At 39.7% G+C, this 61951-nt stretch overlaps 1 protein-coding gene across 1 annotated transcript; it reads left to right on the forward strand.

The window, feature by feature from the left end:
* Positions 1–21039: 21039 nt before the first annotated feature.
* On the forward strand, positions 21040–58894 carry npffr1l2 (neuropeptide FF receptor 1 like 2). The gene is made up of 3 exons (XM_061729799.1): positions 21040–21379; positions 54624–54723; positions 57892–58894. The coding sequence occupies exons 1-3, from the start codon at positions 21040–21042 to the stop codon at positions 58892–58894; spliced, it is 1443 nt and encodes a 480-aa protein (XP_061585783.1).
* Positions 58895–61951: the final 3057 nt, after the last annotated feature.

The raw sequence follows: 61951 nt of genomic DNA on the forward strand, positions 1-61951 counted from the left end.
ATTACCGTTATTAATGATGAATAACCATCTCACCAAGGAAGTTGCATCCACGAAGTCCAGACAGTAGGTTATAATGCCATCCACGAGTAAAATAATGCGTGGACACGAGATACATAATGCGTGGTCACACATTATTTTATTTTTTTCAAATGTCACCACAGGGGCTCCGTAGAAATGGCACAAATTTGAAAAAAAAACCTCCCAAATATAATAAAAACTGTTTTGCACCTTCAGGAAGTGGTTCTTCAGATGAAGTGATAATCCACTGTATCGCAAAAGTGTAATGGAAATGCTTTCTGGCAGTGCTGGATGTGACATGTCAGTCAGACCGGTCAATCTAAGTCATCAAAATCAGATTTACAGCTGTTTTTGGACTCACTAATACGCTGTAGTTGTGCTATAACATTACTTAATCATTATGCAATAAGTAATTCAAAAAATGTGAATGATCATCAGCTGCCTTCAGCATCTGATATTATCTGACACAATAATTTGTCAAAGACTTAAGATGATATGGTCCATCTTCTTGAACGTTGAGATTTCTTTCTGTTGTTTTTAAGAAAAGTCTTGCAGAAAGAGATACAGAAAGGTACGAAAGTTACACTTATTTGAAAAACATTCAATCGAAATACTTTGCACTTGCAAATACAGAGATTCGATTTTCTTTTGTGCTAAAGTGTAATGGACACGAGACAGAGGGCTCTTGTGAAAGCTGAGTGTAAACAAATCAAAAGTTTCTCAGAGGAAATTTGAAGTACATGTAAAGCCGAAATATATTTTAAAAGTTGAAAAACACATTATATTTGAAACCACTCATCATTTTTTATATTAAGAACGCCAGAACGGACAAGACATAATGGAAAATGTGTCTTGCATTGAGATATTGCTAGGCCTTCTGTAAACTCATAATATGGTGAATCCAGCTCAGCAGGTGTCACACGAAAGCACCCCGCTTCCGAAAAGCTGAGCCTTTCTTTTTATAATTTATTATGGTTTGAGCTGAACGTAAGCTGCATGCCAACTAAATACTGAGCTGCAGTAATCACTCACGGGTGTCAGTATTTACCGCAGCTGAAACGGACAATAAATCAGAAGCATTCAGCAGGAGGAGATGGATTTGGTTGAAGATGAGACGTGAGTGACAACAACAAGTACAGAAGGGAAGATGTGTATGCAGTGAGAAAAGAAAATAGAAATCAGGCACAGATCTGCATCACTTTTCAGAGACTCGTGACCTCCGTGGCTACAAGGATAGGCCTTTAATTAACAAAATGTCCTGCTTTCTGTTAATGTACAGTCTGCATACAAAAACAATGTTTTGATTCTATGGGCAAGGACACTGGAGAACAGATACATTCACTGAGCTGGAGGTGTTTTTTTCAAACTGTATAATTAATTTCTTTTTCCACATCTTGGTATAATAATGCAACTATAATGAATTAGACCCAAATGAGATTTCAATAGATTCCAAAAGGATGATAATAAATCGGATCAAACTGAACTTTATTCAATTTCAATGAATGTGTTAACTTTGTCTGTAAAGTGACTCAAGATGGCTCCTATTAAAAGTTTATGAGAATTAAATAAACTGTATTAAATTTAATGGATGGGTGAATCCGAAGGGAAAAACAGCCAAAATATTAACTCTTGAAACCCGTGATTGAGTTTACCTGAACGACCTTTACTTCTGTGAAAGTGTCTCCTAAAACACTGAATGTTTCAGTACTTGTTTATTCATATTATTTATCCAGCAGTGTCCAACATCAGTCATTACAAGCCTCACATTATAATTGTTCTGTGCACAAATTACTTCATTATAGAGACAAGATTTGCTGGAGTCTTGCTGAAGGAACGTTCTTGCTCTGAAATCACATGGGTAGTAACTTTTTGCAGGACGAGATTACTCATCTGCACATATTAAGTGAGAATATAGAATAGTCTGATTGCCAAACAGAGGGATCAGTGATTGAATCCAGGTGTAGTGGGAGGGGTTAAAAGTATAAATGAAGCCGGTTTGGCTTGGAGAAAAGAGGTTTTTGAAATCAGCTGTACAGAAGGCAACATCTCAGTAGAAACTTTGGCTTTGTGAGAAACTTCCTGTTTGAATGTTTTATTTTATTTGCATTTTTAATTAATTTTGTTTTTTCAACTGCAGTATTTTTTCTTGCATTATTATAAAAGATGCACCTTTGCATCCTTGAAGGCTGGCACAAATAAAATATAATATTATACTTTAATATTATCCGACTGCCAGTTTTTTTTTGATTTGGAGAGTTTTTTCCTGGAAAGAACCCTGTCACACTCTCTAAGTCTGCAATGGTTTTGCAACCATATTTCCAAGCATATGGCACCGTGGACATCTGTGGGTGTCTCAATCCATCTGTTAACAGTACATCAAACATACTTGCGTATAGATCATTTTTTGTTATTAAAAAAATTATTTATAATATTAAATCAAGCAACTATGAGTAAAGTAAAGTGGAGCTTAGTTTTCCAGATGAACCTTGTATTTATGCCTGGAGACTTAATTCTCTCCTCTTATCTGGCAAGTGGTTGTGAAACTGAGTATAGCTTACTTATGTTTAAATTGTGCACCTGGTTTTATCTTATTTTGTTTGTGTGATGGATTTCTCGCCGATTCTGTTCCCATCAGTGAAAATTGAGTCCCTTTAAAATTAAAGGAGGGCAAAATTATTTTTGTAATAGGGATGTGAAGTAATTGCATTTGATTCTTTCCTGCGAGCAGTGAAATAAAATGTTCAATTTCCTGGCCGTAATACAGATTATCCAGTAGCTGTTAAGATCAAACTTCTAAATCATGTTGTGACTTCATGACAAAATAAACTTCTTAATAATTCCAACATTTTATTTTTTTTAAATAATCTGACTTGTACATTTTACTTACTAAATAAGTAACTAATTGAAATGATACACTGTCTAATATACATTGATATATCTAGGGAACTATATTTACCTCTAACTGCACAGTGACTGCCTGTAGCAGCAATATCACACATGATCAGTGTTTAATATAAACTAGTGCAGGGGTCGGCAACCCAAAATGTTGAAAGAGCCATATTGGACCAAAAACACAAAAAACGAATATGTCTGGAGCCGCAAAAAATAAAATGTCTTGAATGAAGGCAAATTGCAAAAGGCGAAATGTCGAGAACAAAGTCGAAATGTCGAGAAAAAAGTCGAAATGACGAGAAAAAAGTGAAAATTTCGAGAAAAAAGTGAAAATGTTGAGAAAAAAGTCGAAATGTTGAGGAAATGTCAAGAAAAAAGTCAAAATTTCAAGATGAAAAAGGAAAGGAAAAAGGAAAAAAAGAAGAAAAAAAGGTCAAACATGTTTGAAAAAGCTCCAGGGAGCCATCAGGGCGGCACTAAAGAGCCGCATGCAACCAAGGGATGGTTGCCACTACTGTATTTTTGTCCCACTGGTTAGTGTAGTTAGGCAGACAGGCTTTTGGTTTCCTTATTAGACAGTTATATAGAACTGTGTATTTCCTTAGCTGCTTAATTTGTTATTTTGGCAACATCCACGTCCCCTGGCAGTGGCATACTTTTGTTTGGTTACTTTGTACATTTGTAAATATTGTAAATATCTTGCTGGAGTGTAAGTAAAATCAAGCACACCAGTTAAAAACCCTGTGTTGTCTCCGTTATTTGCACCTTTTAATGCTTGGGTTCCCTACTGGTTTAAATGTCATGCTATGTGACCCTTGGTCTCAACACCTGTACATGGCCTGACCTGGGGTTTCGTAACAGTTGCCGACCCCTGAACTAGTGTATAATATATAGTGTGAGTCAAAAATTTTGATTACTCATAATTCATTATTTAAACTTGGTATGACGCATTCTTCCATCCATTATCCATTATCTATATTCAAGTATTCCAGTTGAGGGTCATAGAGGTCGGCTGGGGCTATTTCAGCTTTCTTCAGGTGAACGGCAGGTCTACAGCCTGGCCAGGTCACCAGTTCATTGCAGGGGTGTTCTTTTTATTTTCATTATATCTCATCACTTAAGAAAGGATGATGCATTACAGATGAGGGTTCTGTGGTTTTGAGAATTTGTTTTCTTCTCTAGTACAAGACAAACCTTTCATTTCATTTTCATTTTATTCTTTATTTAATTCAAAAAATAAAGCAAAAAATTCAATACAAATACAAATGTTCATAAATTGTGAATGAAAAGGGAGCAGAAAGAAGAAGAATCTTATCTAATCTGCCCCTTTTTCCAAGAAATAAATTCACAAATAACATTAATTAAAAATAAAAAAACAGCAACTAAGTAAATAAAAACCCCAAATAAAAGTATCGCCATCTATGGGTATGTCAATCAAACTTAACTAACATATTTCATTATATTTACTTGACATACAGGCTTTAATTGTTCTTTTGAATGTAATGTTTGATTTGGATTCTTTGTTTTCTTTATTCAGATTGTTTCATAAACTGATTCCTTTCACAGAAACACAACGTTCCATCAATTTAGTCTTGGTTTTTAAGTTATACTTGCTTTCTCTTTTTTTAAATCTTTTCTGAATGTTGATTGGTAAAGTTTTTTTATGATCTTTAAACATAATTTTCAGAATACTATAGTCTACTAGTTCATGAAATTTCAACAATTGTAACTGAAGGAATAATGGATTTGTTGGATCTCTATATCGTTTTCTACTGATTATTCTTATGGCTCTTTTTTGCAAATTGAAAATGGATTCAATATATGTTTTACAGGCATTTCCCCAAACTTCAACACAGTAGGTCAGATATGGAACAATCATACATAACAACCTTGCCAGTAACGGCAGCACCCGATCCCATTCTCCGCAGCAAAGGCACTGGAGATGGAGATCAAATTATCGATTACAATCAACAGTTTCATTTACATAAACTATATTTAACTATGACCAGAAAACCTGCCGTAACTCTTTTCAGACGGCATTAAAAAAAATGAATGGGCTGAGAATGCAGCAGCAATCCACAAATATGTCACACAACAGTGGCTTTTCTAGTTAAGAAAACAAGCACCCAAGATCTTTCAGGATCTCATGATGTTTTAACCATAAAATCAAATATATTTTTCACTCTGGTTACATATTCTTTTAAGAAGTTTAGGTTAAGTAAAATAAATAAATAAATAGATAAATATGTAAATTACAACATGCAAAATGGCTACACGTCCAAATTACAGGAGGACTTTATCAGAGTGACATGTGAAAAGGATGTTATTATAGATGAGAAATTGACATGGGAAGCTCATATAGCTCATGTAAAATCAAAAGTGTGCAAAAATATTTTTGTTTTGAATAAGGCTAAGTTTGTGTTAAATCATACAGTAATGAGAATTTTATGTTGTTCATTCATTTTGCCTTATTGAACTTATTGTGTTGCAGTCTGGGGCAACACATATCCAACTAATATGAATCCTTTAATTTTATTACAGAAAAGAGCACTTCGAGTTATTTACAATACGCATTACAGAGAAAACACCAACAGATTATTTATTGAATCAAGATTACTGAAACTTGATGATTTGGTTAAGTTACAGACACTCACAATCATGTAACAGCTAAATGTAAAGCATTACCAGAAAACTTACAATACATGTTTACTTTCAGTTCAAATAATGAAGATAGTCGTAGAAAATTTAATTTTAAACATCTATTTGCCCGAACAACTTTAAAGCAGATGATTGTTTCTGTTGTTGGAATTAAGTTATGGAATTCATTACATTATGATTTAAAGGGCTGTATAAACATATTTCAGTTTAAAAAGAAATTTAAAGAGAAAAAAATAGCAATATATGGATGAAATAGTCAAAATTTATAATATATGCGTATGGAGACAGACAATCTATCTTTGATTTTTTTGTTTTTCTTTCCTTGTGATATTAACTAAGTAATTGTGCAAACCATCTGTTATTATTGTTCAATTTTGTTTTGAGGGAGGGGCAGGTATAATAAGAATTTCTTCTTCCTGCTCCTTTCTGGTTATGGAATATGCTTTTGATTGTGTTGTCATTTTACTTGTTTGTTTTTTTTGTTTGCATATTTCCATGTATTCCTGTATTCACTCAGTTGGTTTCTACACTCGTTTCTGGGGATTTTGGTGAACTATAAGTCCAGACTACATACGTCTGACACCACTAATGTATAAGCGATTAGTTACCGGGAAATTCTGTGCTGCAGAAAAGGTGAAAGAAAGAGCTTTCAATTGGCTTCTTTATTCATCCCTTTTCAAAGTTGCAAACTGGCATCTTTGCCAGCTCTTTCTCTGCAGACCAAAGAAGTGAAAGCTGATGGCTGCAGGCTGATGACATCTACTGAACTACTTAATAAAAACATGAAATTGATGTTAGGCTGCACTATGACATTGTGCTGTAAAAGGATGCAGTCGATCATTTGAAATGCTCTATGTTAAAGGGCAGCAATGATTTACACTCTTTTACTGAACAAATGCAATGCTTGTATCTTCATAAATATCACAGAAGAAAAAAAATAATATATACAACAAGGAAAGTGATGGAAAGGGAAGTATATCATTTCACACAAGAAACAACTATACGACGTCTCCTGGATATAGTGTTGGTCTGATCCGAATCCACCAAAAGTGCCTGTTTTAAGTAATTGCTGGTAAAGTAGGTAAGATCATGAACTCCAAGGATTCTCTATTTTCTTTACACAATTTCTGTCAATGTTTAATGGGAACTTGATTGAATTGATTGTGTGTTATTAGCATAAGAACATTATGCTTGTCTATTGTTGAGAATTAGATGAAGATCAGATGTTATATTTCGTGACAAATTAATGCAGACATTCAGTCAATTTGTTTTCTTCTCAGAGTAGTTCATGACAAAGAAAAACACGTGTATGTGCAGTGTTTAGAATAAAAACACTACACACCAAAGGAGCTATTAATATAGCTCCTCAAAATGGGATTTATGGTACTTTTCCAGTAGTACTTTGGCCCAATCCCAATACTCCCCTACTTTCTTTCACTAGCCCTACTTTCTATCACTACCCCTAAAAAAGAAGGGACAGATTTTAGGGCACTTGAAATCTTCCCAGGGGCCTGTCCCAATACTCCCACTACCTCTACTTTCAGCACTACCCCTAAAATCAGGAAGCTGAGAGCCAATTTTTAATTTCAGCTGTAGCGCTGTTAATATGGGACTTTATTAAGTTTTAATATTTTTTCAGGCGTAAAAGTAACCGTTAAGATCCCCAACCTGGGCTCAGTTTATCCAAATAACGCCTGTTAAGAAATTTGATCTGATGTTTTCAGCGATGAGAAGAGCCGCCGGTCTGGAGCAGCAGCAGCAGCGGCCGGAGTACAGACGTGATTGCCAGGTCAACCCGCGCCGTCGTCCCGGGGGAGAAACCTGCAGCTCTGTGGAGATTTACCGCTGGCTGAAATAAATACTTTAGGAAGATAAATGTTGGTTTAATAGATGAAATCTAACAGTTGTAGCTACGCCTGTTAAGAAATTTGCTCAGAAAATTTCGGGATTTCTGCCTGCCGGCTCAGGAGCTGATTTATGGGTCCGCGTTAAATTAACGCAGAGTCTACGGCGTAGGGTACGGCGTATGGCGCGCGTCGCCGCGTACCCTACGCCGTAGACTCTGCGTTGGTGTAACGCGGAACCATAAATCATCCTAGGCGGCGGTTGATGTTGATCCGCGGACCAAACTTGGGGTTTGAAAAAGACTTCGCAACAACGGGCAAACGAGTGATTATGTACATTCACTGAGTGAATATTATGAAAGTAAAATATATATTTCTCGCTAGAAATGTAATCAAAACGCATTTTTATGCAGAAACTAACTCAAAATATTGATTTTATTCACTAAAAAATAAGAAATGTCCGCCATTTATTTATTTTTTATTCAGTCCGCAAATGACGACGAAAAGCATTCTGGGAAATTTTTCTGGCCCTAGTTCAGCTGGTGAGCATCCGAAAACACTCGATCCGTAGGGACAGATTCATAGCCACTACACTCGTTTTCTCCACTACCCCTAGGTGAAAAGAGGAATTGGGACACCATTACCCTCACGGGAACGCGCAAAATTTAGGGGTAGGGATGAAAACTAGGGGTAGGGAGGGATTGGGACAGGGCCTTAAACAGTGCGACTCGACTCGCCTCCACTCGGTTTGGTTCTTTTCCACTAGGGGTCTAACGTGCCGAGCAGGTACTTTTCCTGTATCTATTCTGCGATCAGGCGATAAGGAACGACCAGATTTACCTGTAGCTCTGTCACTTCATAGCTGCTCGCGGCTCCAACTGACTTTTCAGCAGCGCCGAGACAAACAAAATTTTTTAAAAAAGCGTTGCCGCTTGAAGCTTCTTTCTCTCTCATTTTTAGGGCCCGAGCACTGACAGTGCGAAGGCCCTATTGTATCTGTAGGAATTTTTATTTTTCTCGTTCTCGTTTTTCTTCCGACGAAATGAGGGCCTTTTTTCCCCTAAACGTGCCCCAAAAGTCACCAAATTTTGCACAAAGCCAGGCCTGGCGAAAAATTTGATATTTAATGGTTTGCATTAATGGGCGTGGCCCCTTCTTCTGATTGGTCGATATTTGATAGTCCCTATTCTCTGCCATAACTTTTGAACGGGTTGTGATAAAGACATGTGGGTGGTGTCATCCGACTCGGTATTGAGTACTTGACCATAATTGGTGCAAATTAGCCCCGCCCCTTCTTCTGATTGGTCAATATCTGATAGTTCCTACTTTCTGCAAATAACTTTTCAATGGTTTGACATAAAGAGTCGGTGGTGGTGTCATCGGACTTAGTTTTGAGTCCTTGACCTTTTATTGGTGAAAATTGCATGCACGAGGGCCGGTTCATCGATGCTTGCAGCTTTAATTTTTACTTGATATCAAACACAAGCCACAGACCCAGCAGCACATCTATAATCTCCTCCAGGTTCTACATCTTTATTGTTGTTGTCTTCTTCGTTTAGATACACAATCAAATACGTCACAGCAGCTTCTCTCCAACCTCCTACTTCTGATCTGGGTGTTGAAAACAAACGAGGTGAGGCGAGTCGTGCTGAGTATTAGTACTAGTATAAAAGCGCCATTAGAGTGCCTTTGTGGTGCAAAGGTTATCCGGACACTTTTTCTTGCACCAGGAAAAACGTAGGTTTTAAAACACACAAATAATATGAATCTTGCGGTAGTTCACACATTGTCAGAGGGGTATGTGTACGAGTATTTTGGGTCGCTGCAGCATGTGTTTTTCATTCGTGGGATCACACTGTGTTAAGCAGGCTTTTGTCATGAAAACATACAATCAATATGCTAATACGTCTTTCTGGGTATTGCTGCCAGGTTTTCTGATCTCTGCGTGGGGTTGACATTTTCATTTAACCTTTTTTAGATTAACCAGGTCTGTTGCCTACAGTCTTTGGTGTTTTGATGTGAAGCATCACCTGCCAGCACGACAGCAGCACCTGTAAGAGAGAAAAGTACTGAAAAGAATATAGCTGCCAGCTCAATAAAGATGTTTATTAAAAATAATGAATAAATGCTGGAATAAACAAAGTAATGCAGGTGTAGATTTTCAGTCATTTCAGCAATGGTAATAAAAAATATCAAATGAAAGGAATTTCTTTCTTGTTTTGAGAAGGCACTTTATCTTTTATTTGAAAGGTTTCTTCACTTCTAAGTGACTGGGGGAGGTTTGAAGCGCTGTGTGTAGCTGGTCTGTTTCCTCCCTAACAACTGTGTGGAAGTATGGGGGAACAACTATCAAACAAATATAAATCCAATATTATTACTCCAAAAAAAAGCAATCAGAATTGTCAACCATGCAGAATACTACGCACCAACAAATCCACTTTTCATCCGGTCAAACACCCTAAAACTACCCGATCTAATCAAATTCAAGACAACAATAACAATGTACAAGGCAACACAACCAGACGCTCCCACGCTGTATCCTGGAGTTGTTCCAGGTAAATACTAACTAACTAACTAACTAACTAACTAACTGGTGAGGGAAAGTAGCTACAACCTAAGGGGCTTTGGCATTTTTGAGCAGAAATGGCCAAGAAATGTCAAGGTGTATCAGTGTCGAAGAGGTGAAACTATGGAACCGCCTGGATGAGGAACTAAAAAAAAAGTAGCTCAATTTACAAATTTAAAAAAAATTTAAATCTAAAATAATAGATAAATATAGAACACTAATATAAATTAAAGCTGCAAGCAGCGATGAACGGGCCCTCGCACTCACGGCCACCGCCCCCCATAAGCATATCAGAAATGACACCACCCACGACTTCCTATGTCAAACCATTAAAAGGTTATAACAGAAAAAAGGGACAACCAATCAGAAGAAGGGGCGGGGCTAATTCAGGCCAATGAAGGTCATGGACTCCATAAAGAATCTGATGACACCAGACACGACTCTCTATGTCAAACCATTCCAAAGTTATAGCAGAAAATCGGGACAACCAATCAGAAGAAGGGGCGGGGCTAATTAAGGCCAACGAAGCTCAAAGACTCCATACAGAGTCCCATGACACCACCCACAACTTCCTATGTCAAACCATTCAAAAGTTATGGCAGAGAAAAGTATTCTAGGGGGTGCTGTTGAGCCGTTAGGCCACGCCCATTAATGCAAACCATGAAATATCAAATTTATCGCCAAGTCTGTCTTGCATGCCAAATTTGGTGACTTTTGGAGAACTATCAAATATGGACCAATCAGATTTCAAAATGGCCGACTTCCTGTTCGGTTTCGGCCATGGCTCCAAGAGACTTTTCTTTAAGTTGCGCCATGATACAGGTGTGTAGCGATTTTCGTGCATGTACGTCAAACCGTATTGTAGGGCTTGAGGCACAAAGTTTTCCGGGGGGCGCTGTTGAGCCATTTTGCCACGCCCATTAATGCAAACCATGAAATATCAAATTTATCGCCAGGCCTGGCTTGCGTGCCAATTTTGGTGCCTTTTGGGGAACTATCAAATATGGACCAATCAGATGAAGGGGGGGCGTGCTTTTTGGCGTCTAGCATCGCCACGGTAACACTTTTGAAAGAGAAAAGTAATGCGTGTAGTCGCAGGATGGAGACGCACATTTTGATGTATAACACATCTGGGTTCACGATACGGTTCGGGCCGTATTAATTCTCGAAGGAATTGCATATATTGCTCCAAAATTACGTGATTAATTCAGAATGTTCAAAATGGCCGACTTCCTGTACGGTTTCGGCCATGGTGCCAAGAGACTTTTCTTTAAGTTGCGACATGATACAGGTGTGTACCGATTTTCGTTCATGTACGTCACACCGTATTCTGGGGCTTGAGGCGCAAAGTTTTTTCGGTCTGAACCAATCAGATGAAGGGTGGGCGCGCTTTTTGGCGTCTAGCGTCGCCACGGTAACGCTTTTGAAAGAGAAAAGTAATGCGTGTTGTCGCAGGATGAAGACGCACATTTTGATGTATAACACACTTGGGGGCACGTTATGGTTCGGGCCGTATTAACTGCCGAAGGAATGGCATAAATTGCGCCAAAGTGACACGATTAATTCAAAATGGCCGACTTCCTGTTCGGTTTCGGGCATGACTCCAAGAGACTTTTCTTTAAGTTGCCCCATGATACAGGTGTGTCCCGATTTTCGTGCATGTACGACAAACCGTATCGTGGGGCTTGAGGCACAAAGTTTTCCGGGGGGCGCTGTGGAGCCATTTTGCCACTCCCATTAATGCAAACCATAAAATATCAAATTTTTCGCCAGGCCTGGTTTGCGTGCAAAATTTGGTGACTTTTTGGGCACGTTTAGGGGGGCAAAAAGGCCTTCCTTTTGTCAGAAAAATAATAATAATTAAAGCTGCAAGCAGCGATGAACGGGCCCTCGCACTCACGGCCACCGCCCCCCATAAGCAAATCAGAAAAGACACCACCCACGACTTCCTATGTCAAACCATTCAAAAGTTATAGCAGAAAAAAGGGACAACCAATCAGAAGAAGGGGCGGGGCTAATTCAGGCCAATGAAGGTCAAGGACTCCATAAAGAATCTGATGACACCACCCACGACTCTCTATGTCAAACCATTCAAAAGTTATAGTAGAAAATCGGGACAACCAATCAGAAGAAGGGGCGGGGCTAATTAAGGCCAACGAAGCTTAAGAACTCAGTACAAAGTCCCATGACACCACCCACGACTTCCTATGTCAAACCATTCAAAAGTTATAGCAGAAAAAAGGGACAACCAATCAGAAGAAGGCGTGGCTAATTCTGGCCAATCAAGGTCAAGGACTCCATAAAGAATCTGATGACACCACCCACGACTCTCTATGTCAAACCATTCCAATGTTATAGCAGAAAATCGGGACAACCAATCAGAAGAAGGGGCGGGGCTAATTAAGGCCAACGAAGCTTAAGGACTCATTACAGAGTCCCATGACACCACCCACGACTTCCTATGTCAAACCATTCAAAAGTTATGGCAGATAAAAGTATTCTAGGGGGCGCTGTTGAGCCGTTAGGCCACGCCCATTAATGCAAACCATGAAATATCAAATTTATCGCCAAGTCTGGCTTGCATGCAAAATTTGGTGACTTTTGGAGAACTATCAAATATGGACCAATCACATGAAGGGGGGGCGCGCCTTTTGGCGTCTAGCGTCGCCACGGTAACACTTTTGAAAGAGAAAAGTAATGCGTGGTGTCGCAGGATGTAGACGCACATTTTGATGTATAACACACCTGGGTGCACGTTACGGTTCGGGCTGAATTAACTGCCGAAGGAATGGCATACATTTCGTCAAAATGACACAATTTATTCAAAATGGCCGACATCCTGTTCGGTTTCGGCCATGGCTCCAAGAGACTTTTCTTTAAGTTGTGCCATGATACAGGTGTGTAGCGATTTTCGTGCATGTACGTCAAACCGTATTGTGGGGCTTGAGGCACAAAGTTTTCCGGGGGGCGCTGTTGAGCCGTTAGGCTACGCCCATTAATGCAAACCATGAAATATCACATTTATCCCCAGGCCTGGCTTGCATGCCAAATTTGGTGCCTTTTGGGGAACTATCAAATATGGACCAATCAGATGAAGGGGGGGTGCGCTTGTTGGCGTCTAGCGTCGCCACGGTAACACTTTTCAAAGAGAAAAGTAATGCGTGTAGTCGCAGGATGGAGACGCACATTTTGATGTATAACACATCTGGGTTCACGATACGGTTCGGGCTGAATTAACTCTCGAAGGAATGGCATATATTGCCCCAAAATTACGCAATTAATTCAGAATGTTCAAAATGGCCGACTTCCTGTTGGGTTTTGGCCATGGCGCCAAGAGACTTTTCTTTTAGTTGCGACATGATACAGGAGTGTACCAATTTTCGTTCATGTACGTCAAACCGTATTATGGGGCTTGAGGCGCAAAGTTTTTTCTGTCTGAACCAACCAGATGAAGGGTGGCCGCGCTTTTTGGCGTCTAGCGTCGCCACGGTAACGCTTTTGAAAGAGAAAAGTAATGCGTGTGGTCGCAGGAGGGAGACGCACATTTTGATGTATAACACACCTGGGTGCACGTTACGGTTCGGGCTGAATTAACTGCCGAAGGAATGGCATAATTTGTCCCAAAGTGACAGGATTAATTCAAAATGGCCGACTTCCTGTTCGGTTTCTCGACATGACGCCCAGAGACTTTTCTTTAAGTTGTGACATGATACAGGTGTGTACCGATTTTCGTGCATGTACGTCAAACCGTATCGTGGGGCTTGAGGCACAAAGTTTTCAAGGGGGCGCTGTTGAGCCATTTTGCCACGCCCATTAATGCAACCCATGAAATATCAAATTTTTCGCCAGGCCTGACTTGGGTGCAAAATTTGGTGACTTTTTGGGCATGTTAAGGGGGGCAAAAAGGCCATCACTTTGTCAGAAGAAAAATAATAATAAGAAGAAAAATTCCTGCAAATACAATAGGGCCTTCGCACTGAAGGTGCTCGGGCCCTAATAATAAAAAAAATAATACAAAGAATTCCTGCAAATACAATAGGGCCTTCGCACTGAAGGTGCTCGGGCCCTAATTAGAAAAATGGTAGCTAAAGATCCAGGCACTCGAGAAGAGGTGGATAAAAAGATAAAAAAGCTATATGTAGCTATATGGTTCACCTGTGTTTTCGCCTTGATGAGTGATTCATTTCACCTGTGCTCATCACCACACCTGTGGTTATTTATACGGGTTTCTTTGCTCTGTATTGCTTTTGCCCTGATGAAGGCCAGATAGGCCGAAACATGTTGGCAGCCCTCTAATAAAGGCTTTTTTATCTTTTAATCCACCTCGTCTCGAGTGCCTGGATTTTTAGCTTCCATTTTTCAATATTGTCTCCCGGGTCCGATCCAAGAGCACCATTTTACAGCGGTCACACCCTAACGAGCACCTGGTCGACTTTTTTTCTATTGCCTTTTTTTTCTTTTTTTCTACTAATATAAATTATCTTGATATTAAATATCCAACTGTCTAAATTATGCTGTCCTCAATCTTGAGTGACCACATTTATTTTCTTCTCTTCTTTGTTCATTTTCTTTGTTTTGTTCGTTCGTTTCGTTTTTTTTCTTATTATCTTTTTTCCTTTTCTGTAGTTCTGCCTTTTGTTGAAAAGGAGAGGCAAAATAAGCCATGAGGCTTCAGCCTATACATTTTTGGTCTAGAAAAAAAAAAAGAAATGTGTGTGTGTGTGTGTGTGTGTGTGTGTGTGTGTGTGTGTGTGTGTGTGTGTGTGTGTGTGTGTGTGTGTGTGTGTGTGTGTGTGTGTGTGTGTGTGTGTGTGTGTGTGTGTGTGTGTGTGTGTGTGTGTATATATATATATATGTGTATATATATATATATATATATATATATATATATATATATATATATATATATATATATATATATATATATATCTGTGTGTATCCGTTTCAAACCACCTCTTCTTTACTATAATCTAGATCTAATGCTAGCTAAAAAATGTATATAATTGAAAAAATTATGAAATAATCACTGTTATATCATTTTTCTTTAAAGGCATACAGTGTGTATATGCAAATATCTTTAATGTAAATGACCAAAACAAAATGAACTAAAAAAAAAACAAAAAAACTGACTGCCAGTGGCAGTAAACAAAGTGGATATGTCTTCTCCACCTGTGGGGAATCTTGTGGAGATCCTGTCGGTAATCCATTCTTGTGCAGGAACCACACCCCCACTCAGCAGACTCCCGTTATCGGGCTGGCTCTGATTTCTGTGTCTGTGCAGGAACGTCCGACTCTGGAGCGGGTGTTGTGGCTACGGGGCATCTCAGACCTATGACTACGACCTCTGCCATAACACCCTGGGGTTCCTTTTTTTTTCCCAACTTTTTTTATTGGGTTTTGCAGATGTATACAATAATATCAAAACATTAACGAATTAAGCACACATTTTTCTTTTAGGAAAAAACAACAGAAAAATACAGTGGTCACTTACGTATTGCAGCATACCCGAACAACCTATATAAAACTAGAACCACAATAAAAAAAATAAATAAATAAATAAAATTAAGACAGAAATGGACAATTGCAAAAAATAAATATATAAAAAAAAAAAATTTGTAATGAGAATTATTTATTAAATAATAAAAAAAAAAAAGGCACAGGCCCATCAGTCAGGTAATAGTGAATTGCAATAGAGATAGCAACAGACATCCCAAGTTAAAGCGGCATACAACCCTCATCCCAACAGAAATAGCATATCTGCAGGACTCACTAAGCTGCTTCACTCACATCAGTCAGGGGTGAGTGGGAGATCCGTCTTCTTAACAAATTGAAGGAATGGACCCCATAATTTCCCAAATTTACCGGAGCAGCCAGTTAAGGACAGTCTAATTTTCTCCAATTTAAGAAAATAAAGGCTATCTCTAATCCAGCGGGCATGACATACCGCCCTGTCATGCCCGCTGGATTAGATTGGATTGCTGATTTCCAATTAAGTACAATTCATCTTCTGGCTAGCAGGGTAGAAAAAGTCAGTACATCCTTTTTAGACTTAGTGAGGGAAGTGGGAGCAACCCCAAATAGTGCACTCATGGTGACCCAGGCCCTTCTCTGGTGGTGGAGGGACTGCAGTTTCCTCCTGCATAGTCCCACTTGACTCCGTTTCAGCAACACAGGAAGTGGTGACTGGTAGCCGGTAGCCGGTAGCCGGTAGCCCTTTGGCTACAGCTTACAAATGCACTGGAGCTTAGAACCATCTCCTTGGCGCTAAAGCACTTATTGCTCTCAGGGACAAACACATGCTGGTTCACACAGACAGCACCTTAAACAGGGTTTCATATAGGGTTGCCACCTTTCAGAAATAGAAATAAGGGACGCCCTGATTTCATCAGCGCAGGAGCCAAAAGAAAAAAGCCCCCAAACTTCTAAACTGAATAAAAATTTGTTTATTTTTATATAAAATTTTTATATAAAAAAACAAAATGCTTTGATTTCAAGTTTAAAGTGCTTTAATAGCATTGAACTTGCATGACTGTACAGACAGCCGACCATACTAGCAACTGAAATAGCCTCCTATGCTACGTATGTCCACAACAGCCCAGATGTAGAATATAGCCTACAGGTGGAGAATATGGTGTAAAAGTTAATTTATTTAAATAATTCAACTAGAATATGGTGTAAAAGTTAATTTATTTAAATAATTCAACTAGAATATGGTGTAAAAGTTAATTTATTTAAATAATTCAACTAGAATATGGTGTAAAAGTTAATTTATTTCAATAATTCAACTAGAATATGGTGTAAAAGTTAATTTATTTCAATAATTCAACTAGAATATGGTGTAAAAGTTAACTTATTTCAATAATTCAACTAGAATATGGTGTAAAAGTTAATTTATTTAAATAATTCAACTAGAATATGGTGTAAAAGTTCATTTATTTCAATAATTCAACTAGAATATGGTGTAAAAGTTCATTTATTTCAATAATTCAACTAGAATATGGTGTAAAAGTTAACTTATTTCAATAATTCAACTAGAATATGGTGTAAAAGTTAATTTATTTCAATAATTCAACTAGAATATGGTGTAAAAGTTAATTTATTTCAATAATTCAACTAGAATATGGTGTAAAGGTTCATTTATTTCAATAATTCAACTAGAATATGGTGTAAAAGTTAATGGAAATACGGTACAAATCGCAACATTTTTTTTCTCTAATAAAGGACAATTTCGTATTTTACGGGACGGGTGGCAACCCTGGTTTCATATCAACTACTAATGGGGTATAACATCACTGGTCTTGCTAAGGGACACATAGCTGCGGTGGACATGAACCGGCCTCCTTAAGAGCGGTGCATTTGTGAGGTCGGATGAATTCTGTACCGGACAACCTGTCACCCCGGATGTTGCCCCTTGGTGATTGGCTCACAACTTATGGCCTCCTTTAGATCCTTGCAGGTAACTTCCTGTAAGGATCCTCCTCCTCCTCCCCCCACACCCAGTTGTGGAAAAAACTCTCAAAATCTATCAGGGCTGCTTAAATTGTGTGGCTTTATATCAAGGTTGGAAACTTTTCTATTTACTGCTGCATTTCAGGAATCCTCCACAATCAAATATAACCTCGATTTCTTGCCTTTCATTTAACCTTTTCGTTAACTTATGTCTTTCTCTCTGTGTAACTTTTTTCTGTTTTAAAACTCTTACTTTTTAATGCATTTTTTTTAATGTTTTTATATAAAGCACTTTGAATTCAGTTGAACATGAAATGTGCTAAACCAGGGGTGTCAAATGTGCGGCCGAGAAAGATTTTCATGCAGTTTCCAATGCAAAAAACCGAAATGTTAATTTACTAAAAAGAAAGGCATAAATAATTGCCATGAATCGCAGCATATCCGATAATATATTTCTTCTACAAATCCATTGTTATTCCACAAATAGAGCAGTTTCCGACATTTTTTTAGTTTTCTAGAATGCATTTGCTGATTTTATTTCTTTGTAGACGGTCGTTTATTTTTATTAACTGACTATTATTATATATTTTCACAGGAAAGATATCACTGCTAAAAAAGATGATAGAAGATATGTATTCAGAGAATTTCAGTTTTGAATACGAGGATAGTGACAAAGTAAAACCGTTAAAAGAGAAGTGTTCTGTTTATCTTTGTAAAATGATATTAAAAGTATCTTACATAATTTGAAAAAAAAAAACGAGAAATTTCAAGAAAAGATCCTGAAGAAATATATTTTACATAATTAGAGTTTAAACAAAGTGCATATTTCCTTTAAAATTAACTAAACTGATATTGGATTAGATAACAATAGTAAAAAAAAAGAATTACAAAAAAAATATTTTCGCACCGTTTTTGTTATTTTGAGCATGCGGCCCGTGAGAAAAAAATTGGTCAAATCCGGCCTGCCAAGCAAAATGAGTTTGACACCCCTGTGCTAAACAAATAAACTTGCCTTACATAGCAAATCGAGCTGTGCAGGAAGACATATCCACTTAATTTGCTGCACTGGTCATTCAGGGACTCAGAACCATTGTTACCTCATTAACTTCCATTATCAAGTCAACCCTTCTTGAGTCATTCAAGTCATATTCATTTCTCTTATAGTTAATTTGGGACGTTCGTCAGCCACGCCTTGTTTACTTTGTCTGATAATGTTTTTATCACATGAATCAAGAAGTGAGTCAAGGTTGCTTTGTCTTTGATAAGTGAAACCTGACATTATCTCCTGTGTTTAATGTTGTTTCGTTTTTTCCAGCTCAATTTCAATATCTTTTTCACCTTTACTCTTAAACCATCAGTGTTTTCAGTCTAGAACAAGGTTTCCTACCTTTGGTCCTCGAGAGATTCTGTTCTGCATGTTTTAGATGTAAATACAAGCATTTATCCCCTAGATGTAGGCTGACTGCTGAGTACTGCTGAACTTATTTTTTGTTTACTATTTTTTGTCCTCCAAGCCCCTATTGAATGACGGGACTTCTCACATCCCGACGGAGGAAACCCATTTCAGTCACCTGTGTCTGCGATTATACTCATACCAATTTATGACCATAGGGGAGGGCTGGAACATAAATCGACTTGTAAACAGTATAAGAAATACCAGAAAATACAAAACCCAATCCTCTAATCAATAGCAAAATTATAAAAAGACAAAGAAATCACAGAGAAAAGAAGAAAACAGCAAAACCTAGACAATAACTCAAGACATTTTATCTGCTTCATTGTCTCAAATTAATGAGGGAATGGACTGCCATTAACTTTTTTTCCAACTCCTTTTTTTAGTCCATTGTACAAATACTTTTAGCCCCTGACAATTGAAGTAGTTTGCATAAATGGTTGTAATTCCTATGGTAATGCTATATTTTTGTTAAACCCCTAAAATTGAAGCTGAAAGTCTACACTTTTATCATATCCTCGCTGTTTTATTTCAAATCCATTGTGGTGGTATAGAGAAGGCAAAATGTCCAAAACTATGATATTTTACGATATGTTTATCTGTTTTACCACTACCAAATTACTCCATAGCTGTGAAGATGGAAGATTATTAAAGCCTGACTCGCTTAATTTCAGTGAACTAGAAATATGACAAACGCGAAAGGGAATTTCATCTTTGAACAGTATTTTCTTATTGTGGAGTTGATGACAGAAAATAATTTTAAAAGTTATGATGTTATGATTAGGGCTGTTCTTTTTTCAAATATTTTTTTGTGTCTCTAGTGGCCTTTATTCAAGGTGTTGATAGGAAGAGGGTAGAGAGCGGGGGTGTCGCCAGATGTAATCCCTTATGGGTTCTGAGCCCAAAGGGGCCTCTGCTACGCGGGGGCCTAAACGCAAAATTTTTGGGATCTTACGGGTCGGATCGGTTAACTTTGCATGACTTTAAGTCGTTTAGAAACAGATTGACAGCCACAAGCAGCTTCAACTGTAGCCTCAGTACACGGGCCGCTCGCTTAAACCACTGCACCACTCAGCGGCCCAGGCCTGTTTTTTACACACAAGGAACTCATTGGAAGAGTATCTGTCAGGATTTGACCTTTCCCTGTTTTGTTTTGTGTTTCAGTTCTGTTTTGACCCTCCTGTTTCCCATCTGCCCTGATTGTCTGCACCTGTGACTACGTTTACATGCAGTCAAAATTCGGGTTATTGCTAATATTCCGGTTACTGAAACATTTGGAATATTCCGTTTACATGGTAATTAATAATTTGGGATATCTGGATCAAACCAGCGACGCACGGAGAACGTGATGACTCAACTCCCGTCATTTCCGCTGTCTGCTTCGCGCAACTTTTCTCTCACCTTCTTGTAAATCTTCTATCCCGGTACTTTCTACCGTCTACAAATGCAGAAATGTTCATATCCTTCATTACATTTATGAAGTGATTAGTCTCCTCCTGGTCTTGTGTTTCTCCGTGTTTATAAGAACTTCCTGGACTCAAAAGACCAGGATTCCTTGTGAACAGAGCATGTGCAGAAAACAAATTCATGTTCCGTTTGATGGGGATATTCCGTTTAGCGTTTACATGACCCAATATTCGGGTTTTAAAAGGAGTAACCCAGGGATCATATTTAGGTTTTTAAAAACCCCAATATGAGCAAATTCGTGTTATTTAAAGGGGTTATTGGTGTTTACATGGCCGTGAAAAACCGGGTTATTGCCAATATTCGGGTTTTAGAAGGGTTATTGACTGCATGGAAACGCAGTCAGTGTCTCGTTATCCTCTGTGTATATCTGGTCTTGTCTTTCACCTGCTCCGTGTTGGTCCGTACTGTTTCCTCCCTCCGTGTTCCCAGTTTTTTGAATCCTAGTTCTGAGTTTTTTGTATTCCTGCTCAGCAGCGCTTTTTGTTCAATAAATCCTGCTTTTGTGACCTCCTGCCTCCCGCTCTCCTGCATTTGGGTCCTCATCTAACCATTCCTGACAGTATCTATTGTACTTTTTCCAAAATATTATGTTTTTTATGTTGTTTTTATTTGCCTAAAACTAAATACTCACACATTCCCTTTTTCTCGTTGTTTGGTTTCTTTTGCAGCATTATTTATTATTTTTTTGAAGAATGGAGATGCTGGATGTTATGGGCGAGGAAGGGATGGAGTCAGCCCGATTGATCGCCATGACCATTTTAAACTCCACCTTGAATGGGTCAACTAACTTCACCAACATCACCTTTTTCCACTACTACCAACACTCTTTGTACGTAGCTGCCAGCTACATCCTGGCCTACGCCTTCATCTTCCTGCTGTGTATGGTGGGTAACATGCTGGTGTGCCTGATCGTACTGGAAAACCGCTGTATGCGCACAGTTACCAACCTCTTCATCCTCAACCTGGCCATCAGCGACCTACTGGTCGGGATCTTCTGCATTCCTACGACTCTAGTGGACAACCTCATCACAGGTAATTCAAGGCTTAACCAATCATGGCTAACCTTTGCATCGTCTGCTTCATTTCTCATTCAGATGTACAGGACAGTCTCAGAAAATTTGAATATTGTGATAAAGTTCATTATTTTCTCTAATGCAATTAAAAAAACAAAAATGTCATACATTCTGGATTCATTACAAATCAACTGAAATATTGCAAGCCTTTTATTATTCTAATAATCCTGATTATGGCTTACAGTTTAAGATTAAGATTCCCAGAATATTCTAATTTTTTTAGATAGGATATTTGAGTTTTCTTAAATTGTAAGCCATGATCAGCAATATTAAAATAATAAAAGGCTTGCAATATTTCAGTTGATTTGTAATGAATCCAGAATGTATGACATTTTTGCATTACAGAAAATAAAGGACTTTATCACAATATTATAATTTTCTGAGACAGTCCTGTATAGAAGAAAAAAGGAATAAAATAAGGGCTGTTCTGTCAGAGAATATACATAATGTTTTTTTTTTAAACAGACAATGTCTTTAGCGGCGAATGTCAAGCATTTGAGAGGCTTTTAACACTTGCTTGTTAAGTACAGCTTTTATCACTCTTCAAACTTATCCATTAGTTCAGCAAATGAAATTGATAATTACCATTATCAGACCCATCATAATAAGATCTTCTTTTGCTCTCTCTGGTCAATCAGTACAAAAGACCTCTTAGTGTTGTGAGCTTTTTAAGTGCATTTGATAGAAAAAACAATTGCTTGAGATGAATCTTTGTAGACGAACATGAAGATCAGGAGACTAATAGGTTTGGATATAATCCAATTATTTCTACCTGTTGTTTTTTTCACTGCAAAAGATTGTAGAAAATACAATTTTGGTGGAAAAATAACCAAAATCTGGATTGTTATGGTTTGGGGTAAAAACTACACTTACCCCAAAAACGTATATAATGAATATACACTAATGGATTGATTATTCATGGTCTGAGTCCTTGCGTGTGCATGTGTATGAGTGGGGGTGTGAGTGTCATTTTAAGCACCTCTGCATTCCTTTTGACATCTTATAAGCAAGACAGATTAATCTTGCTCTTACAAGTTAATGGCAACTTTTTCCTTAAGTGGATTTTATAATACACATATGTAAAATCATCTGTCCTATTGAAAGAAAATATCTTGGTATTTCCCAACATACTAGGAGAATGCAGTGTAATGTGTGAAATATGACTCTAATCATCATATCAAGCTCTATTGTCATTTAGCTGTGCATACAACAGTAGTGCAAGCAAAATGGGCGTTTCTCCAGGATCAAATTTAAAAGATTAAGTTAAGAACACCCACATTAATGCAACCACACACCCTGATGCTGGTGGGGAATGAGGCTTGTTTCAGTACTCAGCCACCCGACAGACCCCCTGCATGTACAGCTGCCACTACAATAAAAAGCTCTGCATAATATCTTGAATTATATGATTCTGTATCGGACACACCTGGATGAAATAATGCCCTTCCTTCATATATTACTCCACTGTTCTGGAGGCAGTGATGCACCAAGATCACTCTCCCATGCCTGTTGGGTGAGTATAAATGGATTAGGTGAGGCAAGGAGCAAACGTTTATAAATGCTTGATGTTGTGCCTCTTTTTGTGATTGCTGACGTTAAATTATTAGCTAGTTCTGTTTTGTATGCAGGGGTAGCTTTACCAATAATTGATTTTATTTGAAGATAAAGATGCAGGACCAGTTGAGGGAAGTGTGGAGAGAGCAAATGAGCTGAACATATTTTTCAACCGGCTCAGCTCTGGCGCCCCCACCTTCCCTGCCACCCCCACACCAACCACAACTGCATTGATCCATCAACAGCTGGCTCCTCTCCACTCTTCTGCACATACCTCCCTACCTGATCACCCCCCCACACCCCCTCCTCCTCCAGTAGGTCCCCCCTCTCCCTCTATCTGCCCACCCCCCCGCACCCCTAATCACCACCTCTCACTGGATTGTCCCGTTCATCTCCAGGCATCACTCCCACCGCACCAGCCCCTCAACCCATCCCACCTGATCCCCCCCTCATCACTGCTCATGAGGTGAGAGGGGTGTTGAAGAGACTTAATCCCAGGAAACCCTCTTCAGTACATCTTCAATCTGAGCCTGCACCTGGGGAAAGTCCCCTCACTGTGGAAGACATCATGCATCGTCCCCGTCCCCAAGACAAGACACTCCAAGACACTTCCGTCCCATCGCCCTCACTTCACAGGTCATGAAGTCCTTGGAGATACTGGCATTGCACCGCCTGAGGTCACAGGTGCAGCAGACCCAGAATCCACTCCAGTTCGCCTACAGGGAGAGGATAGGAGTGAAGGATGCTGTCCTCTACCTTCTCCATCGAACACACTCCTACCTCGATGCGGGAGGCTGCGCTGTGAGGATTCTTTTTCTCGACTTCTCAAGCGCATTTAACACCATTCAGCCCCCACAACTGCAGGAAAAACTGTCTACCATGCAGATGGACCCCCTCCTCATCTCCTGGATCTCTGACTACCTGACCGACAGACCACAATTTGTAAGGATCGGTAGCAGTATCTCCAGCACCATCACCAGCAGCACTGGAGCTCCGCAGGGGACCGTGCTGTCCCCCATCCTCTTTCCAACACAACTCGGAACTCTGCCACATGCAGAAGTTCTCGGACCGCACAGCAGTTGTAGCATGTATCCGGGAGAACGAGGAGGGGGAATACAGGGAACTAGTGAGCGACTTTGTGGGGTGGTGCCAGGAGAACCAGCTGCTCCTGAACACCTCCAAAACTAAGGAGATTGTGATGGACTTCAGGCGCCTGCCCCCCGCCCCACTCCCTGACTGCATCAAGGGTGAGGAGGTCGAGATAGTGCCCTGCTACAAATACCTTGGACTCATACTGGACAATAAACTGGACTGGACTCAGAACATTGATCACCTCTACAAGAAGGGCCAGAGCAGGCTTTACTTCTTGCGGAGGCTGGCAACATTCAACATCTGCACCAAGCTCCTACAGATGTTTTACAACTCTGTAGTGGCTAGTGTGCTGTTTTATGCTGTGTCTTGCTGGGGTGGCAGTGGCAGCAAAAGAAACATCCAGAGGCTGAACAAGCTCATCAAGAAGGCAGGCTCAGTGGTGGGCCTGAAGCTGGACTCTGTTGAGGAGGTAACGGAGCAGAGGTCACTTACCAGACTCAAGGCAATTATGAACAATGCCAACCATCCACTGAGCTATGTCTTCAACCAGCAGAGGAGCACCATCAGCAACAGACTATGATCACTGAACTCCTCAACAACAAGACACACAAAGTCATTTGTCCCCCGAGCCATCAGGCTGCACAACACCCTGAGTGGGAGGAAGAGGTGGGAGGGGGAGTAGGAGTAGCAGGAGTCAAGCGGGTGTGGGGGGAATCTCTCCAAGGCCAATCTATCTATCTATCTATTAGGGCTGCACGATTCTGGACAAAATGAGAATCACGATTTTTTTGCTTAGAATTGAGATCACGATTCTCTCACGATTTTTTTCCAATATAAAATTTATTGCACTTATTACTTTAACTTTGCAACAGCTGAACAAAAATATAATAACAATAAACATCTCTTGTCTTCTTTACACAAACCTTTGAATAATTTGAACAATAATAACAATTTTGAACAATATTTGTTCCTCCCTGAGTTGAACACCCTTTCAGAAAGGGGACTTGTAACAGATCCTGTAGTTCTGAGGCAACAAATTATTCCTCTGGCTGGGATGAACCCCCCATTGCCTTTTGCTGCTATTAAGAAGCTGCCGATACAAAAGGTAAACGTTACAAAAAATATGATGGTGCCTGATAAAAGACTGGCATCAACTTTGTAACAGCTGACATTGAACATAAAAACAATAAACATCTCTCTTGTCTTTAAATAATTTTAACAATAACAATTTTAACAATATTTATGTGCAATATGTGTCAGGTGATGAGAAAGGTAGATGTTTCTCCAAATGTAATCCACAATCATTAACAAAATATAACAAACATGACAACATGATAGTTGACCATGACAGGACTACAACAACCTAGAACATAGGCCTAGTCATTTTTTTATGCAGTCATCTTTAAAAAAAAAAAAAAAAAAACAGATCAGAACAGAGCCACCAGTCACACAATATTCTCTAATTTAAATCACTTCAATAATTCCCTTTGCCCCTTCCCTTCTTAAAAATGGTTTGGTCCACCCAGCTCTGTGCGAGTGAGCAGCTTGCTGCGCGAACGTGAGAACACAGCTGGACTAGATGTACAGCAGCTAGATGGTGGAAAGATATCATGTTCCCCAAAAAGCACAAATCCAGGCACCAGAAAAGGTTAGAAAAGGAGGCCCGAAATAAGAGCAGCAGAACAGGGGCCCAGGACATAAAACTGTTCTTCTCCAAGAATGGTGAGAGTAACCCTGCGTTCACACTGAAAGCGTCAAAAATCTCCCGACGTGAGCATCTCGCTGTTTGGAGCGTTCACACTGAAAGCTTCATGTACTGTAGACGCCTGCAGTGGGCGGGGCTAAAGCTGCGCTGCAGAACTGGAGGGAACAGTGGGAACAGCCTACTCATATAGCGTGCACATCTTCAGTTTCCTATTTCACCATAGATCACACTTTGGGACGCTTTCTTTATATTTTAGCGTTATTTCTGCGTAGATAAGAGTGAGTTTGATGCTCCTCAACAAGTTTGGTCCGCGGATCAACATCAACCGCCAGCGAGCCCTTGCTCCCGGTGAACCATAAATCAGCCTAGGCTGATTTATGGTTCCGCGTCACACAGACCCTACGGCGTAGGGTACGCGGCGACGCGCACCGTACCGCGACCCTACGCCGTCGATTTAACATGGAACCATAAATCAGGCTTCGCTGCAGTCTGTCTGCGCTGATCACTACACACCGGGTTGGAGCGGATTTGGTCATGATGTTTAACCTGTGTTTTGTGATTAATAAGCACGGTTTTTAATTATTTTGCGTTGGATCAATGTAGCAAATAAAATGATTGGGACCATACAGCTCCTCAACCATCAGATACGTGTTTCACATGAGCAGTTCAGGTAAAAACGGCCGTCAAACCAACAAAAATGTCAGTTTGCTGGATGAAATATATTAATTCCTGATAAAATAAATGTGTTAGTGCACAGCTCTGCTCCTGTACGCATGTGAATGAATGTGCGTTTGTGTGTACATGAAAGTACAATCTGCATTGAGGGTTCTCGCTTCGGGAATCCGTGATCCGTGATCTGTGATTGGATGCTGCCTCGGCGTCGCCGCTGCTCATTTGCCCATCCACTTGGGGGATCTTGGCGGCGGACGCGTGGGTGACGGAGCTCTGGCTCGTCCCCTCGCCGCGCCGGTGCGCCCGGCAATCACCCGAGCACTGAGCCGCGGGCTGGAGGGAGAGAGGCGGCCGGCCCCCGGGCCGCCCCCGCCCCTCTCCCCTCTCCTCTCCACCTGCTCTCCTTTTTTTTTCTCTTACGACCTCAGATCAGACGAGACAACCCGCTGAATTTAAGAGGGAAGAGCTCAGCGCCGAATCCGCGACTTCCTGCATATATCGCGTATTTTGCAACTTTCCGCATATTCCACGAGTTCCCGCATATTCCGCAACTTCCAGCATATTCCGCAATTTCACCGCATAAAAGCACATAAAAAACCCCCACATTTAATCGCATAATCAATGATTTTAGCCCGCAAAATCAAGGATTTTAGCCCGCGGAATCAAGGATTTTAGCCCACAGAATCAAGGATTTTTGCCCGCGTTTTTCTGGAGGGTCTAGCTAATACACCACGCTGTAAGGAGACTGGGTTCATTGACTCCACGTGTTACAGCACTTTGCTGAACCTTCAGTCTTTATGGTGCATGTTAGCCAGGGCAAGATACACTGCTCACCGACTCACGCTGTTTATTAATGGTATTTATTTCGACGTCTTACACAGAGTTGTCCTGAGTGGTCACTGCTTTAGAGCAGGTCATGTTAAAGCCATAACACCATATTGGCATTAGGTATAGCTGCTGTTATTGTGTGCCAACCTGTCTATTTTATCGTCCAATACCTTATATATTGTGATAACGTGCTTTTATTGCATGTGTTTTTTATCCATTGGATTTCTAAATACAGATTGTCTTTTTATATTAAGTCGTTGTCCGTCTGAAGTGGTCTCTATAGCCCTGGGTTACAGTAGTAAAAGCAACAAATTACAGTAAAAACAAATCAATGTCATAGGTACAATATTTAAAAGCATCAGTACACATAGGATAGGATAGGATAGGATTCAACTTTAATAATCCCCAAAGGCGAAACTTCATTGCCACCATGGCCACAACAATACAACATAAAACAATCAACAATACACATTAAAAATGTCTCCACCTAAGGACAGCAGTGGATCAATACAACAGCAAAATAACCAGAAAATGACCCCCCCAAAAAGGGAGATAAAAGAAAAAAAGAATACAAATCCATTTAAAAGTGCCATGTGCAAGACAAGTATAGCAGCAAATTAAACAGCTAAGAATATAGCTGCAATTTAAAGTGCACTGTACAAGAAAATATGGCAGCAAGTTATGACAGTCTAAAAGAGTGGCTGCAGTTTAAAGTGCAATGTGCAGTACAAGGGTTAATATAGCAGCAAGACTTGACATCAGCAGTCCAAGTTAAAAAGTCTGGTTGCTGCAGGAACAAAGGACTTCCTAAATCTCTCTGTGGAGCATCTGGGCAAGAGAAGCTTCTACTTCTGCTACTTCTCGAAAAGAAGCTGTACAGGGGATGATCATCTTGGGACAGGAAAACTCTGAGCTTCCTCCTAGTATAACTGGTACTATAACTGGTACTACTGGTACTAATAGCTCTGAGCTTCCTCCTAGTCCTCTGCTCTGTTCTGACCTCCAGAGAAGAAGGGCTCATACCAATGACAGATCCGGCCTTTTTAATAGTTAAGTTTATTAATCCTGTTCCTGTCCTCCAATGTCAGGCTGCCACCCCAACAAACAACCGCATAAAAAAGGACACTTGCTAAAATGCCATTATAAAAAACATTTAAAAGGGATCTGCTGATGTCAAATGATCTGAGTTTCCGTAAGAAAAATAATCTGGACTGGGCCTTCTTAAAAATAGCATTGGAGTTCGTCTTCCAGTCCAGTTTACAGTCCACGTGCACACCAAGATATTTATATGAGGCTACAATCTCTACGGACTGTCCTTTATTCAAAATAGGGTCAGTTTCAGGTTTCTTCCTTCTCATGTCACTAACAAGTTCTTTTGTCTTGTCTACATTAAGAATAAGGTGGGTTTCCTCACACCAACTCACAGAACTGTCCACTTCTTCTTTGGTAGGCGGCATTGTCACTATTAAAAATATAGCCGACAAGGGCAGAATCATCAGAAAACTTTTGTAGATGACAAGAATTGCTGCTGTGCCTGCAGTCAGAAGTGTACAAAGTAAATAAAAACGAGAGATAAAACTGTACCCTGTGGAGCCCCAATGCATGTGGTAACAATTTCTGATCTACTGCCATGAAGCCTCACATACTGAGGCCTACCTGTGAGGTAATCGGTGACCCAAGTGATAGTAGAGCTGTTAAGATTATAATTAAAAAGCCTATTGGCTAAGATCTGTGGCCGTAGTGTGTTAAAAGCATTAGAAAAGTCAAAAAACATTGTTCTGATAGATGCACTACTAAGTTCCAGGTGACTGTATACTCTGTGTAACACGTACACCTGCTCTATATGCAAATTGAAGCGGGTCCTGAAAGGCACAGACCTTCCTCTTTAAATGCCCCAGGACAGTCCTCTCAAAGCACTTCATTACATGTGAGGTTAAAGCAATAGGTCTAAGATCTTTCAGTGCCCTAGCATTTGGTTTCTTAGGCACTGGCACAATACATGACATTTTCCAAATATCAGGAATCTTAGACAAGGACAGAGACATGGAGAACAAATAGTGCAAAACTGTGCACAGCTCGTCAGCAAACACTTTAAGGACACGTGGCATGATCCCATCTGGACCAGGGGCCTTATTTACTTTCAGGCGTTTAAGCTGGGAATGTACCTCATCAACTGTAACAGTTATAGGGGGAGAAAGAGTGGGTCTCTCCTCCTCCACGGAGAGGATGGGGGGAGTTGAAGAAACCTTGGGTCCGTTTCACAAAGCAGGTTCAACAAACTCTGAGTCTAATCCTGAACTCTTAGTTGATCTACTCTGAGATCGGAAACTCTGAGTTTTCGGTTCCAGAACAGCGGATTTGAGTTAATTTACTCAACTCTAAGTAGTTTCACCTGGAGTTAAGTGTGTGCACCACAACTATAAAAAGCCAGCATCAATGGAGCCCCGATTTGGCGAATCACCATGGCAACGGGAAAGAGGAGGTCTGCTTTTTTCACCCGAATGGAATTAGAGATTTTAATGCGCGCATACGGCGAATTTGAACATGTTTTTCGAAAAAAGAGTAACACCGCAGCACAGAATATAATATAAAATTAATTTAACAGATCTCTACATCATTCACCTGCAATCCTGTGGAACCCCTTGATGGCTTGGACAGGATTATGTAGGCTTGCCACCCGTCCCTTGAAATACGGAATTGTTCCGTAATTGGGAATTGAAAGTTGCGTTCCGTATTGAACCAATACAGACACATATTATGCTCTTATTTATTCATGTAATAATATACAGGTGGAGGTCGGAAAATTTGAATATATTGCAAAACTTAATTCGTAGTAAATTCAACTTAAGGTGAAACAAATATTATTTCCCACTACATGCAAAGTGAGATATTTCAAGCCTTTATTTGTTATAATTTTGATGATTATGGCTCACAGTTTATGAAAACCCCAAATAAAAAATCTCAAAAAATTAGGTTATATTATGAAATCATTAAACAATTCAATCATCAAAATTATAACATATAAAGGATTAACATATATTGCTTTGCCTGTAATGAGACTATGTAATATACATGTATTACGCGGTCTGATAACCATCCCCCGACGAATATTTAATTCTCTGCGCATTAATGCTGCACCTTCATCAATTGGGTCTTCATCAAGGACATGCCATGTTCGTGACAATGGACTTCTAATATTTATACTGACTCTGTTTTTAATGACAGACGGCAGAACTTCGCCAAAACTCGCCTGCTGACTGAATGTGCGTGCGGCTCTGAAAGAGGGCGGAGACGCAGAGAAACTCGAGGTTCATTGAGATAAACCTGGTCCCGACCAGGTTAGATTCAGAGAGTCTGTTACTACGGTAACTGACCGAGAGCTTAAGTTACCTCTCTTTGTGAAACAGGCTAGAGTTACCTCTCTTTCTCTGGTTTGAGCTACCCCCCTTTGTGAAACGGAAAACTCAGAGTTTCCCTCATTTCAGGGTTAACAGACTCAGTTTTCACTAAACCTGCTTTGTGAAACGGACCCCTTATGTAAAGGGTCGGATGTTTCAAAACACACACACACACACACACACACTATCCGATCCACTACCAGTGACTCTCATTACCGCTCAGGAACACAGGAATGTATATACATCTCCCAACCAAACAAGGCCAGTATTCATATTAACAAACAATTCACACCAACAACAAGCATATAGACCAGGCACTACAGGAAAATCAGGGACTTGCATCGACAAATTTGGCTGTTGATTAGCCATTTCTTTAGATTTTTCTTAAATGAGCTGTATGCGATGGACTCTCTTAAGTTTTGAGGGATTGTATTCCACTCATTAGCTGCCCTGCAGGTAAAAACTGATTGACCAAATACCGTTTTCCTGAATGGGATCTCACAATCACCTCTAGCAGCCCCTCTAGTGACACTTGTGGGTGATCTAAATTTTATAAGGCTACAGAGCGGCGGCGGAGCTAAGCTGTGACGGATTTTGTATATGAGGCTGCAGTTTTTGAAAATTACAAGATTGTTCCAGCTCAGAAGCCTATATTTATTCAGCATTGTGCAATGATGGAAGGATCTTGATTTTTTATCCAGGATTTTGAGAGCTTGTTTGTATAGGGATATGACTGGATTTAGAGTAGTGGAGTTTGCCTTGGCCCAGGTGGGTAAACAGTAATTAATATGAGATATTATGAGAGAAAACATGAACATTGTTGCAGCTTCTGTAGTCATATGATTTCTGAGGTGCCTGAAATTTGCAAGTGTGAATTTGAGAATGTTGCTGTAGCAACCTCGTTGCCACTGGGGCCGACCGACAGGACAGAGGGTTTCAAGGAGGAATTGTTTTATTTCACCCAACACACGTGCAGTCTCCCTCAGCAGCTTCCTCCAGCAGTATGGAGCCAAATCAGGGCCAAAAGTTTTGCTAATTTGAAAATAAAATTTGAACCTGAAAATTTTTTTTTACAGTTTCAAGTTTTATTTTTTTCAGTATCAGATCTTTTTTTCAGTTTCAAATCTTTTTTTCAGTTACAAATCTTTTTTTTTCAGTTTCACGTCTTTTTTTTCCAGTTTCACATCTTTTTTTTCAGTTTCACATCTTTTTTTTTCAGTTTCACATCTTTTTTTTTCAGTTACAAATTTTTTTTTCAGGTTCAGACTTTTGACCCGGATCTGGCGTGGGGGGCGTGGCATCAACTGAGAGGGGCGTGGCATCATGAGTGACAGCAGAACAGAAAAGGCGGGGGACGTTCTTCAGTCATGTTGCCTTCAGGAATCGTAGGTTGCAGAAGTTATCAGTAGAAGTATGATTCAACACTGTATATACACCATATTCACGTGATTGGCAGTGGAAAAAACTGATATTAGTGACACATTTCTGTTTAAAAAGCTGTTTTAGACCGTACTTGGTAGTATGTGGAAGTGGGAAATGTCAAACTTTAAAGTGTGGCTGTTGAACTGTACAGTCTGGCATAGATTATTGCTTTTATACTGCGATTGGTGCCAAGTACGGTCTAAAACAGCCTTTCAAACAGAAATGTGTCACTAATATCAGTTTTTTCCACTGCCAATCACGTGAATATGGTGTATATAATACAGTGTTGAATCATACTTCTACTGATAACTTCTGCAACCTACGATTCCTGAAGGCAACATGACTGAAGAACGTCCCCCGCCTTCTCTGTTCTGCTGTCACTCATGATGCCACGCCCCTCTCAGTTGATGCCACGCCCCCCACGCCAGATCCGGGCCAAAAGTCTGAACCTGAAAAAAAAATTTGTAACTGAAAAAAAAAGAAGTGAAACTGAAAAAAAAAGATGTGAAACTGAAAAAAAAAGACTTGAAACTGAAAAAAAAAGATTTGTAACTGAAAAAAAGATTTGAAACTGAAATAAAAAGATTTGAAACTGAAAAAAAGATCTGATACTGAAAAAAATAAAACTGAAACTGTAAAAAAAAATTTTCAGGTTCAAATTTTATTTTCAAATTAGCAAAACTTTTGGCCCTGATTTGGCTCCATACAGCAGCAGCCTCTCTCTGGAGTGCAGCTGCTCCTTATCAAGGCAGGCAGGGTGGAGAGGTTGATTGGACACACCTGTACCCAATCTCCTGAGTTGCTGCTCCTCCACCCTGCCACAGTTGCTCACTTTTTTAACACAATGTTTAAAAGTGAGATTACTGTCTAACATAATGCTGACATATTTGTATTCATTTACAGTTTGGATTCTCTGTCCAGAAGTAAAAACATCAGGTTCTGTGTATGAGTTGTCTGTTTTAGCAAAAAACATAGCAACAGTTTTAGAGGAGTTAAGTTGTAAATAACAGTTATTCAAGCAGTTTGTAACGTTTACCATGACCATTGTAAGCTAAGCAGCCTCAGGGTGGTCTTTACCCTTTAACAAAAATCACGGTATCATCAGCGTACATAATGACCTCACATCATTGGCACACTGATGATAGATCGTTTATGTACAGACTGAAAAGGATTGGACCCAGGACTGACCCCTGGGGAACACCTGTGACAAGATCTTTGAAAGTAGATTTTATATTTTGTATTTGAACACACTGATGTCGGTCAGTGAGATATGATTTGAACCAGTTGGAAGTACACTGAGAAAAATTAGACTGGCCAAATTTAGACTGGGGGATATTATGATTAACAGTGTCAAAGGCTTTTCGAAGATCTAAAAAAACGACACCCCCTCTGTCCATTAGAGACTTAATCCTCTCAATAAAGTAGACGGTTGCCGTTTCTGTTGAGTGGTGGGCCCTAAAGCCATGCTGCATGGAGTTGACATGAGAAATTAGTTGGTTTGCCACTAATTTTTCAATAACCTTGGACATGACGGGAAGTACAGTATGCTTATTGGTCTATAATCGTTTTGTAAATAAACATTGTTGCCACAATTTATTATTTAGCGGGTTGCCCCCCAGCAGTTAGTAATCTATTCGACCAAATAGGGCACGATGGTAACATCAATCCATTTATACCCAGTCTTTTATGGAGCAAGTTTGCATGGAGCGAGAGAATCTAACAACACTGTCTTTGAGGGTAGCTGGGGATTTAGCAGAGTACCACAATGAAGCTGGTGTAATTAGTTTAGTATTAGATATAATTTTCCTCTCTAGCCATACCCAACTGCCCCTCAGCAGAATCAGATTTGTGTGCCCAGACAAGGGGGTATCTTACATTAAGTGATAGATGATAACAGTACACATCTGGTACACCAAGAGCTCCTTGAGATCTTGGTGCTGTAAGCTTTTTGTGGCCTATTCTTGGTTTTTGATTGTTCCTGTGTAAATAATGAGTTTATTTGATTAAACCATGATGAATGAAAATGAGAGGGGATGGCTGATATGACGTATAATCCTGGGTAGAATATTAATTTTTATTATTTCCACCCTTCCCCACAATTATATAGGTAAGACTGTCCATCTTTTAAGATCCTCTTTTATCTTCGTTAATTACTTAGGGCCATTTATATTAAATATTTCAGTAATTGGAGAAATAATATCAATACCCAAATATTTCATACCTTTGTTTTTCCAGATAAAGGGTGTGTCTGATCTGATTGGAATGTATGTTGATTCAAGGGCATCGCTTCACTTTTACTCCAATTTATCTTATAACCTGAGATATGACTCTAGGAGAGCAGGTAGTGAGTCTGCGGGATCATTTAAGGAAATCAGTATATCATCTGCCTATAAGTATACTGTACAAAATGAAAGCAATTTTGGACCACAACTCACTGTATCTACTGTAGGGCTGCAGCTATCGAATATTTTAGTAATCGAGTATTCTACTGAAAATTCCATCGATAAATCGAGTAATCGGATAAAACATATATTTGTTTAGTTAAAGAGCAATTATAAATATACATAAGATGTTAGATGGTAATTGACATCAAGACTAAATTATATAATCCAGTAGGTTCATGGCTGTTCATTTAAAAACCCTGAATTTACACCAGTCGACCAAATTCACTGATTCACTCAAAAAACTAAGGATTTTACCAAGAAATGTTCTTATTTCTAACCTAAAAATGCCATTACACCTGATATCAGACATAACTTAAAATGTTAGGTGTTTTCCCACGTGTTTCAATTGAACTTTCATTTTTGTCAAGCAAATTTTAAGTTCTAGTTAAGTTTTAAGTTAAGATTTTGAGTTTTGGCAGTGTTTAAAATAAACTTCTGAGACCTGCTGTATTGGAGCACATTAGGCACCAGTGCTGCTTGTTTTATCCATGAATGACTACAGAGATAAAATGAAATGAAAACTACCCAGTTAGCTTTATTACGTTTTTATTTTTCTGACATTTTCTGCCTTTTCTTTTAGTTAAAACTGTAGCGGGAACAGAGGTTTATGTACCGGGTAAAGGCTGATTTATGGTTCCGCGTTACAACAACGCAGAATGGTGCGCGTCGCTGCGTACCCTACGACGTAGGCTACGGCGTAGCCGTGGAGAGCCTGCACGGCAGCGCAGCACCGCCAGCCGGACCAGCGCTCTCCGCCCTCGCCGGAGAGCGGCGTAGACTCTGCGTCGATTTAACGCGGAACAATAATTTTGGCTTTAGAGGGGGAACATATAGGAGAACGGACCAGAAGAATATAGCGTGGATTAAAAATAAAAGTTAAGCACTGAACTACATTAGTCTCCCGTCTGGGCCATTGCAGACTGCCTGAGCGCGGCATGTTACTAAAACCAAACCTCTTTCTTCCCCCTTTAACGTGCGCAGCGTGTGGATGTACGGCGAAGCGTCAGCGTGTTGTGTCGCATTAAATGTGGTCCGGGCGTAATACGAGGCTTTGAGCTGGTGAAATTAAACGAAAAAAAAAAAAGAAATTAAACGATTCCTCGAGGCAGAGAAAATTCCTCGATCATTTTTTGTAATCGAATTACTCGAATTATTCGAGGAATCGTTTCAGCCCTAATCTACTGCATTGTTCCCTAGTACTTCCACACATCAGTTACTGTGTGGAAGTATGGGGGAACCACTATCAAACAAATATAAATCCAATATTTCTACTCCAAAAAAAAGCAATCAGAATTGTCAACCATGCAGAATACTACGCACCAACAAATCCACTTTTCATCCGGTCAAACACCCTAAAACTAAACGATCTAATCAAATTCAAGACAGCAAAAACAATGTACAAGGCAACACAACCAGACGCTCCCACGCTGTGTCCTGGAGTTGTTCCAGATGAGGGAAAGTAGCTACAACCTAAAGGACTATGGCATTTTTGAGCAGAAATGGCCAAGAACAAATACAATGTCAAGATGTATCAGTGTCGAAGGTGAAACTGTGGAACCGCCTTGATGAGGAACTAAAAAAAATAGCTCAATTTACAAATTAACAAAAAAGATACATCTAAAATAATAGATAAATATGGAACACTTATATAAATTATCTTGATACGCTAACAGAAACTATACCTTAATTATTACCAACTATATATTTATTATGACAAGCTATTGCTTAAATATCCAACTGTGTAAATTATGCTGTCCTCAATCGTGAGTGACCACATTTATTTTCTTCTCTTCTTTGTTCGTTTTCTTTGTTTTGTTCATTCGTTTCATTTTCTTCTTATTAGTATCTTTTTTTTCCTTTTCTGTAGTCTGCCTTTTGTTGAAAAGGACAGGCAAAATAAGCCTTGAATGAGGCTTCAGCCTATACCTTTTTGGTCTAAGAAAAATAAACGTGTATATATATATATATATATATATATACCTGTGTGTATACATATACAGTGTGTATATGCAAATATCTTTAATGTAAATGACCAAAACAAAATAAACTACTAATAAACTACTAAGTCTAATTTAAAGTTATAATTGTGCATTAAAATCCCTCCCACCCAATGCATAAAAAAAGACCAAAATTCAATTTATATAATGTAAATAACAAAAATGGCCATTCGATCCTATCGAAGGCTTTCATTGCATCTAAGTATGCAGCGATTGCAGGTGTTCCAAGGTAGTTTGCAGCCATTAAAACATGTAGTAGCCTACGCATAGTGTTGGCTGAGACACGTCCTGGTATAAACCCCACTTGGTCTATGTAAATCAAGGGTGAGATCACTCTTTCCAGTCTAAGAGTTCCTGGTTGGGATCGTATTTTTTACGTTGAGACTAGCCGATATGACCTCCTCATCTTGGCAGTGCAGGTTGAATTTCAGGTGGTTCCTGTAGCGGGCTCGTTTCCTGATGAGATTTTCCACGCAGCGTATATATTATAGCTTTCAGCTCCAGGATTATAATAAAAAGAGGCAATGATAAGACATAACAAGGCTAACATGACTACAAAATTATAATGTAAATGGGGATGCAGAAGTTGTTATATATGCAACATTCTTCTAATTTCTCTACATTGATGTCATCCATGAATGTTTGTATGCATGCAGGGTACACAACAGGGGGCTCAGAACAGATGACTGTAGGGAGTTGGTGTTTAGGGTAGTGGGGGAGGATGACACACCTTGGAATTAAAGAGTTACAAATCAGTTGGTTAAAAAGTTCACAATCCTGTTGTAGAGGGATGGCCTGACAAAGACACCCAGGTTGATCGTGATGATCATGACGCACATCAGCTCCAACGCTTGTGAGAGGACGGGGGTAAAAACATTTGTCAGAACTCCGGTGAGATGCTCTGCCATCTCACATGTCTCACATGTCTCACATGTGTCCGTTAGCAAGGTCCTTTTGCAAAGACAAACCGATATAAACACTCCTTTGTTCCCTCCGCTATTGTTCTTTTAAATGCAGGAAGGAAAAGGTAGTGGGTGAAAAGGTAGTGGGATGGAAAAGGTAGTGGGGGAAGCTTAGGTCTATACTACTATTGTAATTTATTATGTATATTTTATGTATATTTACCCATTGTGTGCTTCTCTTGTCGCGAAACTAATCGCCCCCTTGGGGACAAATAAAGTCATTGATTGAAGGATTTGAATACAAGGACACGAATATGAGGATAAAGGGTTTAGATGTGATTCTGAAGGAAGATCATGTGAGGCATGTTCTGGAGGTGAAGAGTGTTCCAGGCAGGGTTGTGAGTGTGAAGAAAGAAATAGTTGGAGGGATAATGAACACTTTTAATGCTTATGGCATAATTGGTTGTGAGTTGGAAGAATAAGTTAGATGGGGTGATGAAGAATATTCCCAGGGCTCAAAGAGGGAAACCCAGACGACACTTTAATGGTGGAGAAATGACAGACTGCCAGATGCCTGGGCAGCCCAAGGATGGATAGAAAACTGCTTAGTGATTCATATGGACAGAGGAACGAAAAAAAGGGGGCTTATGGTGGAATAAAGAGGCTCAGGGAAGTACAAGTGGAAAAGGTTTAAGTAAAAAGAAGTGGTATAGGAAAACGGACAAAGACAGTAGGTAGGAGTACAGAGATGTGTAAGGAAAAGAGTAAGGTTGTAAAGCCACAGGGGTTGGTTATGATCAGCTGATGAGAAGCTGAACACTAAGCAAGAAGACAATGATTTATTCCAATTGGTAAGATCACAGATTACACTGTAACCTGTGGTGGGAGTGGAGAGCAGGTTGACGAAACATTGGAAAGATGAGGATATTTACATAAGAAGAGGAATAAATTAGCCACAGCGTAGCTGAAGGCATAATGCATAAATGAAAAGAAAGCAGGCGGAACAGTGAACCTACAAGGAGCTAGATGAAGAAGGGTTACAAGGCTTAGTAAATGACTTGAGTTGTGTAGAGAAAAGTAGAGGGAGGTGGAGAGTGAAGAAGAGTCAGAGGACAGAATGAGAAGAGTGTATGGAGCTCTCTCTGATAGGAGAGTAGCACTAGCAGTGACAGTAACGGCCTGTTTATACTTGAGGCAGAAGACGGATACGCAGAGGGACGGACCTTTTTGTCTGTCCCCCTAATTGTTTACGTGCATAATTTGACCTTTTTTCGGGGCCTTTGCAGATCCATCGCTTGAGGCAGCAAACAGAGCTATACCACCAACTCCGGGGCCAGTGATGAGCAGTATAGCTGACATGCAACAGGAATACCATTGCCATGTTTGCTGAAACAGCTTCTAATTAGGGCCCCAGCACTGACAGTGCGAAGGCCCTATTGTATCTGTAGGAATTGTTCTCGTTCTCGTCGTTTTTATTTTTATTTTTCCGATGAAATGAGGGCCTTTTTGCCCCCCTAAACGTGCCCCAAAAGTCACCAAATTTTGCACGCAAGCCAGGCCTGGCGAAAAATGTGAAATTTAATTATTTGCATTAATGGGCGTGGCCTAATGGCTCAACAGCGCCCCCTAGAAAACTTTGTGCCTCAAGCCCCACAATACGGTTTGACGTACATGCATGAAAATCGGTACACACCTATATCATGTCACAACTTAAAGAAAAGTCTCTTGGCGCCATGGCCGAAACCGAACAGGAAGTCGGACATTTTGAATTAATCATGTAATTTTGGCGCAATTTATGCCATTTTCATGTGTCATACTTTAACGACGTCCGTTCGACCTAAAACTCGCTCAGGAGACACAAAAGACGTTAACGATGAAAAATGATCAAAATCGTGAGTTTTTGTGAAATGGCGTGGCCGTGGCGCCGCGTCAAACTTCAACGTTAAACAGGAAGTGATACTAGTAGCTGAATCGTTTCACATAGAGAGTCGTGTGTGGTGTCATCAAACTCAGTATTGAGTACTTGACCTTCATTGGCCTGAATTAGCCCCGCCCCTTCTTCTGATTGGTCGATATTTGATAGATCCTATTTTCTGCCATAACTTTTGAATGGTTTGACATAAAGAGTCGTGGGTGGTGTCATCGGACTTAGTTTTGACCTTTATTGGTGAAAGTTGCACGCGCGAGGGCCTGTTCATCGCTGCTTGCAGCTTTAATTTGTCTTTTTCTTCTTCTTCTGTTGTTTTTGGGCAGATGTTAAGAAAAAAACAGCCAAGATTTGCCCCACTCAACAATTTGCGCATTCTTATGAATAGTTTGGATTGTTTTGAATTACTTCACTGTAACATTTAAAAAGAAAAACATAATAATTGCTTTTGGAAGTAGGATGGGAATAATTAAGAATAAGAACATCAGAGGAACATTTGAGTCCAACAATTTGGAGGTGGAGGGAAAGGTGGAAGACCATTCATCCACTATCTATACCCAGTTGTTCTTATTGAGGACATGAGGATCTGGGTTGGAGCCTGTCCCAGCAGTCCTCAGGCAAGAGGTAAGGCCACACCCTGGACAGACTGCAAGTCCACTACACGGCCACTTATAAACACACCAAACACATTCTCACAAGCACAAGTTGTTAAAAGGTAAGTGCAGTAGAGTACAGCAGGTACATCTCATTCTTAAAATGGCAAGAATTACGTTTCTATACGGTCAAAACGCACAAAGACCAGGTCAAATACAGTATTACAAAAGTAATCTTTGCCGATTCGTGCGGTGAATCAAACCAATTTGACAATTCTACGTCACAATGCCTGTATTCAGGGCTTATCCATAACTTCACGCGGTTTTCAAAAATCATAAGTATTTAATTTAAGAGTACGCTTAAATAACAAATAAAATTAAAGCTGCAAGCAGCGATGAACGGGCCCTCGCACTCATGGCCACCGCCCCCCATAAGCATATCAGAAATGACACCACCCACGACTTTCTATGTCAAACCATTCAAAAGTTATAGCAGAAAATAGGGACAACCAATCAGAAGAAGGGGCAGGGCTAATGTTCACCAATTATGGTCAAGGATGATAAGAAAAGAGGTAAAATAATAAAAAGCACAAGTTGTTAAAAAGTAAGGGCAGTAGAGTCCAACAGGTAAGTATTTAATTAAACAGCATTTTTTTTAGGCCTGATTTAAAGGAGCTGACAGTTGGAGCAGACCTCAGGTCTACAGGAAGTTTGTTCCACCGGTGAGGAGCAGAATAACTGAACACTGCCTCACCTTGCTTGGTTCTTGTTACCTGGAGAAACCTAAGCAAGCAAACTCCACACAGACGGCACCCTGCCAGGATTTACTGGCAATTGAGCGATAGGATGATAGTTTGGGCTGCAGCGTAGGAAAGATCCACTGGCACAAATCATATCCATGTAGGAGTATTTGCACGATGATCAAAAATGTTTTCAGGAAATCATAGATTAAGAAGTTGTACATTTTTACATGCAAGTAAAATATAAGCCATGGCTTTTAGATGATGATTAGAAGGAGATTAGCATCAGCAAGCAAGATTACCTGTATGTGTGTTTGGGATGACATGGAAAGGAGTTTAGGCTCATGCAAACTGCAGCTGTGGAATCACAGTTTTCAGGCGTAATTAAGGCAGACACAGATGTTTGACAGACTCCTGTGCTATGAAGTTCGTACCGATGGACATTTCAGTCTTTCCTCTTCAAGTATGTAGTTACACTCAAATTATACATCTCATGAAAGTCGGACATTAAGAAAGTCAGTTTATTTTCCATTTTCGTTGCGGTGTGCTATGTTATCTGCAATTGGCCGTGTCGAGGTGTTGTGACAGAGCACTGGGCCAAAGTTGAACATTTTAACTTCAGCTCAGGGACAGCTTGCGCACCTTCTTGCGTGGCACAGAGCTGTTCTTGCACTCCCACATCATGTACATGAATGTATTTCAGACGACAGTGCAGCATCAGAATCAGAATCAGAATACTTTATTAATCCCAAAGGGCAATTCATTTTTACAGTCGGCCTGTCCATAGCAACAACACACAATACACAAAACGGCCAACATCCACGACCACATCAGCAACAACAACCACAACCAGTGACAGCACAGCAGAGCAGAATGCAAAACTTCATGGTTCACAGTCGTTCATGGCATTTTGCATTTAGCAGCCTTATGGCAGACGGAACAAAGGAATCCGCATAGCCGTTTGTTTTCCGCACCGGCACATAATACCGCTGACCTGAGGGCATAATTACAAAGTGGTTGGCCAGAGCATGATCAGGGTGGGAGAGTATCCTGTCTGCTTTCTGCACCACCCGTGCTTTCCAAAGAGAGCAGAGGTCTTTCAGCTGGACTAATTTTAGAGCAAACCCTAACAATGTCGTTCAGACACTTCTTGTCTTTCATAGATAGACCACCAAACCAACATATAAAAGAAAATGTTAAAAGACTCTCAATAAAAGTTTGATAAAAGGTACACAAGATGTTTCTGCTGATACCAAAAGAGTTGAGTTTCCTCAGCAGATAGATCCTTTGGTTTTCTCGCTTTACAATGCCGTCAGTGTGTTCATTGAATTTCAATTGCGAGTCGAACACAGTGCCCAAGTATTTGTACGTTTGTACTATTTGTACCTCTTCATTGTGAATAGTGCTTGGTTTGGGGTCACTTTGGGACACTGGATTTCCTGAAATCTATGATAATTTCTTTGGTTTTTGCTACATTTAGGTCGAGGGAGCTATTTTCACACCATTTGATAAATTCGGGGAGGGCACAACCGTGATTTGATTGGTGGCCCTGAAGAAGAGACAGTGAGACTGTGTCATCTGAAAACTTGACAAGCTACTTTACTGAGATGGATTTTCACAGGCAGACATGGTTCATGGATGATACATAGGAGCCCTCCAACATTCTTGAGGTCTGGTGTAATCACCGAAGATCTGTCAGTCATCACCTGACCAATTACAGCAAAGGTCACAGAGAGCTATAGAAGGATAAATGCCAGTGGAGTGATATTTAATTCAATGCAACTAAGTAAATGCAGCATAAGCTGTGTTTAAATTATGGGATGATTCAGTGTTGTACAGGCCGGGTGGCAACTATAGCCACGGTGACACCCAAAATGAAAAGCCAAAAGAAGAGGGAGATCTGTTGTGTCTACAACATTTTGGAATCTGCAGGAGGTAAACTCTGACTACTACAGTGTGGTTATTATTGCTAACTGCTTGAGCAGAGATCAGGAAATCAGCAGTAGGTTTTGTGTAATCAACAGTTCTGCTTGTTGTCCCACAATAGAAAAACTGTCTGCCTTAATCCTGACTCTCCTAAAATACACAATCATCTCCAATCAAGATGAGATGATTTTTGCCACTCCGTGCCACAAATTGGTCCAGCAGTTCTCTGTATGCAATCTCTTGTCCATCACTGACACCCCACATATACCTCATACATCCCAGCAATCAAAGAAATCAATAACGTATACAAGCTATTTGTACTTCCTACACACCCTTGATGTGAGTAAGAGCCTGAATGTTGGATTAAAGTGTAGAATTCAGGACTCCAGACTCCGTCCACAGATCCGGAGCCATTAAGCTGAATTCTGGGGGATTTGTACTTTGTACTAGTGGGGCTTCACTTTCATTAGATACGTCCTCACATCCTCAGGAGTCGCAGCGAGGACTAGGTGATGTGTTGGAAGTCTCAAGCATGAAAAACCGCTCAGGGCGTTACAGAGAGAGGTGTCTCCGGAGCATACAGCATACAGCATTTCTAAGCTCTGTGAGAACTATCAGAAGAAAATGAGAAATCCTCCTGAGCAAAGGAAATCAGTAAATGTGATGGCAGTGCAGTAAAGTTTTCTGCGCCATCTCTTGGTCCAAGATATAGATCCGCTGTAATCACTTTGATCAATAGATGGGTCTTTGCTATATGATCATTTGCATAATTTTGCATAATAAATTATATTTTTGATAGTTTTACACTGAATTGATTTGTAGGTGAATTAGAATTATTTGCGTCATTTCCTTAGATTTACGCACCCATGTGTATATATATATATATATATATATATATATATATATATATATATATATATATACACACACATTTACTTGAAGAGTGATGATTAATGGGTCAAGATATGCTTATGTTCATCTGGCTGATGAATGAAACCCGTAATACCTGATAATGTTGGATGTTTGATCATTTTTACATCCATGGGAGCCTTCCTCTCTCCCACTCCTGAACAATCTGTTCTAACCCTTTCTCCAGATACAGCAGGACTTCTTTATATTCATCAAGTCTCTGTAGTGTTACTATAGCAACGTTGTCAGCTCACTTAACACAAAGTTTGCTGAGCCGTACGTTAACTAAATTAGCAACAGTCGTGTCACAGAGCTCTATAAAATTTGGACAGGTCTAACAGTAAAATCATGGAGGTTTCTCATGTAATGAGTTTAACACATGAATTAATTTTGACGGAGCCACAACAGTTTTACCATTTGAAACATTTTTTTTAGCTCAACTATGTGGTCTTATGATTTCATATTAAGAGCTATTTAGAGCAACAAAGCAGCAACAGCAAAAACGAACTCATCACCTAGAGAAGTAAAACCTTTCACATTTCAGAAGTCAAATCAAGCTGTCATATTGACAGATAAACTACTTCAACATCCAAAACTTTCCTCCCATTTTTTAATTTTTGACTATTAAAAAAACCCAAAACATATAAAATCTCAACAACAGAGTGAACAACATAAGGGAAATCTGCTGTCCACGTCCAAGAAAGGGCCTGCTCAGCAGAAATTCCATTAGACATGAAAGATCAGCCCCTCATTCCCCCCATCAGAATGGGACAGCTGAAAGAAGTTGGAGGACTTTATTTGAGATGGCCCGGTGCATGTTAATTGAGAGTAATTTACCAAAAGAGTTGTGGACTTATGCAGTTCAGGCTGCTGCAATTATTCGTAATCAGTGTTACAACAGACGGCTCGAGCAAACTCCATACACTGTGTTAACTGGAAAGAAGCCTGATCTCTCTCAAATGAGAATTTTTGGGTCAGAATGCTATGCCTACAATCATGATAAGAAAAAGCTGGATGCACGCTGTGACAAAGGGATTTTTGTAGGTTATGATAAAAACAGTCCTGCATATCTTGTCTTTTATCCAGACACAGGAAGAATACTGAAAAACAGGTTGGTGAAGTTCATCACAAAGAAAGCTAATGAATGCTATACTCAGACAGATGAACAAATAGAGGAGCATGTTTTGTCTAGAGAGAGAGTTGGCATGGAGTTACCAAAATCTGACCTGGTGCAAATAGCTCCACAAGAAATAAAAGATGAGACCAGTGACACAAATGTGAGCACAGATGGGGGAGAAAGCAGTGATATTACACGTTACCCAAAGAGAGAGAGGAGACCTCCTCAGTACACAGATTCTTCTCATGAGGTAAAATGTGTCGAGGATCAAGAAATGACTATTGACTATTGCTGTAGAGTTGCATGTGGTGTTCCCCAGACATTGAAGGAAGCAATGAGCTCCTCAAAATCAGAATTATGGGCTAAAGCTATGAAGGAGGAAATTGATTCTTTGCAGGAGAATGACACCTTTACCTTAACCATCTTACCTGAGGGCAAACATGCAGTGGGGGGCAGGTGGGTTTATGCTGTAAAGGAAAGTCCTGTAGAAACTATTTACAAAGCTAGATACGTGGCAAAAGGCTACAGTCAAGTTGCTGGCATTGATTTTAAAGAAACTTTTTCTCCCACTGCTGATATGACATCTGTACGTAGCTTAATGCAGCTTGCAGCGCAGTATGATTTAGAACTACATCAGATGGATGTAAAGACTGCATACCTTCATGCCCCGATCGATTGTGAAGTGTTTGTAGAACAACCAGAAGGATTTGAAGTCAAGTCAGATACTGGTGAGAAATTAGTCTTTAGACTTAATAAATCTCTTTATGGTCTTAAACAGTCAGGAAGAAACTGGAACAAAATGCTTCATGATTTTCTCACAGGAAATGGTTTTGTTCAGAATTCAGTTGATTACTGTGTTTATAACAAACAAACAGAAAATGGACGGGTAATATTGATCATTTGGGTTGATGATCTCATTATTGCAGCGAGTGATGATCAGATACTTAGGAGTGTGAAGAAAATGTTGGGAGCAAAGTTTAAAATGAAAGATCTTGGAAAACTTAAGCACTTTCTAGGAATTGATTTCACACAGAAAGGAGGTGAAATAAAAATGAACCAGAAAAGATGCATTGCAAAGTTATTGGAGAGATTTGACATGACTCACTGTAAAACGAGGTGTACCCCATGTGAATGTAAACTAAAATTTGATGATGAAGGTGAACTTGTTGAACCAAAAAGATACCGTATGATAGTTGGCAGTTTAATCTATGTAATGACCTGTACAAGGCCAGACCTGAGTTTTATTGTCAGTAAACTGTCACAATATTTGTCTGAATCCAAAGAACAACACTGGGTTGCTGCAAAACATGTGTTGAGATATCTGAAAGGCACTGTGGACCAGGAAATGTGTTTCAAGAAAAGTGACGAGAATCTAAAACTTCTAGCATACAGTGATGCAGACTGGGCGGCAGACCAGAACGACAGACGTAGTATGACTGGTTACTGTTTCAGTTTATCTAAGACAGGACCCATTATTTCCTGGAAGAGTAAGAAACAACACACTGTTGCTCTATCCACATGTGAAGCAGAATACATGGCTTTAGCTGCAACAACACAGGAAAGCTTGTATCTTGTAAATTTCATGAATGAGATGGACAATCACTGTAAATATGCACCTGTGACAGTTTATGAGGACAATCAAGGCACGATCGCACTTTCTAAGGACCCTGTCTGTCGTCAGCGATGTAAACACATTGATATCAGGTATCACTTTATCCGATCTGCAATTGTCAATGGAAAAGTGTTTCATATGTTTCATTTTTGGTGTTTGAAATGATGGCTGTTATTTGATATGTGCTGGCAACCTAAGAACAAGTGGGGGTGTTGGATGTTTTTGTTTATGTTCTTCTATTGACCACACTAACCGGAAGTGGGTGGAGTCACACAGGTGTTTTTGATTTGTGATTGTCAATAAATGACTCCGGCTTGCCGGCTCCAGCTGTGAGAGCAGCGGCATGTGCCAGTCAAACAAAGTGGATGATTGTGGCTGAGTTATTTCCTCCGTTATGTTTTTCTCTCGGCATTCCAGCCCTTAAACAATGGCAGCGTCAACACTTTCCTCCCATTTTTTAATTTTTGACTATTAAAAAAACCCAAAACGTATAAAATCTCAACAACAGAGTGAACAACATAAGGGAAATCTGCTGTCCACGTCCAAGAAAGGGCCTGGACGGCTTCAACAAGTTCCTCCTGCTTGGGTTTGCGGAACGAAAGGCACCAATGGAGTTTGGTCATTTGTCATTTTGTCACTGAGATAAAGCATAACCTGCTAAATCAAATGTAATGACATTTTGTGGAGAGGAAAAGCTACTTAAATGTGATGTGATGTGAATCCAGATCACTTTACTAAAATTGTGAAATGGGGAACAGAATTTTCTAGTCTTTAAAGCAGCACTATGTAACTTTTCCACCTTAGTCTAATATTTCCAGAGTCATTGTGATGGTACATCAACTTCCAACAGGTTTAATGAACCTCTGTCATGGTCTGAGGGGTCTGTATCGCCTTCACTGGCACTATGTAACTTTGAGGAGCATGGTAGGAACCCTTCCACACTAAAAAACTACACATTTTTACGGCTTTGACTGCTTTACGGCATACGTCACTTACCCCTCCTTACCGATTCGCGGTCGAGATGAAAGCTGGGCGGGGCGTGGAACGCAGAGCTCAGCAGAAGCTGGTGTCATGGCCGAAGCAGTGAAAAAACCGAAGAAAATCAAAGTTTTATCGGAGGAGGCGAAAAAAGAAAGCGGGAGAGTAACAAGCTAAACGCCCGGACAAGAATAAACTTTGGCCCGGTGTTCGCTCGCTGGCGTGAGCTGAAAGACGAGGAGGGATGTCCGAAATTGTGTAATTCGCAATGAGGAAGCTTTATAAAATAATAATACAATTTAATAGAATTACAGCACTATAGAGGAAAGAATGCAATGCAAAGAAAATGTATAGAACATTTCTAGTATTTTGTGCAGGGCTGATCTGCAAAATATAAGGAATGGGCATCCAGTTATTCACGGGTTATAAAGTATTTTTTTTATTTTGTCAGTAAGTATGTTGGACTACTAATTTATGACAAAGTCCCTCTAAAAAACGTGACAGAAAAAAGGTGCAGTAGAACAAAACCAGAGCGTTTGTAGTTTGGGGCGCATTATCTGGCATTATCTAGAATGATTTTTAAGGCTTTCTGCAGAAATGTGGAGAGGAGAGCAGAGGAGTGCAGGACCCGCAGGCCCTCACAGAGAACTCCCAAGCTCTTCCCTCAAAATCTTCTTGCAGCATCACCTTTTTATTGAGAATTTGTGACAGGAACATGACCATTTTAAGACAGCCAATAGTAGACAGTGAATGGACAATGGGAGGAAACAGACGGAGGAACAGACATCGAGGTTAAAGCAGCACAACGTAACTTTCAGCTTTTCTGAGTTTGGCGGCATCTTTTGGACAAAAGGTAGTGTTTTACCAGAAAGAACACTACGTTTCCCATGAGCACCAGCGCGTACTGCCGGAAAACTCCTGTCCCGTCGCTGCATTTGTTTTGATGAGAGGAGACGGGACACTTTTCTGTTTCACCAAGTGAACAGACAGAACGCAAAAAAAAGATGTTAAACTGCTGGAAAGGAACTGGAATTTACCGGGATACCTTAAACAAGGAAGCCAGGGAGCGGTATATGGAGAAAATAATGATTATTAATTATTATTAATTATAATAATAATTAATCCATACTGAAGACCCATGTGTTTCAATAAATTTGTATAATAGTACAACATACAGTACATGTTTTGTATCCCTCTTACTTCTCTTTTCTTTTTTTTTGACTGCTATATTATGTTGAAGAGGCGTGAGCAACATTTTTGTTTTCCTCGTGAGATTATTTTTTTCCTCTGCAGCTACAAATAAGAGTTAATATTTTTTCCTCAACAAACTAGTTTTATCTGAAGATTGGGGTTAATTGCACCGCAGAGAGCTGGCCAGCAACTGCGTTTAGCTGGAGAAGTGGGGAATAAAACCCGTGTTTTGATCCGACCCGTCTGTGTGAGTGTTTGTGGTTTAAGGCTGTTTATGGTTCTGCGTTAAATCGACGCAGAGCCTACGGCGAAAGGTACGCGGCGACACGCACCGTACGTTGCGCGTCGCCACGTACCCTACGCCGTCTGCGTCGATTTAACGCAGAACCATAATTCAGGATTTACTGTGTGGAAGCCGGTGTTTGGTCGTTACAGCCGCAATCCAAAGCGAGCCGACGACTCTTTCACTCTTTTACTTTGTTATATCAGATACTTGGTCTCCGTGGTTCTGCCTCCGAGCAGGAAACCGTTGAAAAGTTAAACCATTAGGATCTTTTCCCCACGTCTGTTGTGTGGAGCTGCTGCAGCCGCAACGCAGCAACAGGTTCTGAGGAGCTCTGTGCTCCACGCTCCGCCCATTTTCGTCTCGACTGCGAATCGGGAAGGAGGGGGAAGTGACGTATGCCGTAAAGCAGTCAAAGTCGTAACGATTTGTAGTTTTTTAGTGTGGCAGGGTTCCTACCATGCTCCTCAAAGTTACATAGTGCCAGTGAAGGTGATACAGACTCCCTCAGACCATGACAGAGGTTTCATTAAACCTGTTGGAAGTTGATGTACCATCACAATGACTCTGGAAATATGATATTAAGGTAGAAAAGTTACGTAGTGTCGCTTTAAAAGGTCACACGTGTGACATTTCAGTTAAAGATGAACTAATCTGCGGTATTCAGAAACAAACAGACATCTTTAGCTTAAAGTCTTTAAAAACAACGGGTCACATAGGTCAAATGTCTTCCTGACTAAAAACAGCAACTTCATGGGGGTCTTTAACAGATGGTCCAACTGACAATGGTTCAGCTGTTCCCAGGACAGTTGACCCCCCTGACAGAACTCAGGAAGGGCTGCCCTGTCATCTGTTAACATGTGATAGTTTCATGAGGACTAACTAGTTCAGAAGTTTGATTAACTTCACAGTGACTTCACTAATAAAACCAAGTTGAAATTAGTGATTTTCAACTTCGTCATATTATATTGTTTAGCCAAAAATAGATACATTACCTCTTCGCTATCCATCCTGCAAACCACCGTTGAAAACAGAAAATGAGTTTTGAAAGTCTGTCCCGTATTATTTCATTCACTATCTAAACAAATGCACGCGACGGGGACAGGAGTTTTCCGGCAGTACGCGCTGGTGCTCATGGGAAACGTAGTGTTCTTTCTGGTAAAGCACTACCGCTTTTGTCCAAAGGAGCCGCCAAACTCAACAAAAGTTGAAAGTTACATTGTGCTGCTTTAATTGTAGTTGCATCACGTATAAACGCATGAACACATTTCTTACCCTTCCATTCATAAAAGAAACACCCACAACTGTGACTGATATAACCTGAATCTGACAAAAGTAATGATAATAATAATAATTCACTAAACATTGACTAATGAAAATTAGATGCTGCTTTTGAATTGTGATTCAAGAAGAAAACTTCTTCTGAATTTGTCAATGTGTGTATTTTATTTTAGACTTTTAGACTTTTAGACTTAGAGGGTTGGGCATGGTTCTTAATTAGGTTCCATTGCTCCTCATGCCGAAGAAAAAAAGAAAAAGAGAATTTTAACTACAATGTATCCACTGGAACAGCTATCTGATTTCATGTGTTTGTTTATCCTTGGAAATCCAAAAAGCAATTATCAGACTTATTTTATTATTTTATTATTATTATTATTATTATTTTATTATTATTATTATTTATAATTTATATATTATTTTAATTTTTATTTTAATGTGCAGTCTTCTTCTTTTGTGTGTGTGTCTCCATATATATCAATGGTTAATGCCTCGATTGACAAAAAAAACCTGTTGCCTGTATATATGCATTTAAATCTTGCAGCAGTTAGTTTTGTGCAAAGGTGTGTGTGTGTGTGAGAGTGAGTGTGTCCTCTTTGACCAATTGATCAAACATACTTTATTAAAAGATGAAACACTGATTATGGCCCGCAGTTGTGGGCAATAAATAAATTCAATACCCTCAGACAGCTGGCACTGAAAGTAAGTCAAATCCATTTGCATTCAATCATCAATGCCCCTAAGAGGAGGAGTTTCCCCTCTTAGGGGGCAAGATATATAGGTTGTCTCAGACGTGGGACATAACACAGGGATAAATAACACAGGCCACACCCTGCTTTTTCTTTTTCTCTCAAAGCAGAGCTCCCACCTCAGTTGTTAACTTCATTTGACAAGCTGTCAGCTTTTCAAGGCGTAAGGTATCAGCCAACATCCTGCATGCCAAGTAAAGCACTCATTAGTGTTCACATTTGGGATACAAGAGATTGTTGCAGGAGGCATCAAAAATCAGAAAACATGGGGCCGTGGGGATTTTGATTGTACTTGATTTTTCTTCCATATTATATTTGATAACAGAAAAATAGAAGAATACCATTGGTATTCATGATCTAACAGAGGCAAAGCCTGGCAACCCTGAGCTCCTCCGGCACCAGCCTTTTAATCATTCCCATCATTTCATTACTCCGGCCCACGTCTGTGGAACAGCCTGCCGGAGAATCTCAGAGACTGTTGATGCTTTTAAAAGCAGGCTCAAAAAATATATATATATATATGTATATATATTAAATATAGTAATAATGCACATGTGTATGCTTTTGGTTTCTACCGTCATGGTATCAATCATTAATATGTGTGCAGACAAGGGAAGGAAAAAAAAAAAAAAAAAAAAAAAAAGCAGGCTCAAGACTCACCTTTATAATTTGTCTTTTAGCCGATTCCTTTTAGTCTTCCTTGTATACCCTTGTTTTAATTAGCTGTTCCTGTAGTTTTAACCCAGGTTTTATGGTTTTAAGTTGTTCTTATGCTTGTTTTAGCATGTCTTGCTTTCTAGACCTACTTTTAAGAATACGGTTTCCTCACCTGGATCCTCAGCGCTCGGCCACGTCCACACCCATATTTATATAGATCCGTGTGTCTGCGTGTGTGTCTGTGTATTTTCTATACAAAAATAGATTTTAATGCTAAGTTAAAGTTCCAATAAGTAACCTCCTCAATACTCAAAACTTTGAGATAATATGTATGTATGTAATCTATATGTTATATAAATATATTTTGTTCACCTTTGTGTGAATGTATTGGATGAAAAGCTTTTTTGTAATGTTTGGTTTTTTAAACATTGAGGATATCACTTTGTTTTGATTTTTAGATTCTGAATTTTGCCATCTTATGTGTAATTTACAGTCACCAGATTTTAAGTTTTTGCTCAAGTATAGAGCATGTGGTGCAACTGTAAATGTTCCTGGAGAAAGAAAACACATTTTTAGAAAATATTAGGACATTTTCAGTTATCACATATGTGGAGAACAGCCCTCCCACTTAAAGAGCCAAGAGGAAGGTTATACTGTATCATCACAGATACTTGATATCATTTTTTCTCTACATTGCCGTGAAGCTCTGTCCAAGGAATTTTTCGGTTGGGGCAACAGAAAATGAGGAGGTGTAGTAAAAAGATTCATATATTTTGTTATATGCTAAAGTCTAACTTCGAAAAGCTTCTAACTCTGCTGATCTGTGCTAACTTTGGCCTCGAAAGACGCTGTGTAGCGACATGAAAGCTGGCTGTGTGTCTCTCTCTCTGTTTGTGTGTGTGTGTCTCTCTCCCCATCTGTACCTCTCTTGTAGTAGAAAAAGATTAACATTTTTATATAATCATTGTTGTTTCTTAAAGCTTTGGTGACCGTAAAGAATCTCTGCAACTCTGCTCAATGCAAAGGAATGTTGTATGCTGTAAAAACCTGCCTGTCTTGGGCTCAGATTGGAAGGGAACACACGCGGCCTCCTGAGCGAGGAGCTCCGCTCTCGGTGTGCAAATTAAATTGTCTATTTTTTTTAGGGGTTCCTCTTATGTCTGTTTATTTTACATTTTTATTTATTTATCTTATTTTTATTACATTTTTTTTTCTTTTTTTTTTTTTGTTTTTGTTTTGTGTGTCCTGTATTTTATTTTATTACTTTATTTTTCCTATTATTATTGTCTTCAGTCAGAGTTTGATTGGTAATTGGCACTTACTTTGGGACCTGTTTATAATTACGTATTTTGCAGTGTGTGTGTTTGGGGGTGTTTGTTATGTTAAGTTTTGTGTCCTTATTTATTTTACTTGTCTTTTTTTTTGTTTTTTTGTGTGTGTGGTAAAATATAAAATGGGGTATTCTGTCGACTCCTTTAAAAAAATGTTTATTGTGTAATATGCATCACATGGACTACCCAATAAAGAAACGTGTTAAAAAAAACAAACAGTTTTATATAATCATTGTTGTTTCTTAAAGCTTTGGTGACCGTAAAGAATCTCTGCAACTCGGCTCAATGCAGAGGAATGTTGAATGCTGTAAAAACCTGCCTGTCTTGGGCTCAGATTGGAAGGGAACACACGCGGCCTCCTGAGCGAGAAGCTCCGCTCTCGTTGTGCAAATACTCTCCCCTTTTTCTGGGTATAGAGGGCGTCATTTCTCAGAACAGGTGTCTAGAGATCGCCCTTGTTTTAGCAATTTACACCAACATTTGTAATAACAAGTGTCACTTGGGGAATCCTCTCCTTGTGTGCACAAAGTTCTCAAGATTCTAAGGAAAGACATGAGATTCTGGGAAACGACACCTGTTGTTGAAAAAAGGTGCAGGGGAGGGTGGTTAAAATTTAAAAAAATGAAAGGTTGTTTCTTGTTCCTCCGATAAAATATACGTGAAGGAAACAATGGAAGAATATGGGTTGTAATCATGATAATAAATAAAACTGAGGGGTGTGGCCCCCAGGCCCTTTGATGAAAGATTTTAGAGTTAATTCTCCTGTGGTTGGTACTGATTGTTTTTATGCAATAAAAACCTCTGCAGTATTTGAACGGAACACCAGACGGATCTGACTCTGGCATTATTTTTCTTCAGTCCAATTGGAAACGGTGATACTTATAGAAACTTAGTTTATCTAGGGGGACCGGGATTTTCCACTACACCGTCAAGCTCTGTCTAAGGAATTTTTCAGTTGGGGCAACAGAAAATTAGGAGGCTATACTCAACTTGTGAAAAGTGCTTGAAGTCTCCTCTTTCTGCTGTTGCAGGTGGGACATAATAAGGAAGTCAAGGGCCTAAGATGTGACGGACAGAAATTCATGTCTTCATTATTGTTCAAAAACAAATGGCCGCCCTGGTGGCTCCCGGAGCTTTTTCAAAAATGTTTGACCTTTTTTTTCCTTTTTTTCTTCTATTTTTCCTTTTTTTCTTCTTTTTTCTTTTTTTCCTCTTTTTTTCTTCTTCTTTTGTTCTTTTTTTCCTTTTTTTCTTTCTTTTTCTTTTCCCTTTTAATCTCGACATTTCGACTTTTTTCTCGACATTTCGACTTTTTTCTCAACATTTCGACTTTTTTCATGATATTTTGACTTTTTTCTCGACATTTCGACTTTTTCCTCAAGATTGTACTTCAACATTAATCTTGACATTTCGACTTTTTTCTCAACATTTCGACTTTTTTCTCAAAGTGCATAATGAAAAAAATATTATTTTTATTTTTCTCCTACCTGGCCCTCATACTCTTCCATAGATTCGTGTAACAAAAAGAGTTACGTGGAAAGACATTAACAGCTACATTTGCAGCCGAGGACCCAGTTATAACTAATATAGCTACATGCAGCATGTGTTGCCTTCATTCTAAGGCTTATACAAGACTTCTAATTTTTTGCGGCTCCAGACATATTTGTTTTTTGTGTTTTTGGTCCAATATGGCTCTAAAACATTTTGGGTTGCCGACCCCTGATGTAGACGCATCCATTTCTGAGTATCCTGTTTGTGTGAATTAAGTGTGATATGTGTGAAATGTCTCTCTACTGCTGTAAAACCCCACACAGCTACAGATAAAGACTTCTACATCGATTCGTACCCCCTTTCAGGTCTGCTTTGTTGCTTGATGCTGGAACTCTCTTTTTCCTCAGGGTGGCCCTTCTCCAACACAGTTTGCAAAATGAGCGGATTTGTGCAGGGGGTGTCTGTGTCAGCGTCAGTCTTCACCCTGGTGGCCATTGCTGTTGAAAGGTTAGTGCATGGTGCATTTGGACACCCGACAGTCTAAGGACTTTTCTCAGTATGTCTTATCGTCTGCAACTGTCTTTTCTTGACTTGTGAAACAGCGTGACTTGCAGGCGTTAAACATTTATCCGGTTGACATCCCCCCAGATGTGCACAAAATGGGACACAAAATGGATCCAATTGAACATTGACTTGATACTGGCACAGTATGCACAAGACCACCAACATCTCTCTTTCTAATGCTAACGTGGATACTGTTGTCTGATTTCATGGAAAACCATTTAAGCAGCACTCGACTTGAGGGGGGATGAGGGGGGATGGCATCCCCCCTGGAATAAAAACGGTCAAAATCATCCCCCCTGTAAAACTGACATCCCCCCTTTCCATCCCTTATGTCATTTCATCAATGAATGTGGTTTTACTGCTATTTCAACATTTAGAGTCATCACCAGAAAAATAACAAATTTTCACCTGTTTTCAAGTAAATTTTCACTTGAAATAAGTAGGAAAATCTGCCAGTGGGACAAGATTTATCTTCTCATTACAAGCAAAAAAATCTTGTTCCACTGGCAGATTTTTCTACTTATTTCAAGTGAAAATTGTTGTTTTTTCCAGTGATGAGTCTTGTTTTAAGTGTAATGAGATTTTTTTACTAAAATGAGACATTTTAACTAGAAATAAGACAAATATTCTTATTAATATTTTGAGTTTTTGCAGTGATCCATTTTACTTATCCTGTGAAGGACAGAGTCATATTGATAAGTTCAGAAAACTGTTTTTTATTGTTGTGTTTTGATGTATTTGATGTTAGCCCAGTGGATATTTACAGCTTACAGAAGGCTGCATTTAACTGCTGCTATGTCATGTCACAAATTATCTGTCCCCATATGATAAAATCCACCATCCCCCCTGATTGTTTTTTACAACTCGAGTACTGCATTTAAGAAGCTGCTTTCTGTTAATCTGGCAACAACTGAAGGTGTCAGTATCATATTTGCCATCCTTAGGTTTTTCAGTAATAGTTTGGCACAGTAGTTCAATGAGGTCAGTAGTTCAATGAGGTCAGACATATACTTTCATCATGAGATAAATCTGAACTACAGCAACTATGTACACAAACAGGGACGTATGCCAACAGCGGGTTCATTGACATCTAGTTAACTTTTCAGATGAATCCCAAAAAAATCCCAAATGATTTCAAAAAGAGCAGAATTACATGTTAGGGATGATGATGGTGATGAAGGAAGTTTTCCATGCAGATCAAAAATGACTCTGTTACTATCATTTGGTGAAATGTACACAATACAACACCAATTAAAGGGTATTATTAATAACATTATATGTTAGAAAATGTATGTTTTCAACTGTTTACATCTACTATATGCCACTATGAATTATCATGGCAATAGGACTGCGAGGCTGTGAGAAAACTAACTCATAACATTATTGTACAGACTTGCACAAATGGTCAATATCAGAATCAGAAATATTGTATGAATACCATCAGTCTTTACATTACTTCCGGAGGCATATTTAGATTAAGTGTGAGGTATGTTAATAATAATAGTAACAATAATAATAAAAGCATTCTGAACAAATCTGGACGAGTATTAGAAGTGAGATAGTCGATGTGCGATAGTCGGTTATGGTACAAAGTGCTTGTCTGTCTAATTGTCCATTACTAGAAATTGTTTAAATTTTGCAGAATTAATTGCACGACCAATCAAAAGAAGGGGCGGGACTAAGTTGCACCAATTATGGTCAAGGACTCAAAACCGAGTCAGATGAAACCACCCACGACTCTTTATGTCAAACCACTCAAAAGTTATGGCAGAAAGTAGGAACTATCAAATATGGACCAATCAGATGAAGGGAGGGCGCGCTTTTAACGGCCGAAGAATGGGCATACATTTCGCCAAAATTACACAATTAATTCAAAATGGCCGACTTCCTGTTGGGTTTCGGCCATGGCGCCAAGAGACTTTTCTTTAAGTTGCGACATGATACAGGTGTGTACCGTGGATGTACGTCAAACCGTATTGTGGGGCTTGAGGCACAAAGTTTTCTAGGGGGCGCTGTTGAGCCGTTAGGCCACGCCCATTAATGCAAACCATTAAATATCAAATTTATCACCAGGCCTGGCTTGCGTGCAAAATTTGGTGACTTTTGGGGCACGTTTAGGGGGGAAAAAAGGCCCTAATTTCGTCGGAAGAAAAACGAGGATAACAAAAAAAAAAAAACTCCTACAGATACAATAGGGCCTTCGCACTGTCAGTGCTCGGGCCCTAATAATAAAAGCATTCTGAACAAATCTGGACGAGTATTAGAAGTGTGTGCGAGATAGTCGGTTATGGTACAAAGTGCTTGTCTGCCTAATTGTCCATTACTAGAAATTGTTTAAATTTTGCAGAATCAATTGCACTGTATTAGGGCTGGGCGATATGGACCAAAAGTCATATCTCGATATTTTCTAGCTGAATGGCGATACTCGATATATATAAATATGTTTTCTGTGCCATAATTGGGGTTTCCCTCAAAGCATTATAGCATAGCATCTCTGTTAGCATCTCTGTTAGCATCTCTGTTAGCTTCATTTTTTTCTGAGGCAAACCCTTAAAAAAACAGTCAGTTTTAATACAAAGCCTCGTGCCAAATGTCACACAGGTTCCTTTATTAACAGAGGTCTGCACAATATCAAAATGTATAAAACAAATGAAATAAAAATAAACTGCCTGCATATATAGAATAAAAATGCTTCTTGAATAAAATAAAACAAATATCCCTTTCCTGCATAACAATTAAATTAAAATACACTGTGCAATTAATACAATGTAGACAGTAACAGGCAGACTTTTCCACTGAGGTTGACAGTTGTGCAAATAACAAAACATTTGTGCAAATCTCAAATAAAACATTCAAGTCAATTTGTCACAAAATCTGCTATATCAAAATCATAAAAAAAAAAAAAAAAAAATTTAAATCGATATAAACGATATTGTCTCGTACCATATCGCGCTTGAAAATATATCGATATATATTAAAATCTCGATATATCGCCCAGCCCTACACGGTATGTTGACTTTATTTTCCGACTTTTATTTATTTTGCTTATGTTAAGCATTTATGGCAATCAGTTAATCAGCAGCGGTGTTTTTCTGTCCTTGTCTGCTGCAGGTTTCGATGTATCGTCTACCCTCTGCAACCCAAGCTGACTCTGCTCGTTGCCAAGGCAGCCATCTCGTCCATCTGGGTGTTGGCCGTGGCAGTCATGTGTCCCGCCGCCGTAGCGCTGACCGTTGAGAAAGTCCCTTTCCATTACATGGTGTACAACGACAACTTTAATCACACATTGCCCTTGTACACCTGCTACGAAAACTTTTCCAACCCACAGATGAGAAAGATCTACACAGCAGTTCTGTTTGCTCTTATCTACATGGTGCCCCTCACCATCATCACGCTGATGTACGTGAGTATCGGAGTCAAGCTCTGTTCCTCCTCGGTGGCCAACCGAGAGCCGCAGCCGGCCGACGCAACGGTCCAGGCGGGAGCGACGAGACAACGTCAGCCAATAATATCGCAGAAAAAGATCAAGGTCATAAAGATGCTCATTGTGGTGGCTTTGCTTTTCATGGTGTCCTGGCTGCCACTGTGGACCCTCATGATGATGGCAGATTTCGGAGGCCTGGATAGGGAGCAGCTGGACCTCCTGACTAGTTACATCTTTCCCTTTGCCCACTGGCTTGCTTTCGCCAACTCTAGCGTGAACCCCATCGTCTACGGCTACTACAATAAGAACTTTAAGAGGGGCTTCCAGGTGGTGTGCAAGTCAAAGCCCCTCTGCTGCATCAGGAGGCTGGGGAGAAAAACTTCCAGCTGCGGAAGGAGAAGAAGGTCCGTGCAAGAACCTTATGGAGATATTGGATTAAGAGATGGCGTTAACCTTCACAGCAACTTTGCGTTGGGAGTGAGAAACCGCGTCCATAATGACAACAAGTTGAGTGACACACGCAAAGGCAACAGGAGCTCCAGGGTGGAGTGTGTGGCGGTGCACTCGTGTAAAAACCCCTCAGATCAAGGGTTAGAAGTGGTGGCCGTACAGAGTAATGGGAGCAAAGGAGAAGCCTCTGAAAAGGTTTCCCCCCTGGGAGTTTCAGTATACCAGGCCTGGGATAACTGAGTAGAACAAATGTTACTAACCAGGGTGCGATTTGTGAAAAAACCAGAGGGGGGGGGAAATTTTGAGAAATTTTTATTCAGAAAAATTACCACACAACAGCGGGCCAAAAGTATAGGCTATATGAAAACTTGTTTCTTGTGTAAACTTTACACTTAAGCTACATAACGTGGCGGTAGGCCTATTTTGAACATGAACTGAACCACTGCATTTGCAGAAATATTTTCTCCTAATATTGTTTTTAAATGTGCCAAATAGAAATAAATAAACAAAATAAATATTTTTTAAATTCTTTCTCGATACCAGTTTAACAGAAAACATGGGAGCTCTCCTCAGCCGGGGAGATGCTGCTGTCCACCATCCCATCAGCAATGTCAGATGTTTCATCTTCTGTCGCATTTTTTCTCAGGTTTTTTGGTTGTGATCCTGTAAAATATGAGGATATGCTGCTCTGGATTCTTTTCATTTTTTCATTCATTTGACTGACTGTATCTTTTATTTTGGCATGCAAGAAAATCCGGTTGCTTTTCAAAATAAAACTGCTTTCTGTGGGCGCGACTTGCTCCCGGTATCAAAATCACACACAAGCAGAATGAACACGGACTCTGTGTATTTTGGTTGTTATTACTTGTTAATAATTACGATGTAATGGTGAAAATTGTTAGGTTCCTAAATCATCAACATACATTAATAACTTAGAAAAAGACACCAGAGACTGTGGAATGATTTTTCAGGCGTTCCTGCAGGAGGGGAAAGCATACTGACAGAGGCAGACCCCCTGACAGCAAATGCTTCCCAAAGACCCTCCTCTTGCAGGAAGCTATTTATTGGTAAAACTGACAGGAAACTTGACCATATTTGGTAAACAATGTATAGATAACAGACGTTGGGGGGTAAAAGACACCCAATAGTAAATAGTTGAATGGACAATGGACAGAAACAGGAAAAAGATGGAGGACAAACATGGTATCAGATGATGTGGTTGAAAAGTCACACTTATGACTTTTCAGTTATCTCTGGTGTGCAGAGCAACAGACATCCTTTTAAGAAAATGGTCAAGGGGGTTTTGTTGTCATGAGATGGTCAACTAACCCTTAAAGACAATGAGACGGCTGTCAGTCAACCCCCCTTACAAAAACTCAGGAAGTGGCTTCCCTGTTATCTGTTTAGAGCATGTGATGGGGGTCTTGAAACTGATGCACCTAAGAACAATGGTTAATTGACCAACGAGGAAGTCAGCAGTTTTAACCTCCTGCGTGTGTCAAAGAATGTCACGAGGATAAACAGGCAGTTTTCTAATTCTGATTCTGATTCTTCATATCGTTTCATAAGGACAACCCTCAAATCTTTGATTATTCTCACAAAATACTTTGGGTGGGGGGGATATATTTTGTCCCCACCGAGGATAAAAATAATTCAGCAGAGGGTAGGACGTGTAAACCAGAGGGGGGGAATCCCCACCATCCCCACCGGCAAATCGCACCCTGTTACTAAGCACATATGAACCAAATAAAAACCGTTGGAAGTTGTAACGTAATGTCTTCAAAGATGGAACAATGACTACTTATGCAATTTTACAACCCCAATTCCAAAATAGTTGGATGCTGTGTAAATAGATGAATATAGATAAAATCAGAATGCAATGATTTGCAAATCTCATGAACCCATATTGTATTAACAACAGAACATAAACAGCATTTCAGATGTTGAAATTGTCACGTGTATCCATTTCATGAAAAAATAATTTGGTCATTTTGAATTTGATGGCAGCAACACATCTCAAATAGGTTGAAAGCTAGTAAAAAGTAACTGGCACAAATCAAAAACAAAAGGGGCGGCATGGGACGGATTATTAGGTTAATTGTAAACAGGTTTTCACTGGGGGTAGAAGGACCATTTCAGAGAGGCAGATGTGAAGATGGCCAAAGGTTCACCAGTCTGTGACAACTGAATCAAAAATTATGAAACCATTTTTGGAAGATGTTCATTGTAAAAATTGAGAAAACCTTGAAAATCCCACCATCTACACTGTATCTGGAGGCCAAAACTGGATGTTGGAGATCTACAGGCTGTCAGGCGGCACTGTAGTAAAATCAGGCACGAGTCTCCTCTGGAAATAACTGGATGGGCTCTAACACTTCCACAGATCGCTGTCTCTGAACACAGTTTGGTCTGAAATCCACAAATGAAGCTTATGGTTTTATGCAAAAAAAGAAGCCACATGTGAACACAATCCAGAAAAGCTGCCACCGTCTTCTCTGGGGCGAAGCTGGAAAAGCCCCATCAATGCTGGATCATTTACATCAGTACTTATCTGTTAATGAGCCATTCATCTGTTGAAAGTGGGTTGGAGCAGAGAGGTATTTAACCCTTGTACTGTGTTTGGGTCAAAATGACCCAATTCTTCTATCCTTCTTTCCTCCTGCCATGCTCTCTCCTTCCTTCTTCCTTTCCTCTTTTCCTCCTTTTTTACCGTCCTTTACTCCTTTTTCTTCCTACCTCCCTTTCGTCACTCGTTCCTTTATTACCTTATTTGCTTTTCCTTCCTTCTTTCCTTATTTTCTCCATTCCTTCTTTCTTCCCTCCCTTATTTATTTCCTTTTCTCCATTCTTTCCTTCCTTTCTCCCTTCCTTCCATCTTTTCTCCCTTCTTTCCTCCTTTCCATCTTTTCTCCCTTCTTTCCTCCTTTCCATCTTTTCTCCCTTCCTTACTCCCTTTCCTACTTCCTTCCTTCTTTCCTCCTTTCTCCATTCCTTCCATCTTTTCTCCCTTCTTTCCTCCTTTCCATCTTTTCTCCTTTCCTTACTTCCTTTCCTACTTCCTTCCTTCTTTTCTCCTTTCTTCTTTTCTTCCTTCCTTCCATCTTTTCTCCCTTCTTTCCTCCTTTCCATCTTTTCTCCTTTCCTTACTCCCTTTCCTACTTCCTTCCTTCTTTCCTTCTTTCCTCCTTTCTCCATTCCTTCCATCTTTTCTCCCTTCTTTCCTCCCTTCCATCTTTTCTCCCTTCCTTACTCCCTGTCCTACTTCCTTCCTTCTTTTCTCCTTTCTTCTTTTCTTCC

Source organism: Cololabis saira, chromosome 9 (assembly GCF_033807715.1).
Source record: "Cololabis saira isolate AMF1-May2022 chromosome 9, fColSai1.1, whole genome shotgun sequence".
Taxonomy (NCBI): Eukaryota; Metazoa; Chordata; class Actinopteri; order Beloniformes; family Belonidae; genus Cololabis; species Cololabis saira.

Excerpts from the sequence above, each read along its gene's own strand:
- npffr1l2 (XM_061729799.1), top strand. The coding sequence starts at position 21,040 with ATGGAGATGCTGGATGTTATGGGCGAGGAAGGGATGGAGTCAGCCCGA. Across the intron at positions 21,380-54,623 it reads AGTGGACAACCTCATCACAG|GGTGGCCCTTCTCCAACACA; the intron begins GTAATTCAAGGC and ends CTTTTTCCTCAG. Across the intron at positions 54,724-57,891 it reads GTGGCCATTGCTGTTGAAAG|GTTTCGATGTATCGTCTACC; the intron begins GTTAGTGCATGG and ends TGTCTGCTGCAG.